Here is a 68093-nt window from a genome sequence, read left to right as displayed (position 1 = left end):
GCCGGCGGGCGGGCTGGCTGGCGGGCCGGCCGGGGACGCGGGCGATGGGCCCGGCTGGGCTCGGGAAGCGGGCGGGCGAGGCCGCCCTTGCCGCCGCCCCGCCTCGGCCGGCACCGCGCTGCGGAGCGGAGGGACACCAGCGGCTCCCCTCCGTGATTCCTCCCCGGCCCGGGCGGGCGGCGGGACAAAGGGAGGCGATGTGGGAGCGAGGGATGCAAGGCGGCTTTTCTCACATCCGGTCTTCTTCGTGGGAAGGTTCCGGCGCCGCTTCCCGACTCCCTCCCCCTCCTCGCCGGCTTCCCCTCCGGCGGGTCCGTCGCCCCACATCCCTTTCTTCGGGGGGCGCCAGTTACTTGGGAGGCTGCGCTGCGCCCGGGCGGCTGCGAGAGTGAGCCGCATGGACCGCGGTTGGGCGGGCTGCCCGGTGATTGTGCCCAGAGGCGGGCTGCCCATCCTTGTCCCCAGGAGTTGACCCCCCTGAGCCTGCTGGGGTTGCTTTACGGAAGCTGGCGGCAGGCAGGCAGGGGCCCAGTCGAAGAAACATGACGGGTTATCCTTAGATAGGAGGTGCCTCCAGGTATCGCCTTCTGGGATGGAGAGCTAAGAAAGCCATGCTGGATGAGGCCAAGGGCCCATCGGATCCAGCTTTCTATTCATACAGGTGTCAAGCAGTTACACGTGGGAAACAGAATGTAGGATAGGAGTGTGGTGGCATTTGCTTAGTTGTGTCTTTCAGCGAGTGGTGTGCATAGTTATACTGTTTCCAATACTATAGCCATCATGCCTAGTAGCTACAGATAGTCTTCTCCATCCATATATTCAAGTCTCTTTTAAAACCATCCAGATTTGTGTACATCGCTGTATCTCACAGTAGTGATTTCCATATTAACCATGCACAGTGTAAAGTGATTTTATCTGTCTTGACTCTCCCATCAGTCAACTTCACAGGATGATCACAGGTTCCAGGTTTATGATAGATTAGTATTGTAAGTATTTGCTTGTCCTCTGAGGGTAACATTTCATGCATCTGAAAGATGGCCAACCTGAAGGGTAGGTTACTTCCTCCATCCGCTGATCTAGGCATAAAGGCCTTCATTGGAGGCTTTCCTCTTGGAAAGGGCAAACTTTCTCTTCGACTCAAGTGCTTGTATAACTTCCAACTTGAAAGTAGTGGTTTTTCTATTACTGCCTTTTTTTAGAGCACACTCCATTGGTCATTTTGGCCAGGACAAATCAGTGATGGAACCTGGCATTTGTTGATTGGGAATTACTGCCCCGTGATGGAACTGGGGTGCCTTTTCTGGCAGGAAACTGTAGTAGGGATGTCATTTCGTTACCACACCGTAGGCAGCTTTTAAAGCGTAAAAGGATCTAGTGATGCTACACCAGGGCAATAGGGGAAGAAGTCCATGGCCCATGAATAAGGTGAAGAAGTCCCATCCCACCCAGAGAACAGTGGCATAGGTGGAACCCTGACCTGATAGAAGTAGCACTAATGCTCAGCATGACTTGGAGATGTTTTCTTAGCAAGTTTACTGCCATCCTTATGTCTAATACACCTGATTATTAGCCTTTTCTGTTTGAGTGCTTATATTCTGAATAGTCTTTTATAAATTTTCTTTGCTTCTGTACTGAAGAAGTCTGCTCATCTGGTTCCTTAAACAATCTGTGGGTTGGTTCACTTGTAGTTTGGCATCACTTGAACTTGAATCTTGTTCTTGTGTGTGCTTGCTACTTTTTCTTGTGCACTTTGTTTTGATGTGCTTAATAATGCTTCCCATTGTCATGGAAAGCACAATTTGCTGTTAGGTCTGACTCAAGAAAAGGATAGGATTGCAAATCACTATTTGAGCCATGCTTGCAGTCCTGGTTGAGAAGGATTGGATCCAGCTCAGAGACAATTAAATTGCAGTGTATGGTGTGGAGAATGGGAGCATGAACAGCACCCGTTTCCTTTGTGACACATCAGACCAGTTGCCCTTTGACAGATGAATGGGTACCAAGTGCAGTTGTAGGAATGGCAGGATGTGTCCCAGTTTTACACAGAAGCTGCCATTTTACATGACCAGGCATATGCTCTACCAATGTGCATGTTGGCTGCAATTCCACTAATCCAGGTGCAATCCAGGGAAAATGAAACACGCTTGCATTCCAGTTGGAATTCTAGTTCTCCATAACTTTACAGGGCTGTCAGCATTTTCTGTTGAAGGAGCTTTGGTAGCTTTGCTGTTGTATGTACAACTTATACTACTACCCTGTAGCACCTGGGTAGTGCCAATATATTGTCTGTCTTTTCAAACCTCATCTTCAGAGCATGCAAGCTCAAAATTATGAAGCAGAGCAAGGCAAGCTTCTCTTGAACTATCACTCCACTAGGCAGAACTGCTGAGATAAGCAGTTAGCGCTAGGTAACACCATCCTATACAGGTTTAGACAGAAGAAAGTCCTAGAGCTGCTGGCGCTCTCCAATTGGCATGGATTCCCCCCCCCCCCCAAGAATACATAATATTTTACTTATTTAGTTACATACTTCCTATGCCACTCCACAGGCAAAGCTCTCTGGGGGGGTTTACATAGTCCATTAAAAAAGATGGTACAATAAAAAATCAGTTTTAAAATTAAAAAGCTTTAAATAGCTAAAAACAAATAATAAAGGCCAACAATAACAAGGAATAATGAGAGAGAGAGACTCTGCAGAGCACTTGGTGTTCTCCTCAAGTCCCTGGGTGGTCAAAAAAGCCTCAGAAAAAAGGGCTCTCTTAACCTGGTGCTGAAAAGATGACAGATTCAGTGCTAGCCAGGCCACAGGGGGGAGGTTATTCCACAGATGGGAGCCATCACTGAGAAATCCCTCCCTCTTGTTTCTACCCTCCGTGCCTCCCTCAAAGGTTGAGCATAGTGTCCAGGTAGATGTTTTTCCAGTCCTAGTTTTTTCCATTGAACTTATTTTTTTCTTTGCAATTTGTTTGCAGTGAGATTATTTTTGAAGACAGCTCCTGGTAGTCTTTCCCCATCATGAAAAATACTACGTTGAATCAAATTATATGGATTCAGTAAACAAGAATGCTCAGGAATTTAATTTTAAGTTGCCAGTTAGCCCTGAGGAAGAAAATTTTGTTTCTGAAACATCCTGGGATTGAATAAGTCGTGACTCTTGTGGGAACAATAAATACTTGTACAGCCATAGCACATATGTATAGAATTTGTAGATTTTTATGCTTTACATTAAAGCAGTGAGAACTGTATTCAGAAAATGCAAGCTCATTGCTCAGAATAAATTATTCACCGCATCGTGAAACAGTCCAGACTCAGGTGGAAGCAGTCAGGTAGCACGCGCCGACCGGAATGCTTGCACCATGGATGGATCACTGGACTTGCTCTATGTGGTCAGTGATGTGCTATGTTTCCCCTGCCTCTGCTAGCAGGCAATGTGGTCTGGGTTTTACTCATCAGAAGGAAGGATTTAGTGTAGGTAGTAGCTTCCCTCCCCTTTATCTTTTTTTAAGAGGCTGGTTTTGGGCTGTAGTATGAAAAACACTTTCAGTTACAAGTACAGTAGCTTCTTGGACTATTGGAACACAAGTTTCTTTCTTTCACCCCACAACATTTCCAAGCAACACTTAAGCAGTTGCCAGTAGCTTGCTACCCTCCCCAGTGTGATTACAATTCACTTTTGGCTTGCTGCAGCATTTTTTCCTGAGATTGCAAAAGTGGGCTTGATGCTGACAGCTCCTTCAAAGCACCCAAGCACTATAAACAGTTAAAAAAATAAATTGCTTTGCAAATACAGTGTGCGCAAATAGAGTCTTCAAAAACTATAGTAATACTCCTGCAACTCTTGAGGTTTCTAGTTATACGAGTGCCAAGCTTCAGCAACTACCAAACTTGGAAAGCAAAGGTATGAAGGACTGTTGCTTGCAAAAAGTGTGGTGGTAAGCTTTATATCCCTTTTACAGTGGGATCCTCATCCTTTTTTCTCCCTGATAATGTTCAGGGTGATTTCAGTTTGCATTTCTAGCTGTAAGTGAAAGCATGCATCGCACCCTCTCTTTGACAAGGAGCTGTCAGAAGTCTTTGTGGTTCTGTGCCATCACGTCTTCTCCAGCTTGCAGCAGCCATATGAATGAATGCCCTCAAAAATGTTATTCCCTTGAAAGCTCTGCTTATCTCTTGAAAACTCAAGGCTGTGCTTCCTTTATGGAATTGAGCCATCTCATGGATGGCCTTCCCCTTTAGCTTCTGCATTTGACTTCTCCTAACATGATTGTCTTCTCCAGTGATTCTTGCCTTCTCATGGTATGTCTGAAGTATGACAGCCTCAGTTTCTTCATTTTTGCTTCAAGGGCAAGTTCGATCTTGATTTGATCTAGGATCCACTTGTCCTTATTTCTGTTTGCCCAGAGTATTTTCAAAACTCTGCTCTAGCACCCATGTTTTGAACTCAGTTTTGTTCCTGTCAGCGTTCCTCCCTGTCCAGCTTTCACCCCCGTACATAATGCTTGGGAATACAGTACTGTGAGTTATCTTGGTTGTGGTCTCTAGTGGGATGTTCTCACACTTGATGATCTTTTCTAATTCCCTATTGCCACTCTTCCAAGTCTCAGTTGTTTTTGGATTTCTTGACTGCAGTCTTCCTTTGAATGGATAACTGAGCCGAAGTAGGCAGAAACTTCCCACAATTTCAGTATCTTCATCGTTGCTGTTAAAGTTGTGTGATTCATCCTTAGTCAAGATTTTTGTTTTCTTAATGTTCAACTGCAGTCCTGCTTTGCACTTCCTTTCACGTTCACCAGGAGTCGTTTTGAGTCATTGCTCTTTCCTGCCAGTAATATGATACCATCTGCAGATCTTAAATCATTGATGTGTCTTCCATCAATTTTCACTCATGCTTCCTAATCCATATTTCCCTATGTTCTTTGTTCAGATTGAATAGGGAGATAAAATACAGCCTTGTCTGACATCTTTGCTTATAGGAAACCATTCTGTTTCTCCATATTCTTTCCAAATCCCAACAAGAAAATGCCAGCAAATATGAAAAACAAAACAATGGCCTACAGATTGGAAACATTCAATATATATTCCAGTCCCCAGGAAAAGAGATGGGGGAAAAGCAACTGCAATAGGACCATTGCATTAATTTCCCACGTAAGCCAAGTGATGCTCAGTGTGTTACAACAAATGCTTTACCCTGTGTGGAGCAAGAAATGCCTGATGTTCAGACAGAATTCCACAAAGGAAGAGGCAATTGAGAATATACCTTGGAATAGTTCTGTTGGTTTTCTTTTTTGAAGGAGTCTGCCGACTTTTTTCTCTTTTGTGTAGCTCTATATATTGTTTCTAGCTTCTCTTTATTTAATATTGGTCTGATAGTATTTTCCTTTTTTTGGATCCCTAATCTAGATTTGAATTTCCTTTTGATTTTTTGGTTCCTATGGAGGAAGTCTTGTGTTTTGCTTTTTTGGTTGCTCTCTTCTGTTTCTTTGCACTGATCATTGTAATAGTCCTTCTGTCTCTGTGATAAGTCTCTGAAAAGTTGCATTCATGGTTCTGCCCCTGTTTCACTCATCTTTTGCTCTTGCTTCTCAGCTGTCCTTAGCAATTGTGTTTCTTCTGACCTCCTTCTAGGCTTTTTCTTTCTTTTTGCCACAGGAATTGTTCTACTTTCTTTTCTAATCATCCCTCTGTTTTCAGTCCATGGTTGTTCTGGTTCACAGTCAAATTCAAGTAATGGAGATCTGTTCATCATGTGTTCTTTAAATTCCTCAGGAATGGTGTTTTAAGTTGTATTTAGGCACTACACTTGTTAGTGATCTTTTTTCAGTTTCACTCTGATTTCTGTTTTGGCCTTTTGGTGAAGCCTGTGCATAAAGTGGTCTGATTGACTGCCTGAAGTGTGCATTTGCAATCAGCACACTGTGGACTTCACAGTATACCAAGACTCCTTCATTCTCCTGCTTTATTTCTGGCCCCAGGTCAGCTCCTCCCGCAGCGTCGATTCTGCTTTGTCTCCTGCTTTTGCATTCAGTCCCCTAGGATGAGCAGCATGTTTTGTTTCGGGGTGTTTCCAATTCCCTCTTGCTTACTTGCATAAAAGCGTATTTCTCCTTCAGCATCTGCTGCTGGAGCATAGACTTGGTTATGTTGATAGGTTTTCCACTCATTCTGGTATGATTCAGTTGGATTTTGCATTAGACCCCCTTACTGCCAGTGCTGTGTCTTGCCTCAGTATTATAGCCACTCTACTTCTCTTGAATTGTCACTTCCAGAGTAAAGAACTTGATGCCAAGTACTGCAGTGTCTATCCATTTCATTGTTTGCTTTCAGATCTCCAATTTGCTCTGATTCATTCATCTCCTATTCCACATTCCGACTGTATGTGTTGTACAGCATCAAACTTGCCTTTCACCTCTGCACATATCAGTCACTAGACTTCCTTTCAGCTTTGATCTAGTAGTATCATTAGCAACAGTGCTGTTCCTGTTGTCCTTTGGTGTTCCCCAGTATGTGGTTGAGTGCTTTCTGACCTGGGAGTCTCCACTTCTGGCACTATCTCTTTTCCATTTTGGATTGCTTCATTATAGGTTTTTCAGTGTAAGGAATATTCAGAAACAGTTTACTATTATTTTCTACACAGTACTAACCAAAGTTAGCTTGAACATCACTGCCATTTTCTGTGAAAGATCCTTAGTGTCACCTTCAGCTACTGGCCAGCGGTGGCCTTTCCAGAGTGTCTCCACCCCCAGCCCCATTAGAGATACCTGTGCTCTTCTGCTGATGTGACCATTATTCCTGAAGTGGGTGGTGTTTCTGCTTTGGCCATTTTGCCTTGGGTGACCTTGCTAGGAGACTAGACCAGTGACAGCATCCAGTTTCCTGTTGGGATTGCTCCCAACTTCTCAGACACTTTCAGACCTGCTCACCACATTCAGCTGCGCATCCTGAAAGAGGTTAAAGTCGAAGTCTTATTTAAAGTGGGGTTTTGTTGGTACTGTGGGGATTCTTGCACTGGGACATATAAAGCCCTGTCAGAACTCAGCATAGGACTTTCAGTTTTGGACATAGTCCCTGCATGCCAGTTTGAACACATTGCAGATTTTTTGTTTAAATCAGTTACAGCTTTATAACTTGGTTGCTCTCAGTAAATGGTCAGGATCCTATCTGTTAAATTTGCTCAGAAGCATTCATTGAAACTAAACAAGGTGGCAGCTGAAGCCATCCCAACCACTGGGAAGAAACGTATTTAACTTTTTTGACATTTGAAAAAGTGGTTTGAGTGCTTTATCACAGGTTCTGTGTGCACTGGTACATTGGGTTCACACAGCACAATACACATTGGTGGTTTATAAGCCAGGGTAGCTTGTTGTGTTATCTGAACCCAGCAGCATGGCTAGTTAACCACTCTGGTTGGGCCTAGACAACACAGCAAGCCATCCCTGAGTTTTATGCTACCATGGCTTACCATGTTGTAGTGAACTCAGTTGTTGCATGGACAGAGCTACAGCAGAGCCTTTATGGAACAGTTGTCGTCTTCTGGGTTCTGCTTTCTCACAGAAGATGTGTCTCTTGATCTAGTTAGTATATCTGAAGGTTCTGTCAGAGGGGACACTTTTATTATACATTAATTTGTTTTCCTTTAAACAGGTTTCTTCCTTGTATTTGAGGGGGTGAACAAGAAGATTCTAGACTCGATGAACTGAAATGTCGGAAAAATCAGGTCAAAGCACAAAAGCAAAGGATGGAAAAACAAAATATGCAACACTTAGTTTGTTTAACACTTACAAAGGAAAAACTTTGGAAACACAGAAAACTACAGGTATGTAAATTAATCTGAGGTGTTTTAGAATGTCTGTACTTTTGAAATTAAGTATTTCATCTAAACCAGACATGTTACTTAAAGTTGCCTTTAAAGCTGTCTATTTAAAGTTTTGTCATATGCAGCAATTCTAGAGCAAAACACTCTTTAACTTGCGGGTTTAACTTTTATGTTGCTAACTCGTAATTTCCTGCTTTATGTGTATGACATCATACACATTCTCTGTATTTGGTTCAGGGTTCTATAAAGAGAATTGTCAGAGACCCTGGGAATCATCAGGTCCAGCCACCTATTCAGTTGAGGCTCTGCACTGGCGGTTGCAACCGCCCCATGGCCACTGAGCCTCCTCTCCTTTGGTGATGGAGAACCACCCACCTCCTAACACGCCTTGTTCCATTGCTAAGCATCCATGAATATTAGGACATTCCTCCTGATACTGAGCTAAAAGATGCATCCCTGCAACTTTTGATCGTTGGTTCTAGCCCTAACTTTGCTCTTTCCTCTGCATGACAGCCTTTCTGATGACCAACAGGGTTTTCCAAGTGCAGCTCGTCCAATGAAAAACCAGAGCTATTGCTTTCTGTGAGCTGGATGCTTGGCTTCTGTTAATGCAGCCTAAGACTGCACTGAAGTTTTTAGTACTTACATTAACACTGCTGCCTCAGATTCAGCTTGTGACAGGTCCAGTTCACGTGTATTACCAGGAAGTCAGTTTTCCTCCCTCCTGTAGTTGTGCTATTGGGGGTGGGGGGTTGACCCCAAATGCGAGACTGTATTTGTCTCTGTTGAATTTCATCTTGAACTGTGAACAGCACAGGGCCTAGGAACAAGCCCTGTCATATTTTATTTGCAGTGGCACTCCTCATTAAAGCACTTAATGAGTCATTAATGAGCATGTGTTGGATACAGTGGTTTAACTAACTGTGGTTCTACATAGCAGATGACTTGCCCTGCTCACATTCTGCCATCCTGTCAAAGAGCATATCATGTGAAAGCTTGTTAAATGGTTTGCTGAAATCAGCGTATGCTGTGTTCGTGGTATCTCCACAGCCCAATAAACTGGATGCTTCTTGCCTTCAGAATTCTATAGCAGGGCATTTTCTTCCATGGGAGCCTTGCCCATTTATTAAGATCTTCTGGATGGGTTTCCCTGCTGTGGAGAATAGGAAGAGATGCCTTCTGTGGTCGCACTCAGGCCACTGCCTACATGGGGAGAACTTTTTTGCCCTGCCAAGGAGTTAAGCTGTGGGTTTTTCTTTTTTTAGAAATACGGGATTTTGTCCATCAGTTGTTATCTGCTGCCTCTTACCTTTTTAGCTAACTTGTTTTCTGTGTTTTGAACTGTATTGCCGTTATGCAATAGCTGCCTTGGCTATTTTTAAATGGGAAGCCAGGGTACAAATGTGTGGCATCCTGATATGTTTGTGCATCCTCAAACCTTGATTGCACACCTTTGCACAATCAGCAAAGTAAAAGTGAACACAAGAACAAAAGGTGAGAGAAAGGAGAGAAGAGGGACTTCTTTTGAATTTAGAGATTTGAGAGCTGTACAACATTGCGTAAACATAAATAAGAAAGGACAAAACTGTTACTCAAAGAATGTTTGCTTAGAGAAAATTACACATGCTATTTTTAATAATGCATGACTGCATTTTAAGCTTTTCGTAGTTTGGGTTTGAAAAAAAAATCAAGGGTGTCTGTCTCCTGAAAAGGAATCTCATGACTCAGACCTTGATTTTAACTAGATGGCTTGCATTTTGGTTTTCCAAATGGAGCAGGTTATAGAGAAAGTAAATGAATGTATGGTTGTTCCATTCATCTTATCAAAGTAATTCAGTTAGGTTGGTTCTTGAATTACTGCAATTATTTGTTCTTACATTATCTTAGAAATGATGTTAATTTTTCACTTGTTGAGTAGGGAGGCTGACAGTATCCACCGCATTCCGATTTTTCAGCAGCAATGATACGTTTTTATCCCAAAGAGATTCCCTACTTGAATTCTTGCCAGTTTTGCCTGCCATCAATTTCATGTGCATATCAAGCTACCGGTGCATTTATTTCAGTGTGAATTAACCGTCATTTCTTGGTGTACAGTTGCAGCACGCCATGGATTGCAGAGTCTTGGGAAAGTTGCCATTTCAAGGAGGATGCCTCCTCCTGCTAACCTCCCCAGCCTGAAAGCAGAGAACAAAGGCAACGATCCCAACATAAACATTGTGCCTAAGGATGGCACTGGCTGGGCTTCTAAGCAAGAACAGCATGAGGAAGAAAAGTAAGTCAGTGGCTGTGTTTCTACATTCTCATTCAGCAATATGGCATCATCTTTTAGTGTATGCCACAGAAGAGCTTTTTTGGTTTAGAAATTCTTTCAGTCAGCTTCAGCCCATACACCATGGATGGAGGGAAGTAGTTTGGTCACAGGCACTCGTTCCTTGGCAACCTTCTGTTGAGACATAGAAACACAGAAGCAGAGCGAGTCAGAAGGGGTCTCCCGGACCATCTAGTCTGACCTCCGGCACCAGCCGGCTCCGCTCACGACATGCCCACCATGTGCACGTCCAGCCTATCCTTGAGCACCCGCACCGATGGGGCCTCAGCGACCTCCCGTGGAAGCCCATTCCACACCCTCGGGGTCCCGACTGTCAGGAAGCGCTTCCTGGCATCCAAATGGAACCTGGGTTCCCTGAGCTTTGCTCTGCTGGAGCGCGTCCTGCCTTCCTCTGCAGGGGAGAACAGGGCTCTCCCCATCTCCATGTGACATCCCTAAGACTATCGCTAAGCATTCTTTGTGGGGCTGCCTTTGGAGACAGTCCAGAAGCTCTGGTTGGTCCAAAATGGCTGCAGGATTTTTAACGAGGCCTGGGCTATTTGATCATATTTGCTTCACTAGCTCCCCATCCATCCCTGCACTTGATTCAAAATATCAGAGTACCTGGAAGGTTCCCTTCTCTCATGGATTCCTGGCTGAACCCTGAAATTTTGTCCAGAGGCTCTGCTCCAGGTGCCGCTGCCAAATTAAGCCAAGCGATCGACTAACCCGGAGAGCGCCTTTCAGTGGTGGCACACCGCTTGTGGACTGCCCTCCCTCCAGAGACTCCCCTGGTCTTTTGCGTGACGGGAAGACTTTGGGGAGGTGCACAGCGTAGCCTCATTGAATGAGGACAGGGACAGGGTGGGCGAATAGGTTTGTGCAACCACTTCTGCATTGGATCATTGCTGCTCCTGGCATATAAAAGCCAGGAGGGAACAACCAGCCAGGCCAGTGAAGTGATCCAGGCTACCCTGTGAGGGAGGGTGGTCCCATGCCACCAGCGGGAGGCAGAAGTAAGACCACTCCTGAAACAAACCTCTCTGGAACAGGAAGATCTTAATTTTCAGCTGGTAGTGGATGTTCTGATCTGGGCTAGGTGCTTGAGCAAGTAGCTCAGTCAGCCCCAGGCACTCGGGGGTGAGAGTGGTTGCCTGGATCCATTTTAGTTGGGCTTCAGGCCAGGTGTGGGCACAGAGACAGCTGTGGTTGCAGGTATGATGACCTGTGCCAGCAAAGAGATAGGCAGTGTGACCCTGTTAATGCTCCTGGATCTCTCAGCAGCTTTCAGTCCCATCAACCATGGTATCTGAGTTGGGAGGTGGAGGTGCTGCATTGCCGTGGTTCTGCTCCTTTTCAGAGGGCCAGCCCCAGACAGTGGTGCTTGGGAAATACTGTTCAGCCCTTTAGCTCCTCCAGCATAATACCTGATGGAGCATCTCTCTCTGCTGCATTTTACCTAAGCACTATGATCAACATTCAGGGCCTTCCTCTGAGGGAGGTTCGCTGGACAGCAACAAGCAGGAAGGAGTTCTTAGTGGTTGCCCCCAGTTATGGAAAGATCTCTGACAGGCCTGCACAGTGCAAACTGTGATATCCTTTTGGCACCAGCTTAAGACAGATCTGTAAGCTGAGGCATTTGAAGACTTGCAAGGCTATTTAAGAGCGTGAAGGGACTGCCCATCTCAGGTATTTTACAGGTGTACCCTCTGTCATACCTTGTTTTTTAATTTGTTTTAATATTTTTGTGTTTTAAACACTTTATGGTTTTCTTTTGTATTGTTTTATTAACTGTTGTAAACGGCCGAGAGAACTTTGGCTATTGGCACTATAGAAATGAAATAAATAGTAATGCTAATTATTTCCACAGGCTTTTTAAAATTTAATTTTAGTCAACTGCTTTCCTGATCTTTATTTTTAGTTACACCATGAAGCTGATTTGCTGATAGTTTTATCATGCAGCATGTTCTATGGCTGTTGCTTTTGTTTTTGCAAACTGCCTAATGAAGATACATGAATGCTATAGATAAAATAGACAATAGACCTACTTTGCTACACAGGAACTCCAATATGCAGTTAAGATTTCTCCAGTTCAGAGCTGCTTCTTCACTTCAATTGAGAAAACGGTTCCACTTGCATGTCTCTTTGTTGTTCTTATTGTACATACTGGACTGCTCCCTTCACTTCTTTAGTGCGTGCTGTTAAGATTTTTATTTTTCTCTTCATAGCTTTGAAAGACTATTTGTAAAGCAGAATGTAAACAAGTGGGAAATGCTTTTAGCAGCAGGGTTCTATCTGTGTTTTGGCAAACTCTCAAGGATGTGGATTGGGGTTAGGGTTTTATAGGTGTTCACAGAAGTTTTTTCATCAGTGTTCATAAAGGAAGACTGTTAAATTTATAGATTTGGGAGAAAGAGTTCCTCTTCTGAAGCATGCACATGGAGGGCCTTCGGGAGCAGTCCCCAGTTGGCTGGACTTTCCGAAGTCTTGACATGCTTACAAACAAACTAAAAATCCCAGTGGGCTCTGTTCAGCCGTTGATGTCAAGAAATACAGAATTGGTTTATTCATTACCACTGTGGAAAAAAAGGTAATTTTCCCTGTGTCTAGATGAAGCCATTCTCTCTGTGCCCTGAAATAGTTTTTTAACTGTTCAAAATAAGCATGCTTTCTGGCTTGATGCAGGCTGGGCTTATGTAAATTCTAACAACAGCTCCTCTGCAGTTCTTCCCCTCTTTTCTGTGATAAGCTTCAGAAAAAAAGATTCTGCCACTGTAAGTTGCCTTAGTTTACATAGTGCTACACTCATACAGAAATACTTTGCCCGTGCATGCCCCAGACGCATCCTTTAGCGTCTGGAGTGTTTGGATTCTTTCTGCAATAAGCCGCATGCTTTTTCAGCCCCTGCTTAAACATTTTCCTAGTGTTTGCTTCTTTCAATTTCTCTCACTTTTAGACAGCCAGAAGTGCCACAGACTCCGCCAAAGCCTGCTACTCCTGCTCCTCCAGAAGCACCTCCCATTGCCAAATCCTGGGCCAATACCAAGCAAGGTGGGCAGGGTGACGGTAAGTGGAGGATAGATGGGCCAGGCTAGTTGAATTAGGGTGCAGAGAGTCAACTTTGTATGCTTTGGGGCAGCTAAAACTTACGATACTGTGGAAAGAGTGTTCTGAGAAAGACCATTTGGCATTCATTTAGGAAGACTCTCAAGTCTGTAACACTTGCATTCTGATAGAAAATTTAGCTTAGACTGCTGTGTTTAACAGTTTACTGTAGCCTTCTCCAACTGGATGCTCCCCAGATGTTTTGAACTTCAAAATCACTAGGTAAGGTCAGCCTTACCTACCTTAGTTGTTGTTATCCTGTTATCTTATCCGATTCCCGTTTGTTCCCATTTAAAAAAAATACGTTGCCATCATCATCAGCATTGATTGTACTCTGTGAGCAGCTAACTTGTGCTATTGCACATGACTTCGAAATGCACCGTACATGGTGCAGCCATGGGGTGTGATCAAGCAGCAGATAGTCCACAGCACCAAGGCCCACCTGAAAGGAGTCTGAAACCCGCTCCTCGTGAGGGAGGAGGTGGTCAGTGGCTACTAAGCCTGCTGGCTGTGTGCCTCTTCCTTTAGCAGGGGCTTGCCAGCATACAGCAGTTACAGAGGAGCTTGGGCAGGGAGATGTCTTGCCTCGTCCTGCTGGAGGGCTCCTGTGGGCAGCTGGTTCGCCACCATGCGTACCGAGGGCTGGACTAGAGGAGCCGTTGGTCTAAAGCAGCATGGCCTTTCTTATGTCCTTACGTTGCTGCTTTGGTGCAAGCTATGCTCTTCATTCCAGCATAGCTTAGTTTATACCTTTGTATAAATAAGGGAACCTTAGTATAAATAAGGGAGCCAACTTCGCATTCTGACCTAAAGCAGCAGAATCTGTTATAGTGGGCTTAAATCTTATTTGAAGATGGAGGGGGAAGTAACTCTTTAAAGTTTATGGATGTTGCCCCGTTATAGATTTCTGAACTACTAACTTCCTTTTTTGCAATTCTCCCAGGTCCTGGAGTTCAGGTAAATAGTTATTTCCAGCAAGAATTTCCTAGTCTTCAGGCAGCTGGAGATCAAGAAAAGACAAGCAAAGAGAAGGATGCAGCTGAAGAGCCTTATGGTCCTGGGCCTAGTTTACGACCACAAAGTAGGTATATATAAAATTCAGGATTGCCTTCATGAAATTCTGTGGTCCTCTTGGAATTCAGTCTTCATTCGCTTTTGGCCCATGTTAAAATAATGCAACAGGCAGATAAAGTACTGGCTTGTGCTGCAAAAGACTGAATACACTTGGCATATCTGGGATTGCAAGTTTTATCCGATCACACCTGAACTGGTGACCTCCAAGTGTTTTGGACTTCAGCTCTCCTTGGACCCAGCCAGCATGGGTAAGGCATGCAGGGGGTTGTCGTCCAAGGTATCTGGACAGCTACGAGTAATTTCTTGCTCAAAGCAAGGGTGGACAATTCGCTGTCCTCCAGATATTTTGGTCTGTAACTCACCCTCACCATTGTGGCTAGGACTGATGGGAGATGTGAGCAAAAACATCTGAGAGCCACAAGTGTTTCACCTCTGGACTAAAGCTTTAATTGCAAATTGGAATTTATGCTCCTCACTTCCACACTAAGGCTAGTAACAAGCAGAGGCTCAAGTGACTGTTCAGCTCTGTCCCCTGTATCAGATTTGATGGAATAGGGTGAATATCATTTCTTTCCAGTTTAACATCCAATCCTAGCCAATGGCTTGCCTTTCTTTTAAAGGCAACTAAAACAGAAGGTACTTAAACTTTGCCAATACAAATGGTTTTTGAACTTATTCAAGAACCAAGGGAAGAGTGTTGCCTATTGGGAGGTATAGAAATACACTGATTAATAAATTAATTAAAATGTTAAGCTATTAGAGATCTTTAATCACTTGATTGAAGCATAACTTGCCAGCTCATCCAGAGATGACACTGAACTATGTTTTGCACACAACATCATTTAATTTTAGATACAGTGCAAACCATGGAGCACTAAATATAATTAATCCACAGGAGACATTCTAGTCTGTTCTTTAAGTGTTGTCCAGGTTGTATGACAGTAAGTGTGCATCACTTCAGCTACTGCTCTTTTGTTGTTCAGAGTTCGATATTTGGGAGAGAGGGAATCATGGGATCATGCTAGCAAGAGCTGCACCAAGAAAGCCCTTTTCATCACCACAGCATAAAATAAATAACGTTAAGAAGCCTGTTTAGAGTTTTGCCTTCCCTTTTCCGATGCAGATGTTGCTAGCTGGAGAGAAGGTGGAGGCAGGAATCTGAATTCTCCAAACTCACCAGCTGATCAGGAAGCAAAACCTCTTGCTCAAGAAGATGGCGATGGCCCTGGGCCAACGGAGCAGCAGGATGGCCCGAAGGTCCCAGAGAAGAGGGATGTGAGAGTAGCGCAGCCCCCTGCACCCAAGCTGAATGGTCAGCAGCAGCCTGGCATCTTGCCTCAGTACCGAGCAATGATGCCACCCTACGTAAGTCATGTGCGTCGGGAGCTCCTGGGGCTTCCATTGTCCCTGAACTAAAAGGAAGGTGGGAGGGAGAGGAGGAGTTCGTGGGAAGAGCGCGTGGGAGTGTGGGCTTTTTTCCAGTTGATCTGCAGAATGCTTTTGTCCTATAAGATATTCCCCTGTTCTTGAGACTATCCAAAGGGGTGTTTTGCTGGAGAAAATAGACATGAAATTCTATTTCTATAGTTATTTACCATCCAAATGCCACCAGACGGTGTCTTTAAAGTGTGCTCTTGTCCGTCCAATGTGAATTTTTGCCTTCTGATAGTCTGGAATCAGAGTGTCAAGTTTCTAGGCAACAGCTTTGCTTTTGTTTTATTAGTTGGCTTGCAGTTATTTTCAACTCTTGTAGTTCTTTTCATTCTGCTCAAGTAGGAGTTTGGGGATTGTTCCAAAATGGATTACTTATATTTATCCATATGTTCGAAAACAAAACATTTCTGTTTGGTTCTGCTTCCAGACTGGGTCCTCTTTTATGGATAGAGCAGATCAGTGGAAAAAGTAGGTGTGTGATTAAACCTAGATATAATCTGATATCGGAATCCGGAATCCGGAAACTAAAAATAGTTTCTGGAGAATAGCATGGAGATAGAGAAAAAACAAAAGCTATGCTGTAAGAAAGATACTGGGAGAGGAATGCGATAACATAAGAAAAACAAAAATCCAAAATGCTTTTTTAACCTTTTTTGTGACCAGTGTTCCCTGCCCAAGCTGTAGGCATAATATAATGAAGTTCTTAAGGTACATGAGGTAACAGCATGTTTTATGATGAACCTTACCAAAGCAAAGATTTGACAAACCCCACCATTCAGTTCAACTTTGGATGGTGTTGAGGTTCAAAGCCTTCCTCTTTATTTTGTCATACTAGTTACTCTGTGGTCAGATGAACTGAAACTGAGATGCCATTTTATTTCACAAGAAGAAAAGGTTTCAGCAAAGCTTAGATTGCTTTTGCTTTTCAAGGTGCATATTCTCTGAGGTACCCGAATCAATTGGTACCCATTTTCAAACAGCGGAAATTGATGGCATAAACTCAACAGATTTTCAGACAAATATTTTAACCAGAGCAGGTCTAATTACTGTCAGGGAGCTAAATCGAGATGGGCTTCAGATGCTTGCCTCAGTATGCCCAAATATTTATCAAGAAAGGAGGGCAGTCAATGTTGGGTCCTTGTACGCTTAGGATTTGTTGCTTTGTCTTCCTGAGATATTGGGGTTTTTTTTTTTAAGAAGAAAGTTTCCCTAAGACCATTTTTAGTCCAGTTTGTATTGTAATTTATCTTGAAAAGCCAAACTGTGAACAGTACTTTCTAATCCATGCAGCCCATTTACTCCTCCCTTTCTGGTTAAAGAACGAGCAATTGACCATAGTTTCCTAATTTGGGCAAAGAAGTCAGGATATTAAACCTACTTCAAACGTTAATGTAACATCTAGACTTTTTTCTGAAGCTGGAAACCATCCAGGCCAAACTGAGAAGCTGTGGTTCTCAGTTTTAATTGGTCCTGTTTTGATTGGTCACAGTGCAAAAGGAATGTGCACAGGGGCTTTTTGAAGGGATTAAGTGTTTTCATTTCTTTGTTTATTAATCTCTGCAATACAGTGGTGAGGAAATAGTCCTCATCATGTCCATGAAAAACATACATTATGAATCTGCCTTAAGACATGAAAGGAATTACTAGTACATAACACACACTTTCTTAGAGTAATTATTTTAATTACTCTAATTTAATTAAGTGGGGTGTTGAATCTCAGGCTTGCAGACCAAATCCAGCCCTCCACTAGCTAGCAATACCTGCTTTCCATGAGCCCTCTCCATTTCCTCCAACATGTCAATTTTGATGGTTTTCTGGATTTTTCTTTCATTCTAAAAGGCTGGAATACTTCTCCTAAGTCTTAGTTACTGTCAGTAAGAGCTTGAATTTAAATTATGGTGGTATTTTTGGCCCCACCACTTTTACCATAGGCTGAGAAGAGAAGGCCGCAGAACTTTGCTTAGATTGAATTGGACCCAGCATCAAGCCTGTAAATAAGACCATTTGTTGAACCTAAGCAGGTGCCAATGTTCCCTTTTTAAAGATTATACACACATTTCTACTTTTATAAGCTAAAGCTTTGGTGTTCCGTAATGTTTGTCTCTTCTGTCTGCCTGTAATTTTAGTACTGTTTAACCTGTCCGGCTGCTTTCCTTTAGATGTTCAATCAGTACCCTAAACTGGCATACCCTGCAATGCCAGGTCCCAGCAGGTTTCCTGCTCCTCCTGAAGCCAGCAGGTAAGAAAGGCAGCAGCTCACTTTGCACTGTTTGATCATTACTATTCTGTATTGTAATGTTTTGACAGCTATCCTTTAATTAATTAATTGCTATACTGTCTGTTAGTCAAAATGACTCTCTGGGCAATTTACATAATGACCCATTAATAATTGTGGCTGAAGCGGTCTCTGTGTGCTTCTTCAGCAAGCATGGGAGAATTTTGGACACCTAGAAGGAATATGTACCAGTGCCAAAGACTTTAACTTTGGCTCCATTTGGTTTCTTGACATTTGGTTCTGACCAATAATTGCTCCCTTTAGTAATGAAATGTACTGCTCTTACTTCATCATATTTCTTTTAATCCTGATTTAAATCTATCTTAAGTACCTTCTCTTGGTAACTTGGTTAGTAATAATAACAATGGTGAACTCTGCTCCTTTTTCTAGAGGGCCGAGAGGAAGAGGACCTTCTTCCTGGGGATCAGAAACTATTGAACGTCCATCCATCTTGAGTGCTAATGAACTCAAAGAACTTGATAAGTTTGATAATTTGGATGCTGAGGCTGATGAAGGCTGGGCTGGTAAGGCTCTTTCTGTTACTAAACTTTATGGGTTGGATGTGGAAAACCTGTTTGCAACACTAACCTCCCATTCTTTGTTACTCCAGGAGCCCAAAGTGAGGTAGATTATACTGAACAGTTGAACTTCAGTGATGACGACGATACGGGAAGTAACCAGAAAGAACAGGAAAGCAGGTGATTTATTGAATATAATAAGATCAGCTCCTCTTTTATCCCATGTACACTGTGGGTGTTGAAATGCCAGAGTGATGTAGTTGCATGACCTGGAGGTAGTAATTCAGGAATAAATATCTGCTGAGCTGTCACACTGAGTAGGTGGTCATGAGCCTGTCGTTCCTTCTCTGCTTTCATATGTGACCATCATTCAAGACAGTTGAGAGCTGTAGCTGCTTAGTTGCGTTTGGTTCTCTATGTATTTTGGTTATTTATAGCCCCAGTTTTAATTTAAGCTTACAGAGACAGGAAGTATATCTAGCTAAGCACAATTAAGTGATTCATATCACTGTTCAAAAAGTTTTCTTGCTATTAAGTGAGAATATCGAGAAGATGTTTTATTCTCATGTACGTTGTGTATGTTCTACGTTGTAAGCCGTCCTGAGATGCCGAGGCATGTGGTGATGGCATACAAAAGTTTTAAATAAATAAATGAAATATGTCATTTATGCAGTAATGAACCTACAAAAGATGTGGAGAAGAAAGATACAGAAGACGTTAAATCAACTCCTTTGCAGTCAGTTGCATCCAAAGGGCCCTTCAACAAAAGCAATCAGTTTGACCAGGTATGCCTGTTAAAGCCACTCACCTTAGACCTCCTGAGGTGCACATTGTCCCCAGTTCTGTGTAGACAACTGGTAAAGAAGCTTGTTAGTGACCTGGTATTTTGCACCACAGACTCACTATGGGCTGTGTGAGCAGCTCAGCTCATCATAACGGAGAACACACCACTCTGAAGGCCTGGTCAGTGTTTCAAGCCACAATCCCAGAGGACTGGTTCTCTCTAGGACAGATGTATACTTTGTCTTCAGTATATCTGTTTGCAAGATGATTTATCCTAATTAATTTAGATATTTAATTCACAAATTTTATTCACTGAGGTGCCCTTCTAGACATCTAGTTCTCCTTTGTTGACCCTGTATTCTATTCACATTGTTTAAAATTGTTAAATCAACTGCATTCTGTTTTTCTGGTTTGGCACAAATACTTACATTTGATTTTCAATTGAACAGGGGCGGGGTCTTCCACCAGCACAACCTTCAGCTCTTGAGAGGGGCAGTGCTGCCCTCCATCCAAAATCTGTTCTTCAGGTACGACCAAATGTTTGATCAGTAGAAATCACCATTAGGCCCAGTAATGAATGTTTAAATTCTTTGCTTTGTCTTCTGCTAGGTTGCACTCAGTAGGAATAACATGATAGGAATGCAGTGTATTTTTTAATATATAGAACGGCAGCTGAATTTATGTTGTTTTTCTTTAAAATTCTTGGCTGAATCCATGGACTGGGATCTAAAGAGCCTCCAAACATGTATGCTTGTGCATGTGTACTAAGATCCCATTGTCCCCAGCTGCAGTCTTTCACACCATAAACCTCAGGAATACTGGGGGATATGCATGCATTGTGGGGCCGGGGGGCTGAAAATCTCCAGCACACATGGAAAATACTTTTTACACTCCTCTGGATCTTTGCAGTAAATTATTCTCGACCTCTAAAAGGAGAGATTGCAAAATGAAAATTTCATTATTTTATCTAATAATATTTATACAATACCCTACTTGCTAAAAATCCATGCAGGCAGTGCCAAGCTTTCCACTCCTGAAAACCCACATTTTATCATCTCCTTTAAAATCTATTAATTGTCTAAAATTAGGCAATGAGTACAATAAGAACCAGTGTGCTATAGTGGTTAAGAGTGCAGGACTTAGGAGATCTGGGTTCTAGTTCTCACTCAGCCATGGAGCTCACTGTGGGTCAATCACAGATTCTCAGCCCAACCTAAATCACAGAGTTGTTGTGAGGATATGTGCTGAGAGAACAGGGAGAATTATGTAAGCCAATTTGAGTTCCTTGGAAGGAAAAAAGGTGGGCTATAAATAAATTAATTCTTGCACATGGCTGGACACACTAATAGAACTCTTGCTGACAAACACTTCTTAGCGCTTTCTGTTTTCCTTCTGCACTATTTGCTTCTGCTCAATTATAAAATAATGCCATTTATTTTAGGGCAGAAATGACTCGCAGCATGACGGAACACAAAAAGCATTACTGATTAAAGTAAAATGATCTTTCTGTAATTGGAATTGATGCCCAATCTGTAATTCCTTGGTGAAAATGGATGGAATTCAAAGTTTGCCCATTCTAATTTGCATCACGTGTGATAACAATTCCACTTGTTAGGCCTGATATAAGAGTATGTGTGAACTTGGCAGATCATAGATTGGAAGCCCCTCTTTCATGGTTGCTAAGCAAAAAGCCCATTTGACTTACATATTTAGGCAATGGATCTAAAACTTCCTCTGTACTTTCTTATTTTCAAAAACGTTATAGCATCCACTTCCAGATCGCTTGACAGGGCCAGGACGGCAAGGTCCCTTTCCTCCTAGGCCAGTACCAGATGAAGATGAGATTTGGAAGCAGAGGAGAAGACAGCAAGCAGAAATATCTGCAGCTGTAGAACGGGCCCGAAAAAGACGAGAGGAGGAGGAGCGAAGAATGGAAGAGCAAAGAAAAGCTGCCTGTGCTGAGAAGCTAAAACGGTTGAATGAGAAATTTGGCTGTGTAACAAAGCCATCCCGGGAAGACCCACTGAAAGAAAAAGAAAAGGTCAAGGAGAAGGAAATTGAAAAGGAGAGGGAAAAAGCAAGTGAAAAGGAAAGAGAAAAGGTGATAGAAAAGGAGAAAGAAGAAATAAAGACCCAAGAGAGGGAAAAGGAACCAGAGAAAGAGGAGGAGCAGGAGGAGAAAGAAAAAGTGGAAGATAAACCTAAAAATGAAGTATCTGAACCACAAGAGCCAGTCACTCCACCTGTGATTGCAGAGAAACCGCAAGAAGGTGAAACCAGCAACGAGGAAGAGAGAGGTCTGTATCAGTCACTGTTTAACAGCAGCAGTAGAGTAGAGAAAGCACTGGGCATTTCAGAAGCTGAGGCAAAGCTGTTGGTTGCCATCACATATCATGGATTATAAGGAATACTTAAGTCAGCTGACTTGCTCATTTAAGATGAGTCTGAAACAAAACTCCTCTGAAGTTATGCTCAGATGTTCAGAAGTAGTATAAGTTTGCAGGTGTTATCGCTTGTTTTGAAAAAAGTGGGCCAGAATATATTGGACCCAAAACCCATGGCTGCAGTCCTCCGTGTTTTGAACCTAGGAGGCTAATGGTCAGCAAAATTGCAGCTGCAGGAGGAGTTTTCATTTGTGCTTTTGTTGCAGTTGCCTCATTTGCAATGGGAGCTGGTTTAGTGACAACTTCCCCCAAAAAGTCTTTAAACACAAAAGTGTGAAGCTCTACCTGTATGCTGCTGCTTTGGATCTTTTCCATCGCTTACTGACTTACGTGTGATGCTCTTGTTGAAAGTGGGATTCCTCACCCAGTTGCAGTTCCATAGCTTGTTAGTGAATGGCCTATGTGTCTTACAAGACCCACTGAATCTTGCTCTGGATTTATGTCTTAGCTTGCATTCTTGTTTCCTTAGAGTGTGACTTAACAGTTCCCCTTTGGTGCTACATTTATTCTGTTCTGTGTTTCACCATAACCTCGTTATGATGTCTGAAACTAAAACTAGCTGCCTGCGTTGATGTTCAGGATTATTGGTGTGGTGTTTCAGCTGTTTTCTTTGGCATACAGTGCATAATACGTGGTGTCTGCCTTACCTTCACCTTTTCTCCCTTGGGCAGAGAGTCAGGCTGTTTCCGCCACACAAGAAAGCAGTCCTCATGAAAGAGAGAGCCCTCATGAAAGTGAGCCTGACTCTGGTGCTCAGCCTCGTCCGGCGATTTCATCTGGCTATTCAAAGCAGTTCCAGAAGTCATTACCACCGAGGTTTCAGAGGCAGCAGGTAACATGCAGCTGTTTCACATTGTATCCTTGGTTACTCTTTTGCTTCTCTGTTTCCTGCTTGTGGGTTTCCTGTGGCAGGTGGCTTGATCCTGTGTGAACAGAATGCTGGATTAGATGTACCCTTGGTCTGATTCAATAGAGCAATTTTTAGGATGTCCAGAATGCCAACTGTTTCTGTAAATATCATTGGGGCAGTTTATAAATTAAAAATGCAAAACAAAATAGCAAAACCAAATAAATAATTCAGCAATTTCTGTAACTGTAGTCTTTGATGCCAGAGAGAAGAGAGGTTATTATACTTCATAGTGTGGTCAACATGCAAAGATCGGGTGTAAGAGCTTCTCTGATCCTTAAGTCCGCATCACAGTTCTTCGCAGCTTCTGTTCTTTCTGCACTCTAGTTCGCCATCTGTCATGTTTATGAAGTTTCATTGTGATTAATGCTGTAAATTGCTGTAAGCAAGGCACACTGTTTTCCCAGGGTGCCTGTCTGTCGGTACTGCCCTGTGCAAGATCTGCCTGCCCTGCCCCCCCCCCCCCCCCCCCCGTTTACTCATGCCCCCTGCCCTTGTCACAGGATGTCCTTTTAGCCATGGCCAAGGTTCACGGCCATGGCCATAGCTAAGCCTAACCAGGGTTCCGTTAGAGCTGGAAACCCGGAAATTAAGGGCATCATGCACGCACTGTGCCAGTTGCCTGTAGCTTATTAATCCACTCCTCCCTTTGCTTTATAGGAGCAGATGAAGCAGCAGCAGTGGCAGCAGCAGCAGCAGCAAGGGGTCCTGCCGCCGTCTGCGCCGTCACAGCCCTCCAGTGGCCCCGTGCCTCCCCCTCCGCACAGGCCCCTGTACCAACCCCTGCAGCCACACCCCCCGCACTTGGCCTCCATGGGCTTCGATCCGCGGTGGCTCATGATGCAGTCGTACGTGGATCCACGAATCATGTCGGGAAGGCCTGCGATGGACATGCCACCCATGCACCCAGGTACAGCACATGCCTGTAGGGCGCGCGTGCACAGCAGGGCCACCCGCTTTGCAAATGAGCGGTGCGGGGTGGGGCCTTCATGGAACTCGCGCTGTGCCCAGCGGCCGGAGGGGTTCACCGGGGGTGCGCTCCCTCCCTCTCCATCCTCCTGGGCTCTCCAGCCGTTGTCACGGGGTCCTGAACCTGCTTATCCTCTCCGCCCTAATTATGATCCTGTTTGCATTTGCCTCCCCATGCCCCCCTCCCCCGGAGGCCCTGTGCGCTGCTGCTTGTGGCAGCTGCTCCACTGATACCCAGAACTGGCTCTCTGCAGAGACAGACGGTTGTTGCTGAGCGCTCTGCCGCCTAGCTTCGGTCACTCTCATGCTTTCCAGGGCAAGGAGTGTCCAGTTCAGAATTACTGGTGGTCTTGGGCTTGTCCACATTAGAAGCGTTCAGGATTCATCTGGACTACCATCCATTAGGGGTGCTTTAGCTTGAAGTCCTGCACTGAGCAGGCCAGCTGGCCCTTTACGATGTGAAACCTGCAGAAACACTCACAGCAGCATTTTTGATAGGTGTCCCTGCTCACACTGAAAATGCATGTGTGGCGTCATCCTGTGTTTTTATGTGGTAAGGGAAACAGTGTAAATGGAGTTTTTTAAATGGCCCAAGTGAGCAGCATTTAAACACAGGACTGTGCCAAAGAACAGTAGCCAGCCATTGAAAGAACATTAAAACAACTGGGCTTCCCATATTTATAAGACCTGTGGGGATATTTTTTTACCTAATAGAATTGTACCTTCTCTGACAGCCTGCTCCAAGGAGACTATTTCAGGATTGCAGTATTAATACAGAGACAGCAGATCCCTCTCTGCTGGGTGGCTCTTGTAGTCACTGGTAGATGCCCCTAGAAGTCCTGCAGCCAGACATGGGAGGCCTGCCCTTGCACCGATGTTTCTTACGGACGAGTTCAGGCAGGCAAATCTGCGTTGAAGACCAGTTGTGGCTTGCCTGTGTACATTTTAGTCACTGTGTGTTTCTGAAGTAGCCCCTTCAATGGGCTGTTCATCTGACTGTCTCTTCACAGGAATTATACCTCCCAAGCCACTTCTGAGGAGGGAACAGATGGAAAGTGCAGGGACGGGTTCAGAATCCTTTGATCATGTTACTCGGCCGGCAAGAGAGCACACTATCCCGCTGTCAGAGCCATGTGTGATGTGGGGGTCAGAGCCCTATCCTCTCGCAGAGCCTCAACAGAATGGCACTCCTCCAAAAGTTGTAGAAGAACATGAAGCTCTAAGGTATGTTTTGGGATTATCTTGATGTCTGCTGTTTTTACTTAACAACCTTACTGTGTCTTGTCTTGCCATAGCCATGCGTCCCCACTGTATAAAATGCCATTTGTTCCTCTTTGTAGCAGTCAGTTTCTTAAATAATCCTGTGGATATTTGTTTGTGTTGAGCAGCTGGTTCAGAAAAGAGCAGTTTCTGCTCCAGTCAAGTGTAGCTGAACTAATAGACGGTCAACTGAACTCACATGATTAGCAGCATGCGCTCCAATCATCTCTCAGCCACACCAGTGGCTATTTCCCAAAGAAACAACCCATGGTTGGTTACTTGTGATGCGCAAATGCTTCTGTCTCCTTTGTAATGACTTGTTTGGCTTTTGACGTCGGCTAAGTTATGTACTCATTGTGGAAACTTAGCTGGTGAGTACATAGTAGGTTGGTTGTTTTACAGAGTACCTGCAATGAAGACTGAGATCACTGGGGTTACTTCACTCCTTCTCTCCCCACTTTCTCTTCATTCCTCCAGGCAGTATCCCAAGCGACACATGAAGAACACGTTTCCTCTCTCTCGACAGTTGTGATAGCAGACTGATTTTGCCTGGCCTTTCCTGTCCCTTAATGTGCTTTTTTCCGCCCCTTTAAACGAGGGAGCCAGCTGCGGAGGGCTTTCCTTGTCCTCTTAAGGGCAGGCATCATGTGCCACTTAAAGTGTCCTGGAGCGCCTCGGTGGGCTCGCCATCCCTCCACCCTTTCTGCACCTTCAAATGTGAGCCAAAAAGGGACCCTGCTGTTCACCCATTAGAGTGTGCGAGGGCTTGTAAGTCCTGGCCTGCCAATTTCATTGGTGCTAACAAATCTCTCCAGAAGTGGTCTTCTGGCTGTGGTGCGCTACGTGCAATTAAAACATACCACAGGTGATGACAATTCTTTCTAGCATGTTGCGGTGTATAGAGAGAACCATAAAGCTTTAGCTGAAAATGCCGTTTGCTTGCTTCTAGGCCAGAGGCACTTCCAGATCAAGAAGAAATTACTGTGCGGGCAGTTTACCCAGGAGAGCCAGCTCCGTTGGACTCGCATGCGAAGCCTGACTTCTTCAAGGAGCCCAGTGAAGTGAGTGCCCATAAATCTTCAAGCAGGTCTTCAGAAGATGCACAGCCGCGGGAAGCTGACCCAGTGGCTCCTACAGCAAATTTTGAAGTGACTGCAGAAAATGTCTCTCAGAGTTCCAAGGACGAGCAGGTGCCTGCAGAAGAGAGTAACTCTTCCCTGAAGAGAAGTCTTTCTCATGGCTCAAGCCATTCTCTGAAATCAGAAGAGCAAGGGAACGAAACGCCAGGAATTATTTCCAAAGCAAACAGTAGACACACTGAACTAAAAGAAACAGTGCTTGACCGAGCAGACAGCAAACTAAAAAAGGAAGGGTTCACCTCTAATAGATTGTTGGAAGGACCCAAGCCCGATAAGCCCTTCAAGCCTAAATCTGAAACCAGGTGGGGTCCAAGACCGGGCTATGGCAGAAGAGAAGAAGGGAGTGACCGACCAGTGAGAAGGTCTGGCCCTATTAAGAAGCCTATCCTTCGAGATATGAAAGAAGAGCGTGAGCAAAGAGAGGAGCGTGAGCAGAAGAAAGAGCGAGAGGGAGAAAAACTGGCAAATGAGAAAGCTGGCAGGATTGAGAAACGGGAGCAGCCTCCGGCGCCACCATCCAAGCCAGAACCAGAGAAGCCTGTCACCGAGAGTGAAGGGGCGCCACTGAGCACACCGCAAGCTCCAGAACCTGCAGAAAGTCCCGTGCAGTCTGCAGTTACACCTGCGGTTCAGCCGGCCCATGTCGTCCAGCCTGCGGCGGCAGCAACCCCTGTGCCCCCACCTCCAGCTGTGGTCCCGTCGCCCTCGCCGGCACTCCCACTGCTGCCTAATCCACAAACAGCAGCCGAGCTTCCACCCCTTCCTGCCCAGCAGCCACCAGTTCAACAGCCTGTCAGTGCAGTCAAGGAGGAAAAGCAGCCGGAGAAAGCAACGAACAAAGAACGAGCTGCGGAGAGACCTCGTATGGAAACCAGGCCTGTGAAGAGAGAGCCTGGTTTACCTCCTCGAACGTACTGGAAAGAAGCTAGGGACAGGGACTGGTTCCCGGACCAAGGGTACAGAGGCAGAGGGCGTGGGGAGTATTATTCCAGGGGGCGCAGCTATAGAGGCTCTTACGGAGGCAGGGGGCGAGGTGGGAGAGGCCACAATCGAGACTATCCGCACTACAGAGACACTAAGCCTCGAGTGGAGCATCTGCCTCCTGGTCCACTCAGGCAGAGGGAAGAGAGTGAGACCCGTAGTGAGAGCTCGGATTTTGAAGTCGTTCCAAAACGGCGAAGGCAGAGAGGCTCCGAAACTGACTCTGACAGCGAAGTGCACGAAAGCGCGAGTGACACCCTTCTTTCGGACAAGGACAGTCTAGGCAAAGGCAAGCATCCCCGGAGAGAAGAAAAGGCCGATGTCAAAAAGTCTGCAAAAGTCCTTTTGTCTTTCAAGCCTGAAAATAACATGCGAGGAGACAATAAAGTTTCAGACAAAACTTACGGGAGGGAAGATGAAAATAAGCCCAAACCAGGTTTTCTTCCCAAAGGAGAACCTTCTCGACGTGGCAGAGGAGGAGTGTTTAGACGTGGGGGTAGAGATCCAGTTGGCCGCCCGCCTCGGCCGTCCACTCTTAGGAGGCCAGGCTACCGGGAAAATCAGTGGAACCCACGGCAGGCCGAAACCTCCAAAGTCGAAGATGGGGAGCCCCCACGACGGCATGAGCATTATGGCTCCATGCCGGTGGATAAAAGACTACCCGCAAAGTTTGAGAGGAAATTTGATCCCACGAGGGAAAGGCCTCGGAGGCAACGGCCTGCACGACCTCCCAGGCAAGATAAGCCGCCACGCTTCCGACGCCTAAAAGAGAGGGAGGCCGCATCAAAAATAAGTGAAGCCACAACTAGTTCATCATCAAGTGCTGCAGTGAACAATGCTGTGAATGAGCAGCCAGGCACGACTTTGGATGTTTCAGGAAATAAGACTCCAGACTTGTCCAATCAGAATTCTTCAGACCAGGCTAATGAAGAATGGGAAACTGCCTCAGAAAGCAGTGATTTCAATGAGAGGCGTGAGAGAGATGAGAAGAAGCTAACAGATGTCACAACGCAGGTGGTTGTTAAAGCAGGGGAAAGCACACTAACGCCCAAACGGGAAATAGCCAAGAGAAGCTTCTCCAGCCAGAGACCTGGGATTGATCGGCAGAATCGTCGTGGCAATAGTGGCCCACCCAAATCTGGACGAAACTTCTCAGGACCAAGGAATGAGAGGAGAAGTGGTCCTCCAACAAGAAGCGGGAAACGAGGGTGAGTTTAATTAGTGTTAATGCCAAGAAAAGCTTAAAAACTCAGGGTTCTGCCTTCATAGGTTTCTGGCGGTTTAATGAAAAGACTTAAATTCATTTGAAGGCATTTGAACTCTACTCAGTAAGTTGGGATGAGAAGCCATTTTTCAGTTGAGGGCTACGTTCGCTCGCGGGTTATACCTGGAGGGTGGGAGCATGCGGGCACTGCCAGGCCCAGAAATGGTTGGTGCCACCTCTTCTCTTCTCTTCTCTTCTCTTCTCTTCTCTTCTCTTCTCTTCTCTTCTCTTCTCTTCTCTTCTCTTCTCTTCTCTTTTCCATCCTACAGCACACTGCCAGGGAGGAAAAGTATCTCTCTCGCCAGATTCTGTACTGATTGTTTCCAGGGCGCTTTCAAAATTAGGCCATGGGCCACTGGCCATCCAGTTGTGCAAATAGATGATGGTTTGAGGAAAGAAAGGAAGTGGTAACAGGGGCACTCTCTAAATTTTTGAGTCGGGAACAGCAGCATAAGCAACTTGCTTACAGCTTAAGACATCTAGGAAAGAGCTGGATAGAATTGCGGAGCACTTGGAAATTCTTTACTTTCTTTACATTTTCTTTAAATGTAACTTTGAAAAGAGAAATAAACCTGGTAAAAATTTTCACTGCACAGCTGAAAACAGCAAAATAATATAGTTGAAAGTATAGTTTCAGCATTCTGAAAGTTAGGAGGAAATCTGACGACAATCCCAAAAACTGATGCTATATCTTTTGCCAGTTCTACAATAAACATCATTCCTTTAATAACACAATTGAAAATAAGAACAAAAAATCTTTATAGAAGATTAAGTGTCTTTATTTAATTCTTGTGGCAATTGTCAGTCTTCCGAGACAGATAATTACAGAAAAGCTCAGTAGCAAAGGTTATAGTTACCAGAATAACATTTTTGAAGTAAGGGAGTGAAGTGAACTTTCACAGATGGACCCAGAAGGCACCTTGGTGAGAACTCGTGGCATAAGTTGAAGATCCCAGGAAAGAAGTTTAGACTTTAGGATCCTTTAGAAGGCATAGCTCATGTATCTGAGCAAAAATAATCCAGACCATTAGCTTTCCATTATGCTAGGATAACAGCTAGGGGGAAGGGGTAGGCTAGCGGTCTTAAACACCTAAGTATTTAAGTCAAGACTTCAGGAACATAGATGGTTGATCTTTACTGAATCAGAACTTTGGTTTATGTGGCTCAGCACTGTTTACACCCGGCTATCAGCATCTTTCCAGAGATTCAGGCAGGAGTCTTTCCAATCCTCCCTGGAAATGCTAGGGATTGCGCCCAAGGTGTGCTGTGCATATGCTGTACCACCAGAATACAGTGTCTTCACTGTAAAATCTCAAACTGCCTCACATTCTCTTGGAACTTAAGTAATTAATTTCATAGCATTCCTGTAAATCTCACTTCAGTAGTTGTGATAATTTTATTTTCAAAATGTAAATATATTCCCTACCTCTGAATCTGTATTCCAAGTCCAATATACCCAGCCCCGTCAGTGTTTCTTCCTATGATTTGCTTCTGTGTATCTTCCTCCCTATTCTGAGCCCTTTATTATGTGACATTATTCTCTCTAAACCCATTGTAATATCCAGGAGAGGGTGTGGTCACGTCAGTTAAAGTCATGGGAAAATCCTCCACAGCACCATGTTTTTTCCAGATCTTTGCTTTAATGCTGGATGGCTTATTCTCTGGGTCTGTTTTTCCGGTGCAGACCGTTTGAAGAACAAATGCCAGTTGTCGTTAGTGCTGATCCGGTCAGCAATAATGTGCATCAGGATGAAAGTGGGAGCAGTGCTGCTCTGAAGGCTTCCAAGGATGCCACCAACAAGAAGCGAGAAGAGTCCAAAGCTGGCCCCAAAAAGCCAAAAGAAAAAGTGGACGCCATCTCTCAGTTTGACCTCAACAACTACGCAAGTACGTACAGTGGGTCTGTTTGGAAATCTTAAATGAACTTCCACGGCTGTCTGAAGCAACATAATAGCATTTTTTCCTTCCAACTGCACCACCCCCATCAGTAACTAGACTTAAAATTTGGGTATTCCTTTCAGGTGTTGTCATTATTGATGACCACCCGGAAGTGACTGTAGTCGAAGATTCCCAGTCAAATCTGAACAATGATGGTTTTACTGAAGTGGTATCCAAAAAGCAGCAAAAACGCTTACAAGATGAAGAACGCCGGAAAAAGGAAGAGCAAACAGTGCAGGTGAAAATCCATGCATTTTGTCACTTTTTTCTAGCATGCATCTTATGGCACAGATTGAGTGACCTGATTCACACGCAGCGGTACCCCATGTTTTATTGCCCTTCCCAGGGTTGCCTGGCAGACAATTAAATAAACTGTTGTTTAAAGTTATTTACCTGCTCCTTCGCTCCGTGCCATATGCCTTTTGTGGCACTGTAGTACTGGCTTCTAGAGTGGCCGGGGGTGGGACTTACCGCTCTTGCCTGCCACCTTTGAAGCCTTGCAAAACCACCCGTCAACAAACTGTGGCTTCTCTTCCTGCTAACATAACTAACAGACCACAGGTGGTTCGTGTTCCTGGGTTTGCACATCGTGACAATCCAGAATTCAAATGAATGAGTTATAACTGTGTGTGGGCCAGGTCATCAACTAGTTAGTGGTGCTTCTAAATTCCCAAGCAGTCTTTCCCTACAAATCCACTTACCACATATCTTCCAATTCTTACAGAAGAATTTGGAATTGCTCTGTTTTGTATTTCCTTGTACATGAAATTTGCAGATTACACAAACTTGATGGTGTCATGGTGTTTCGTATGTTATATTTTATAGTGATTACGGGACAGACAGTCCTGATTTTTATTTTATTTTATTATTTTATTATGTTTACTGTTGGAAGCTACCTTAGGGAATCCTTTGAATGAAAAAGGTGGGGTGGGGGAGACAAAGAAATTATAGAAGGGCATGTGTGTATCTGCAGTTTCTAAAAGTTGGTTAGTGCAGATCTGCCATCCCAGCTCTAAGCAGTATGTGCTACTTGCCATTTACAGCTGATTTTCTAGTATGTCTCTACCTCGATTTCAGAAGGACCATTGTGCTGGCCTCCACTGTCATGCATTGACGGACCACCTTACCTTCTTCAGAATTCAAACCCAGGATTTTTAAAAAAGTGTACCAGCAATATTTATACACTGGTTCTCAATTGCATTGGCTCTCAATAGATCTGGAATTGGTTTACCAACAAACCCCTCTCTGTGTTATAGGTTTAGTGGAAGCAAGCTTGCGGCTGGGAGAAAGCCAAAGTAAACTGGTAGATCTTTATTAACTGCCTGGCACATCACACATTAGCCCCAAGTATCTGGTGTCGGTTTTAGATACATTGGCTCTGAACACAGGACTGCTTTTGTGACTAGTAGTACTAATTGATATGTTTGTCTCCCACATGTTTGTCTAATGGTTAAAAGAGACTTATGGTAGTGACATGCCTTCAGTGGCATGTCACCTAATTAGATGTTATTCAGGCAAAATCTTCAAGCTTTATCTTGAAGCTGCTGTCCATAAATTATAATAAACGATCCTTTTGTACTGAGCATAAATCAGTCTTTCCTGTTGCTTTATATCTTTTGTGATTTTGTAAGCCCACATGCCCCTTCATTTTTGAGCAATTGCAAAATCAGGGCACTATTTCTATTTTGCTTGGCAGAAAACTACAAACTTCGTTAATCTTTATTACTCTTAGGTCTGGACCAAAAAGAGTTCAAATGAAAAAGGAAGATGCCCAAATTCTAAACTGCCACCCAGGTTTGCCAAGAAGCAGCAGCAGCAGCAGCAGGCAACAGCCGCCGCAGCCGCCGCCGCTGCCGCCGCCGCAGCTCAACAGGCTCAGACGCCACTGCCACTGCCGTGCACACCTCAGATTCCCAGTCCACAGAGCTCAGTCCAACCACAAGCACAGGCTGCCTGCGCAGGAAACAGCAACACAGAATATGCAGCCACAAGCAAAAATCTGCAGAACGCTCCTTCGCACAATACTGTCGGGCCTGAATTATGGGAGAATAAAGTGCCACCCACTGCAGTCCTCAATGACATCTCTAAAAAATGTAAGCAAAGGCCTTCCTCCTTCCGGTCTGGGTGCACAAGAAAACATAAAAGGTGTGAACGAGGGCTTGAGGGCCTGAATAGCCGGCATCCTCCTCTGACTTGTTCACCTCGGCTTGTAATTCTGGGTCCCTTAAAAAATCGAAGCATTATCCTGTGGCAGTTTGTCAGGCTGGCTGTGCACATGTTCCCACAGTGCATATTTGTGTCCAGTCCTCCTCCTGCCACTGACTGTCGTGAGCATCTGTAGTGGGTCAGACCTAAGCTATAGCCGATGGGTAGCTTTTCCTGTCTGCTGTTGTGTCTGGGGTGGGGACATGTGTGTTTCTTACCCCACCCCCTTGCCTTTGTATTTTCTTTTTAGAAAATGGAGAAAAAGTGCAGTTTGTTGCCAAAATTCAACAGCAAACTGCTACAGAGACTTAGAAAGGACAAATGTGGTTTGTTTTTCCCATCCCTCCCCCTTTTTCTGTGCACGGGAGCAGCAATTGGGGGAACACCCGTGGGGTGGTCTTTGGTCCCTAGGCTGCACAAAGGTGTTGCATTTTGCCATAAATGGACCTGGCAAAATAATGGGAGTCATTGTACTCTTCCATTCCTTTGCTGGCTATTCCCAGGAAGCTTTTCCAGACTGGGGGTTTGGCTCCGAACCACACTGAGAAGTGTACTTGCTCTTTCTGTGAATGTCAAGCTCCTGTGGCTTTGACCTACTCGTATTGGAATCAGCTGTACGGGAGGGGGCTGTGGATAATCTGGGAGCAGTAATTTCACTGAGTTCCTGGTGCGTATTCCATTCATGTGCTCTGTTTGGACAGATTACTAGTATGGTTTCCCTTCCATCTTCTCTGGACCTTTCGTGCAAAAAGGCTAAAATATTAGAGATTCTTCGCAAGCAGCATGCTACCCTTTATGTCTATATAGGCGAGCTCTAGTTGTTTTGCATTTAGCTTTTTTCCTGTCCAATATTCTGATTCCATTTTGTACTCTGGACTTGCAGTGGGACCCATTAGTCCTCCACAACCTCCTTCAGTCAGTGCATGGAATAAGCCATTGACATCATTTGGCTCATCTACATCTCCAGAGGTAAGCCACAGATAGAATATATTCCGATTTGTAATTTGCTAGTGACTGGAAGTGAAGAGGTAAATTTTTTATCCATTAGCTAATAAAGAAATGAATAACCAGTTTTTCAGAAGTAAAACCACCATCTTTTAACCTGTCATTACCCATGAACTAGTTTACAGCTTTTAATCTATCACCAAGGTTTGATGTCTTAAATAAAACATGATTGATGGGAAATGTCACTGTTCATGGTCATAATTTAATTTCCTGGTATCATTAGAGCTACTTCAGTGCAGCAGAGCAGGACAAATCTGTCCAGGTGATAGATGACAAAAGTAAGACATAATTTCTGGGATCCTTATTAGGGAACAACGCCTGGCCAGGATAATGGAATTGATTTGGGAATAGAAACCATCCAGTTTGGAGCTCCAGCATCTAGTGGGAGCGACAATGAAGTTGGCCCAGTTTCAGACAAGTCCTCTGAGAAGCTTCTTGAACCCAAAGAGCAAAGGCAAAAGCAACCCCGAGCCGGACCTATAAAAGCACAGAAGGTAAGTGAAATGTTCCCGTTCTCATGAATTGCAAGAGTATGTTGAAAATAATGTTTGGTTCCCATGCATACCAGTAGGAGATAAAATGGAACCGCTTGGTCTGTCATGTAATTTTGCCCCTCCAAAGGTTAACAACATGCTGAAGTGAGGGCAGGAGTGCGGAATCAGGGAGAAGTTGAGTGCCTCTGTAAGAAGCCCAAAAACCAAGGACATACCTGCTGTTGCTACATGTGAAAAATCTGTAATTGCTCTCGGAACTACCTGGGAAACACGCAGTAGATTTGCATTCAAAACTCGTTGTGAAGATAGAAGATATATTATGAGTGACTGCTGGCTAATGAAATTGAATGAAATGTGGGGACAACTAGAAATTCAATTTTTTTCCCTTATTCTCCAAATGAGATGCATTCATTTAAGGTTAAAAATTTCTGTGTTCCAATTGCTCATTGATCTACCATATTGGTTAATACCACTTTGATTAATCCTGCTGTGGACACTTTACTATTAAAACTAAGGATGATTTTGCACCACAAAGCAACCCACAATGCAAATAAGTTACATAATGTGAGTCGCTTGCAGAACAACCCACAATGTGCCCAACAAATGAGTTATCCCCCTGTTGCTGTTTCACTTTGCCTTTCACTTGACAACAGTCAAAAGATGAACTGTCAGAAGAAAAGTAAAGGGAGGCAAGGTGATCTTTGTTTGCAGAAAGGAGTGGCAAGTATACTTCTGAATTCACTGTGTATGTTTGACAAATTTCATGTGAAGCCATGAAATGAATTCCCCCCATCCTGTTTTAGCTGTTAAAAAAAACATTAAATAACAACCACTTTTTGACAGTTGTCATAGTCTGTGATCAAGAAAAATGATTATAGATTGTAACTTTCTGGAGAACCTAGATATTTAGAAAAGCATGGAAAAGGTTGAGGACCCTGAGAACTGTTGGGACAATACTTAAAAACAGGATCACACAGCTAAGGGGAGAGATGTACTCCTCTGCATGCATTCCATCTTGGCTTTTACATATTTCTGTATCCTAAAAATAGGGAAAAAATGTGGCAAACAGTAAACAGCCACTCCAGCATGCTGCTTGAGCACACTGAAAGGGCTTTCGGGAGTCTGAGAGGTCATGAAAGGCTTTGAAAGCAGAAAAACAGGCGGGCAAAAGCTGTGGCAGTGACCCAGAGGGGGCTGCAGTCAGAGCAGGGAGAGTAAACCAGGGACCGTCACTCCAAAGTGCCACTTCAGCATCGGTGGAGTAGCTGTCATGGGCAATCTGGGCCAGAGGAACGAGAGTTTTTGCTGTTCTTGCCAAGATGGTCACTTGCTACTTCGCTGGCTCCCCAGTGGGCTTGGTCCTCTGGGTTCAGAGGGCATGAGAAGACACCGTGGGTCCGGCAGCCCCTAGAACTAGCCATGGGCTCGTCAAGATGGCTTGCTGCTCAGGAACAGGCCACCCTCTGGAAGGTGGTCCTGGTTTGTATGGCGTGGTGCCCCACTGTGCCTGGTTTCCTGCAGTGGGTTGCCACGCTGCATGAACCCAAGCGACTGCGGAGTGCGTGTGAATGGTGTGCCTTGGGGAGGTGTGATGTGCACCTCATCCTGGGACTTGGATCTCAGTTGCGTTTGAGCGCATGCCTCATTTTCCTCAGAAGCCATCCTTCAAAAGCCAGGCTTTTACCAGCTGAAAGGACAACAGCATCACTGATATGTCAGTTTGTAACATGCGAAACCGTTTCACACGGAAATTTTTTGATATGTTGTTTAGCTTCCAGATTTGAGTCCTATAGAAAACAAAGAGTACAAGCCGGGGCCCATTGGGAAAGAGCGGTCCCTGAAGAACAAAAAAGTAAAAGAGGCTCAGCAGGGTGACTCTGAGGGGCAAGAGAAGTCCAGTCCCACCACGGTCAGAAGCCCAGACCCCGTTACCTCTAAAGAAACGAAGGCAGCTGCTGAACTTGGAACTGAAATAGGAACAATGATTTCAGTGTCTGCTCCAGAGTTTGGCACAACCCAGAAGGTAAGAAGCAAATGGAGTGATTGCTTAAGCACAATCACCAGTGCAGAATAACTGGAATTCAGTTACAGCTGACTTTGCGTGAAGGATATGGCAGAAAGTGATTGATTTAGGGTACAATCCCATGCGTGTATCAATAGAAAAAGGTCCTACATAGATAGGTTGAATTTTTTTTTTTTAGGTTGAAATTTTTTATTTAAATAAAAGTTGTACCCTTAGTAAATGTTCATAAAATTTCTGGAGAAGCGGAATTCTGTCGAGTGTTTCATGGAAAGCTGAAATCACTGGTGTGCTGTCTGAGCACCCCAGAAGCTTTCTTAATACTCGAAACAGCCTGTGCTTGCCAAACTTTGCCTGTGTGAATCTTTAATGCAAAGCTGCTTTGGTAAGAAATTGTGGCGTTAACTGCAGTAGCAAGGATGGCATCATCTCAAGAGACTCTGATCCAAAATTTGTGCTTCAGTGCAGACCTGACTGTGTGGGACCCACCTGTGATTTCAGTTGATGTCACATCTTTCACTGGATTTGTGGCATTTTTGTTTTATGAGGCGTTCTGACTTTACTATTTTGTAGTTATCAACAGTTAACAGAATGGATCAACAAAAGTTAGTGAGTACTTAACGGCAACAGCATATGCTGGCTGCAGGATGCAAGGATGAGTCGCACTTGGCACAGTGTTAGGCATATTGAAGGTCCCTGTGCAACACTGTATGGGGAAAGTCTTCTCCCTTCTTGAAAGGCACATCTGGAAAGATTGCTTCAAGCCAAAGGGTGGCATTTCAGGCCAAGGGCTCCAGTCTGGCCCTCCTCGGATTTTGATCCAGCATTCCCCAGATGGCCATGCACCCCCAGGCCCTAGTCCCTTTCCCCCAGCCACTACTTGCGTGGTGCTTTTCTGGGTTCTGTGCAGGTTTTTTCTGTTTCAGAATATTAAAATGTCTCCCCTAAGGCTTAGTGATGGCTAGGAGGAATTTTAAGTTGAAGTGTGCTGAAGCAGGGGAGATTGCCTCTTTCTTTTGCCTTCAGCCGTGCAAGTATCTCCAAAATGGAATTCCAAATTCACTTCTCCAGTGTAAAGAGGTTCAGCCCCCACCTCCTCTTTCAGGCCATGTTTTGCCTCACTTTCTAACAAAACACTATTTGAATGCGAGTTAGTCATATAACCTAATTTTTTGCAGTGGCTTGAATTGATGGAAATGCTTTGCTTTCTATATCAAGGAAACAATATGGGATTGAAAAGCTTCTTTCACATCATGTTTAAAACATGTCATATCTCTTACCTAAATCCATCAGGTATTAATAACTCAATATGCATATGAAAATTTAAGTTCGTGTATTATACATGAGTGTTACAGTTTTATTTTTTAAAAGGACTGAATATGTAAGCTTGCTTTTGGAATGGTAAGATGGCTTGACTCCTAATTTAGGAATCCATATTATGGAGAAGTAAAACAACCCTTTTTTAATCTGTTCATGCATTTGAGTGCTCTGTTTCTGGGAAGGTTTTTTTTTTAAATAATACAAGTCAGCTTCTTCAAATTCCTTTTTTTTTTCAGGAGTCTGTAACAGACTATACAACACCCTCATCTCATTCCAGTACAGTGGCAACAAGCAGCGCAAAGATGGAGGAAGCTTTAGTGACTAATGTAAGCATATTAGTGACTTCAGGCCATAACCAGTGCGCTTCACTGTATTTTAAAATTATTGGCAATTATTTTAGTTTTTTATTATTGACAGTCCAATACAATACTTTCTACAGACCTGCTGGGAAAGCCTTCTGCAAATTTTTGTTTTATGAAGCATTGCGCCTAAACAATGCTAAACACTCTTTTTAAAGACCTAATAGATGGAGGCTGGTGGTATGTACATGGCTATTAATTTAATTAATTAAAACATTTTTTTTCAAATTAATGCAATCCGGCAATGCCAAATGTGGAAAAGCTGTGGGAGAAAGTGCCTTAGAGTAAGGGGTTATTTACAGACTATAGTAATGTGTGCTATACCATGTGGCGAGGAATTGCGTGTTGTTACGTTCATTGAGTTGTTCCCACACCATTTCAAGATCCGTTAATGCTTTGGCCTGGGGTGTGGTGGGAGAGCAAACGGATGGTGGTTGAATGAACTGGAAAGAGAGAAAAAGGGCAAGAAAAGAAATATTTGGATGCTTTTCACTTTGCCCACATCTGTCACCAAGATGTGGCCCCTTCATCACCGTTTTCACTGAAGGAATGTGGCCACTGGCCCTAAAAAGGTGGGTAACCCTTCCATTATTTGATATATTCCTCTTGGGTCTTCATAATTTCAGAGTGCAGGTGGAGTATCGCTTAAAATCATTCCCCACATTAAAAGATATGCACACGTCCACTCATTCATGCAAATACAGGCCTTCTCTGTACTACTTTTCCTGATCTAGGGAACTTTTAGATGGGGAGGTAGTCGATCAAGGGTATTCTTTGTTGTTCTTTTTAGTATTCAGTTCAGTATTGCCCTTTCACTGGAGTTTAGATGTGTATCAAAATTGTTGTTCTGTTATACAGTGAACAGATTGGGGGGAAATCCTCTCATCTCAAATACAGAAAGGGAAGTGTTTTAACAACAAAAGTACTTGGGTATTGAGGAACCTGGAAGCTCGCTCTCCATATGTATATTCCTATCACTTTAATAGGATATATTTAACTAATTTGCTCTTCATGCCCCATTCCCACCAAATCTTTGACATTGGCATCTTGCCCTGTGATCATAAAGTTTGCCCTGAGTAAGTGTACATGTAACAGAACACACAAGAGCGGCTAAACTCAGATGACACGGAGTCAGTTGAGAGTTCTCCTGTAGATTGATGGACTCCTCCCTCTCCTTCCACTCTGAACTCATGTGTTACTCCCTCCTCTCTTCTGTGGTTTGCAATAACTAAACTTTGGTTAGCAGCAGCCATTAATTGTCTCCATTTGAGAGGCTGAAATCGTGGTTTGAACCCTTGCTTTGGATTCGCAGGTCACCAGAATAAAACATCAGCCGCAATTAGCTCATGCTTGGCAAAGGAGGCAGAAGGAGTGTGCGGGCCTTAGGGCCTGGCGTGCCAGAGGCTGTGGGGCACTTCCGATTCCTGAGCCGTGGCGCCACGACAGTCGCATTCTCTCTTTTCCTCAGCTTTCTTTCACATAGCTTTGAATCCATGCACTTGCCACTTCAGGGCTTAAAAAAAGCAGGAGCTGCACACAAAAAGTAGTGTGTAGGTGATGGCCCCTCATCAATCAGTTCCAAGACTGGCATAAAATGTGAATTATCAGACCTTCTGGAAGCAAGCGTGTGTGTTAGTTGGCTGCATGTACTTGACAGAGTGGCACAGGTTCATTGCCACTTGATGTCTGATTGTAAAATGCGGATGGCTAAGTACTTTCGAAACTCATTGTGGGGGCTGGGTAACACTGAAGCAACGTGGTGCTTCGGAGAGCAAAATCAAACGTGCTTTTCTATGAGGTGCCCCTTTCCACAAGCCGGCAGAGGCTTGGGGGGTTTGCTTGCTGCAACTGATGGCGCAAGCTGGCAAGTGCTGCCTGGCAACTGGAGGTGCCCTGTGAACAGGGAATCCTGTCTTTCTGCTTTGTGGCTTATTTCCGGCGTGACGTGCGTGTACGTTTGGAAGGGGACAGGAGTGGAGCAACTCTCCGAGAGTTTCCAGTTGATAGTTTCCTTTCAAACTGACGTGGTGACATTAATTACACCTTGTTCAGATTGATCACAGTATGAGTAGTTTTTTGTCATCCCTTCTATTCGTAATGGTTTGAAGGGTTTGAGGTGGATTACATTCGTGTTGGAGCACCTTGTAATTCTTGGGCGACTTTGTACTGCATTATTGAAGTGAGATTTACCCACAGGCGCGTGGTTTGAAAATGTCCTGTGTCTTCCTTCTTTGAACGAGCTTCATCTCATTCTGTGGCAACATCATGTAAGGGTGATTGTAAGAGCATTGGTCATGCGCAGGAGAACAAGAGCATCCATCTGTTCTTTCGCCTTACGATTAGGTCTTCAGCGATATCTATTGAGGGCCTCTAGGTCAAGTTCAAATTCTTCCTTCCGCTTTGGGAGCCCAGCTGAAGAAACGTCTAGTGAAAGTATTATTCCCACAACAATCTGTTTTTGTGGTCTTGTGGCACTCCGAGGTGGACAATCCTCCATTGCTGCACACAGGATAGACTCCCCCCGCCCCCAAAAGATACCGGACTTTTTCCCCTTCCTCTTTCAGAGCATCCCTCCCAAATGCTTAAGCCTGGAAGATGACCTTAGTGGAGCAGACTGCTTGAGCTCTTGCTTTGAATGGGGCTTTGTGACAGACCTAGCTAGAATGTGATGTGTGTTGCCTGCCTTTCAGGTGCCCCTGCCCCACACCCTCCCCCTCCCTAGGAGGGAGACTCTCCAACAGAGCTCCAGCCTAACGCCAGTTTCTCCCGCTACCGTCGACCTCACCCGCAAGGTATGTACCACATCCCTCTAAGGGTCGTTTGTTTGCATGCAGGGGAAAGACAGAAGGATATCTTGCTGCGGACAAGATACCAAAGAGTTTTGAAAGCAACTGTTTGCTTTTTAGACCACTAGAATGAGGGTATTTAAGGGGGGGTTCATAAATTACCTTAACCCCACTTTTTAACTAACACCAAGCCACTGACTCTTGCCCGCTCCTCAGAGACATGTCAGAGTATTTATTGGATGGACTTTACCATGATGTGAGTGATTTTGTTTCCCATAGAGAACATCTGGAAGAGAGGCTGTGGTAGACAGGTAGCTCCCGAGACTTTTCTCCGAAGTTGGTTGTGTTGTTTGGAATTGCAGTGCTTAGCATAGCTGTGTGCAGTAAACAGATGCTGGCTGGCTAATGTGGAACACATTGAATAGGAGACTGGCAAGGTTGGATAGTATTCCCCGGGGCTTTAGCTGTTTTTCTGTATTCCAAGCTGATAAAAACCCTTCCAGTGGTATTGTGTGAGCTGTGTAAGACAGGTATTCTTGGCGTTGTGTGAGCTCTGTAAGACAAGCGCTATTCCTGCTGTTCATTTAGATTGCATTATGCATCTCATGTTTTAGAGTGGATCTCTCGGCAGCATTGCTTGAAGGTTGATACTGATTCTCAGTGCTGTAAATGAGCTAAGAAGTAGAAGGTCAGGTCTCTGTCTCAGCTTTTCAGTAAGGATGCGAATCAGCATGGCTTGCAGTTTCCTTTTCAAAGGGGCAGGCATGATGCGTTAGCAGCAGCAAATGCCAACCTCCAGATGCGTGAGAGAGGGAGCAAAACCACGCAGTCCTTGGCAGATGACTTGCTCCCTAAAATGGCTGTGTGGCCGGTCCGCCTCTGTGCTTGTCCTCTTAGTCTCTGGTCCACGTGGCGGGGGTGGTATAAAGGAGACTTGGGGCAGTAGAAATTCAGCCTGGCCGATCAGCTAGTGCGCAGAGCAGACGCTTCGTACTTGCTCAGTGCTCAAATGTGAGGTGATAACGTAGCGCTTTGGCTCTTTTAAATGGCTACAGTCACGTCTGTGGGTGCATGCGCACGCTCAGTCATGCAGGCCCCTGTGCATTTTATCACACTTTCGTGTAACTCATTTCAGTGGGGCTTCTGTGTGAGAGCTCCTGACAGGAACATGCCCCTAAAGCTTTTTAAACTGTGCACAAACTAGTGTGCTTCTTGCCTTTTTTGGCATAGATCGAGAACATGTTTTCTGCGTACGCAATAGAGAAGTAAGCTTCTTGATAAACTAAGATTAAAGGTTGGAATATTAAAGTCCCACATTTCAAAATACCTCTGAGAAGTGTTGTGGAAGGCATTACACTGGACTGAAAAGCTGCTTTTGGCAACTTCATACTCAGCAAAACTTCCACATAACATTTTTTGCAGCTGTTGCTCAGATTGACATGGCTGTGGTGACTTTTTCTCCCGAACTCTTTCAAACCTCCAGTTCACGTTAAAGAATCATTACATGCCCCTCTTGCGCTTCTGCAGATGCATTCAAAGCACGTCTGGCTCTGATCAAGTAATACACCATAGTATTTTCAGGATGATGGGTGATCTGAGAAACTGTTCAAATGTTTGGTATATGATATTTGGTATGTGTTAATTGACTATTGTGAGTGTAATCGCAAGCATTGTAGAAAGTCAAAGACCATAGGAAGACAGTGGGTAGATAAAGCTGTTTTGTCATTCTTTGGTAGTTTTATGATCCGTATTTGATGTCTTGGTATTGATCCTTATTCCTGCCAGCTATGTCAGTGAGCCAGTTTTACATTTTAATCTTTCTGTTTTGCTTTGTAGATGTTGTTCCTTCAGTGAGTGTTTCAGATGTTTTACATCTTGAGTCATAATTTTATATTAGGCTTATAGAGTAGGAAGGACTTGAAAAAAAATTGTTCCATCTTCCAAATAAAAAATATGCCACACAGGCATAATATAATATTGTTGGACTGCAAACCAAATCGGATGCTAGCTTGCACCAGGCATGGTAGTTGCAAATAATTTCACTAGAAAGCTAAAGGTTCATTTTAAACTAAAGTAACAAATGCATAGTTTTATTGATGACAAGTGGGTATCCTTTAAAAAAATCTGTTGACATCAAATAGTACTGTGTCATAAAGACCAACAAATCTGTTATTACTTCTGTGAAAACAATAGCATAGAATCTCAGAGCTGTCAGAAGCAATGAGGATCTGAGCCAGCCTTTTCCAGCGTGGGGCCTCCAGGTGGCTTAACCTTTAGCCCCAGCTAGTGTGAGTCAGGAGTGCTAGTGGTTGTAATCTGAAGCGCCTGGAAGGCATCACTGAAACATCTGGATGGTTGGCCAGACTGATCTCAGTCCTGATTCTTACATTATGAAAATACTAGGCTTTTTCAAAAAGTTTCTGCACTTTTTAAAACTCTATTAAGAATTTCAAAAACAAATTACATCACTTTTCTACATAGTCACCTTCCTTTGCGACGCATTTTTCCAGTTGCGTACTAACTTTTTAATGTCATCAGCAAAAAATATATAAAATATATTTATCAAATATAAAATATAAAAGTGCAATAACTTTTTGAAGACCCCCTCATATAATTTAAATGTATATTTTAAGAAATGCAGTTAGTTCCTCATCAGTTTTGATTGCTTTAGATGACTACAGAAACTACTCTGAAAAGATTTATTAAATCTATTAGATTTTATGGCACTGCATAAGGCTTGAGTGATGTTAAAATAGTGGTTTATGCAAACCATGTGTTACTCTGTACTGATCAGAGGGGCTGAGATAGTTGATTCAGAATAGGATCTTCAAAGCTACACCTTGATACTAACAAGTGCAACCATTCACTGTTTATGGAAATTATATGTAGGTACAAATCTGCCCTTACTGCCTTTTTTTTTTTTTTTGGTTATAACTCAGCATGCCTAAAAACTCAAACTTATTTCATCTTGATTTTGTTTCCTGCTGTGCAAATTAAAAGCAGCAAATGTGGTATAAAAAGCAAAAGTTTGGCCATTTTTCTTCCCTTGTTATTCTAATGGACATGCAGGGTTACACTGTACTACATTTGGCTCAGTTTGAACTGTATTAATATAAGTCCCTACGGCTCATATCTGGAGTTGAAAACTTGTGCTTGATTAGTTGTTCCGTTAACATAATTATAATTTGTGCATTATATAGCTGAAGTATACTTCTAACATGTAAGAGACTGAAGAATCACACTTGTTTCTAATCTTTGCTGTATTGTTTCCTTAATTCTAATTTGAAAACACTAAACAGTTCCCATATTGAACCTTGTAAAGCAGTGCACTTTTCCAGGCAGCTCACTGGATGCTATCTAGTATGACGATCTGAGAACATGACTGAAAAGCAAATCTACTGGGTATCTGTGTTTAAAGCAAAACAATTCCCTTCTCTGAATAGATGGAATCTGCCCGCAAGGCATGGGAGAATTCCCCCAACGTGGGAGACAGGAATTCACCAGTGACATCTTCGGCGTGTCCTGTGACGAGTGGCAGCAGTGGAGGCGGGGGCAGCAGCAGTGGCGGTGGACCAGCCAGTGGTACATACAGCTCTTTCTCAAGCGCATCAGTGCCTCCCATTCCTGTGGCTTCAGTGACACCTACCACTTCGTTGTCAGGTATCGGCCTTTAGACTGCACCATCAACTTTTGTGCTCCTTAGCATCTTCTTGAGAAGTTTCTTCCGTTCCTCTGTGCATCACTTCACTTAACACTATTCTAAACAGACTATATGTAGCTGGTCTGGTTTGGTTTGATTTATACTGAGTATAAACAGTGCCTTAACTGAACTGATAACTTCTCCTTACTGCTCATCCATCCAAGACACTTGAATAGGATCTTATTACTTGAATAACACTGACAAAGTCCATGAATAGTACAGGGCTCTAAAAAGGACTTCATAAGCTTGCAAGTTCCAGGTGGTACAGAAAGCAGCCACCGAAGTACTTGTTGGAGCTAGGCAATCAATAGATTCTGTAGCAGTAGCACCTGTTACCAACGTGACTTGGAGACAAACTTGGAGTGTTGGCAGTGTTCAAGTTTATCAAGATCACCCTGGGATCTTCATTCTGTCTTCTAGGATGTTTGCTATTCCACCCAGTTTTGTATCATCTGCAAATCTGATTATCTTTCCTTGTACTCCCTCATCTAAATCATTAATAACGATGTTGAAGAGTACTGGGCCTTGACTGAACCCTAGAGGACTATGTCTGGAAATTTGGCCTAAAATGCAGGTAGTCCCCTGGTTACAAACATCTGGCTAACGAACAACCCATACTTAACTAACATACAGACTGCCATTGGCCATATATGAATATCTCTAGTGAAAGGCTGTGAATATCTCTAAGGAACTATGTGATGTGTTTGACAACATGTCACCAGCGGCTGCATAGATACCATATTCATGACTTTTTGTTCTGCAGCATCGGCTGAAGCATATCCATGTGTTTGGGTCACTTGTAGGGCTCATAGTTTCCCTTTAGTTTTTTTGTAACATTTGCCCTGGCAGCCAGGTTCTCAGCTGCTACAAGGCCATTTATGGTGAGAAAAAGAAAATGGCTATACGAACAACCTTGCCTACTTCAAGAAAGCAACAAGAGTGGTAACACACACGCCCATCAGCACAGTCAAAACCCAACTCTCCAGCACCATGGCATCTGCATTATCATCAGTTACTGTTAGGCTTAATGTTGGCTCGAGAACATTCTAACCTGCTTTAAGAACTCTGCGTTTCTTTTTTACAATACTGTATACCTATACACCTATATACAGACATGATTCTCTCTCTTCAGTACCTGTAGTCACTTTATTGTTACTGTATTATCATTATTTTAATGCTGTATTGTGTTTATGTTGTTTTAGCAGTATGAAAGTGTTTAAGTGTTTTCTGTGCATAAAAAGGTAAAATATATACAATTACTAAGACAAAGATAGAGCTTACTCATGTGATCTGACTTATCTACAAATTCAACTTAAGGATGTTACCAGGAATGAAACATGTCTTTTATCTGGGGACTACCTTGTACATCAAATAAGAGGCAGGACACTGTTATTTGCAGAAAACCTTTTGCCGTCTCAGCTGGGGAGACACTCAGCCTTGGGTCTGTGTACTGTTCTCTTATGCATGTCCTAAACTGCTCCATAGTTTTGTGTCCATGATTATCATTCTCTTCGATTTAAGTCATTACTAGATAGAGCTGGCACAGGATCCACGCCCAGGTAAAAGAGACCTCACAAGACCAGGTGTCCCCACTATGTGTAATTTATAAGATTGGAGCAGCTCTGGGAAGACACGGTGTGTCTTCGGTGTGTGCCTCTTTCATTCAGAAGTTAGGTTCATGTAGCAAGCTTTTCATCTTCATGCTACCACATATAGGAAGAGGCCATCTCAAGCAGTATTGATCAAATGCTCTAGTATACTAAAGTGAGACAAAAATCTGTTAGTAAAGCACTGCTCTAAAAACAGCTGGTACTTTTTAATTAAAGTGCATCAGACATTTTACTGATTTTTGGTAGCTGTTGAATCATTGCTTTGCTGGTTGTAACCTTAGGCGCTGGAACATACACTACCTCTTCACTGAGTACGAAGACCACCACCACCTCTGACCCACCCAACATCTGTAAAGTGAAGCCACAGCAGTTACAGACAAGTAACTTGGCATCTGCTGGTCACTTTTCCCAGCTAAGCTGTATGCCGTCGCTAATTGCCCAGCAGCAGCAGAGTCCACAGGTCTATGTGTCTCAGTCGGCAGCAGGTAATGGGGTGGGGAACGAGACATTGCTCTATTATTTCCTCTATTATTTATTTATATTGTATCCCACATTCTTCTTGCAAGGACCCCAAGAGTCCTCCTCACCATTTTCTTCTCACAACAACCCTGTGAGGTAGGCTACGCTTGAGGGCCAAGTGGTGACAAGACCTCCTCACCTCCCGAGTTCCAGTCCACCATGCTAACCACCGTGCCACAACAGCTCCCAATTTAAGCGCAGTGTTTCTTATTTTATCTGGCACATCCTTGCAGTCTGTTCTTTGCTTCCAGCAGAACTGATTTAAATGTTTTATATTCAGAGTAAATGCATATGGTTCTTAAACTGAACATAGAAATTCCTCTGGAAGTTGGCAAGGCCTGTCCTTTTTTTCCCTTTGAAAGCCATACATCACACACAGTTAAATGTCTGATGGATCGGCAGATAGTATGACTTAGCTTTATCATTATTCTAGGCACAGTTTCACTGGCTTTTCTCTCTCCTTCTGGTTCCATAGCTCAGATTCCCACTTTCTATATGGATACAAGCCATCTGTTCAACACCCAACATGCACGCCTGGCTCCTCCTTCCCTGGCCCAGCAGCAAGGATTTCAGCCAGGACTCTCACAGGTACTTGGGGCAGGCATAACAAACTGCGGATCTGTGAGCCAGCTGCAGCCATGCTGTGGCCTTGGAGTGGAGTCGTTCTGCAGAAGCGTTTCACCAAGGCATTCCCCTCTTCTGGAGTGTTAGAGATGTAACACCAAGGGCTGGCTGGCTGCCCGCCCGCCTGCCCGCCTGCCTTGGAAGCCCTCCCCAGCCTCACTCTCTTTCCTCGTCATTCACTCACAGACTCAGAAGAAAGCTCAGAGTGAGCCCGTGCTGGGGTGGAGTGGGTGAAATGTAGGTAGAGGTGTGGAAAGGTGTGTCATCTCTTGAGAGGAAGATGGAGGGTATGTGGTGTGCTTAGGATGGGGCAAGGGAGTGCGGGTGGTGACCACCACATCGATGTGGCTCCCAGCAGATTTCTTTGGGGCAATCCCAACAGGCTTCTCCCCCAGGTTCTTGATTGATTGATAGCATTTGTATGCTGCAAAACTTGGCTTGCATTCTGAATCAGGACTCAGTTGTTCTCCATTTAAAATGCTTCTATCCAGCCTAACCAGTGAGCTGTGGCCACAGCTGGTGGCTCATATATTTGGTATTTGATCGCCTCTCTGTCAGATGCAAGACCTGGGGCGCCTGCTCCAGTCCATTGTTCTTATAAGCCCAAAGTCCAGCACAAACATTGCTGATAATTCCCATTACTTTTAACTTTCTAGCAACTGGAGGATCGCGTACAGTTTTTGTGAAGCCCAAAGGCTATGCTTCTACTTGCTCAGAGGCAAAGTTTCAGTTGTGTTCCCTGGCAGTCCCTTCACTTTACAGCATTTCCAGTTAAGTGAATCTCAAGTAGCAGTGCTGTAAAAGGACCTCTCTTTGCCAGTGGCCTTGAGGAGCCACCTTGACAGAGTAGACTGGCTGGATGGGCTTGACTTGCAGCCTTTTTCAGTGTCCAGGTGTTTGTGGTCTGTGGCCATTAAATCACTTCTCTTCCTTGCAGCCTACTTCGGTTCAGCAGATACCAATCCCCATATATGCCCCATTGCAAGGTCAGCATCAACCCCAGCTAGGATTAGGAGCAGCACCTGCTGTCTCCCAGGCTCAGGAATTGTTCAACTCTTCATTACAGCCCTATAGGTAAGTGTTCTGAAGGGATAACGCAAAATCTGGAAACAGAAATCCTTTGTTTTTAGCCCTTTCCTCCAGTATTCCGTTCGTCTTCATTAGTGCAGTAGTGAAAAACCACTATTTTATGCCCAGAAAAGATTAAGTTCTGAAGTTGCATTGTATGAGCCAAGTTAGCCAAAACAGAAAAATGACACAAACCGTTTAGTTTAGAATGGTGTGAGTTTGTTAGGAATCAGTGTTCCAGGTTTACAAAATTGAAATACTTGGGCATGGTGAGGGCACGATTAGTGCATGGCCTGCCCACCTTCTGTCTGTCCAGAATTTCAGTGGTCTCTCTTAATTGCCCTCTGTGTGATTTCCCTCTGCTGCTCTGAGAGGAAGCATTTGAAGCGTCATGAATGTCTGGGGCGGCATTCCTACACATTCCTGTGTTGCACCTTTTCAGTTGACCTGGCTTAAAAATTATTTTAACAAGTTGAGCCAGTACAAGACAGTTGCTAGCTAAGTGGCTTTAGATTACACGTACAAGATTTTTTCTTACTCAGAAATCTGAAATCAGTGCATTTGCATGGATTTCCCCCCTATTTTCTTTCCTGGAACAAGTGATTTTCATCTGTTGTACCTTGCTGCACCTTGGAACTTTTCTTTGCAAAGGCAGCTTTTACAGCTTAGTAACATTTTGGCGGACTGACTCAGGCGAGGTTTGTTTTATAGATCCCAGCAGGCTTTTATGCAGAGCGGCCTGTCTCAGCCGTCCCCAGTGGTTCTCTCTGGCACGGCTTTGCACAACTTCCCAGCAGTGCAGCATCAGGAGCTCGCCAAGGCACAGTCCAGCCTCGCCTTTCAGCAGACTTCGAACACTCAGCCCATCCCCATCCTGTACGAACATCAGCTGGGCCAAGCGTCAGGACTGGGAGGTTCCCAGCTCATTGATACGCATCTGCTTCAGGTAAGAGAGCCAGGTTGCTTCTGGGTACATACAACACGGAAAGACACCTGCCTTGGGAAGCACTGGGTCCCCAGCCTGCGCACAGAGCAATGTGCTTTAATTATTCCAGCTCAGCAACTGGAGGAAGGTTTCCCATTACCGGGCTGGTCTTCATGTTGCATCAAAGGCACCCGCTGCCTTACACAGACAGCATCCCTGGTTGATGCGGCATGCCCTTTGACCATTTGAACGCCAAACGCTTTCTCCCACTAGTGTTTCACATATTTGAGCACTCTGTTGTGGAATTCCTCACGAATGAGACAGGTGCAGGGCAGGTGCCACCACCTCTGGCAACGGCCTGGGCCCCCCATGCCGGGCACAGTCTCCCCGACATAGCCCCGCACTGGGGTCACCCAGTTCTCCAAACAACCGCGTGTGGGGGCGTTGGGGAGGCCTAGAGGGCAGGCGGCTGCGTTGTGCAGGTCATGGTGCTGCTACGAGCGGGTCGCAAACCCAGGGCCATCTCTGGTTGAGGTTCACATGCAGGCCCCTCTCCCACGTCTTATAGTGCCCGTCCTTTGTAGGAACCCTAACCCTCATTTGGCCAGGAGGTGTTTGTGCTGCTTTTTATGTACCCTTTCAGGTATGTCTTGCAATCAATAGCCACGTGGGAAGTTTACGTAAATAAGGGGAACCTTGTAATCACATTTGCCCCTCCTGTAAGTGTAAAAAGTATGTTGAGGAGAATTGCGATGGCCCAAACGAGCGGCGCGTGTTTGTCCTGTTCTTCGCAGTAAAATGGCATTGCCTCATCACCTAGAAAATGTCGACCTCTCTCTTCTCAGGCCAGAGCTACTCTTACCCAGGCCTCCAATTTGTATTCTGGACAGGTTCAGCCGCCAGGCCAGACCAGCTTCTATAACACTGCTCAGTCTCCCAGTGCGCTCCAGCAGGTAAACTATAACACGGTAAATTGCTTTCAGTTTTACTCAGTGTCTGTGTGTGTGTGTGTGATACCGCAGTCTCATGGCAAGAGAATAGCCTGTTGAAAGCAAGGTGTCGTGTTCCTTCACACAGGCCATGTTGCTGTGCTGGATGGGAGCAACTTCAAACTAAAAATTAAATTAAAAATAAAAATGTTTTAATAAATAAATAAATAAAAATAAAACAATTCTTTAACACAGAAGAATACCTTTTGATAATAACTACCGTTTCTTTGAACTGGATACCTCAGCACAGGACTTCTGTTATCAGATGTCTTCCTTTATTACTTACACATTCTCTTGGCAAGAGATCACTGTTAAGTTTGATGTGATGCTGTTTATTCCAGTTACTGTTAGTGATGACCCTGGAACCAACAGCTAGCAAGTGCGGCTTCCATTATGCCAATGTGCGTTGCGCATTGTGTCTTGCAAGAGCACAGTGCAAAATAGATGTGATTTTAACTCTTCTTTTTCCATTATGGGAAGGAATGCTCAAGAACTGTAACTTTTAACCAGCAACCCAAATAACCATCGAGTTTGAAAGGAGAAGGCCAAGCTTGCTGTTGGTGGCGCACTGCAAACATTGGTTGAAGTGGTGCCAGCCTATAAACAACATTAGGACATAGGCCACCTGGGATTTCTGTTCTCTAGAATCCCCTGAGCTGAACTGAGGGCTCCATTCTTTTCTTTGGTTGCAAAGGATATTGGGCATCATCTGTTGACAGAATAGCCTTGCAATGGCTAGTGATGTGGCACTTGGCTTTGTTGTCCGGTAGTTTCTGAGCAGAGGCATTTGTGCAGTGCGCGTATTTTCACCCTTCCCCTGGCACTTCACGCACTTGGCTTCGCCTGGCGGTCCGTCACCTCTCCCTTGGGTTTGTGCCTGGACAATGAGGATGCTAATCCCCAAGGAGGAGGGCCCCTGGCTGACGTCCTGCTAAGAAGGCAGGCTGGTGGTAGTTCAACAGGCCCTCCAGTAGATGAGGAGACCCGGGTTGCCTCCCCAGTTTACTGTCAGAATGGTGAGCGAATGCCAAGTCAGGTGCTGCATAAATAGATGCCTGTGATGGAGCCATGCACGAGCAGGGCAAATTGGCATTTATTGCAGCGACCTGGGAAGATTAGTTCCAGGCAGGTGGACTTCTCAGCTGTGTTGGCATGAGTACGCCATTCAGCAGCAAAATCAGTATTTCCAGCATGCTTACTCTATCCTCCATCCAGAGAAAGATTGCTGGGGCAGCTCACAAAGACCATTGATATTAAAACAGGCTAATTCATTAGAGAGTAAGGTTTGCGGTAACCTTTTTTACACTACCTTTTTGCTAGGCTAGGCTGTCCGTCATCTTGAGTATGAGCTCCAGTCTTGTGCATCCTCTTGTCCTACCTGTCAGGGATGGCTTCACTGGGAGTCCTGCACTGAGCAGGGGGTAGGCTTGATGGCCCTCTGGCGCCTTCCAACTTCCAGCTGCACTATTCTATAAATGTCCCCCATTTTTGGTCCCTGAGATGGGCAGTGATCAGGGAGAGTTGTTTCTGTAAAGGAAGCTCATCCCGGGACGTCTTGCCACATAGGCTTGCCTTGCTCCAACATTTGTTTTTTCAGTACCAGGTAAAGCACTTCTATTTGCTCAGAGAAATTTAGTTCTGTGTTTTTATCTTTGTGATTCTGTATATGGCTTGTGTTAACTGCCTGTGTTTTAAGGTTCTGTTTTATGTTTTAATATTTAATGACCATTGATTCTTAATTATTAGCTGTTTTGAGACTGGGATTGAAGAGGATTTAATATTTAAATTTATTTCAAATAAATTTAAGACCATGCCGATATTGCCAAGGCATTTCAAGTTTTTCTAAAGCACAAGTTGACTCTAAGGAAGCCCAAATCCTACTTCAGAAACTTGCATGTTCAAGGGAATTATGGCAGCAGTAAGAAAAGGTTACAGGGAGAGGAGCAGAGGGAGAATTCCTTCTACGAAGAACCCTGTGCAGCTCTAATGTGTTTTCTGAATAATAAACTCTGCCCACATTAAGTTTTGTTCTTCAGCCCCAAAGGACAGGAATGTGGATGTTGCTTCTTTTCCAAGGCAGTGGAGAACAGCCGCATGTAGAGCGCAGAATGCACGCGGCAGAAACAGCTTTGTTTTGATGAACCTGCATTACCAAGGTGCACCTTTCAGGCTCACTCTTCCTCCTGTTTTTCCCCAGGTGACAGTACCTATACCAGGATCACAACTTTCTTTGCCCAACTTCGGATCCGCTGGTCAGCCTTTAATCGCTCTTCCACAGACCCTGCAGCCGCCACTGCAGCACACCCCCCCACAGCCTCCCGCTCCGAGCCTGAGTCGGCCGGCGCAAGTGGGCCAGCCCTTCCGAGGGCTCATTCCAGCTGGAACCCAGCATGGCATCATAGCAGGCAAGGTAAATGCATTGCCGTACATGCTGATGGACTTCCTCTGCCAGGCACCTGCAGGTATAGCAGTAGCTCGGGAGGCTGATGCCTTGATCCTTACAGTCCGCAACCAAATTAAGTGAAAGGGGCAAGGTTGGAACTATTCTGGGATTCAGAGCCATGTGCCGGTAAAATGTATCTGGTGGTGGGCATTGTCATTCTGCCTAGCCTGGCCTTCTTAGCGCCCCACCTCTCCACCCTAAACCATCCTGCTGTGCCCAGGCGGACTGACTGGTGGGTGCATATAGCCCGGGAAAAGAGGGGCTGTGCTGGGCGCTAGCCCTCTGGAGGGCCTGGCGAAGCCCTGGAACAGCATGGTGATGGAGCTGCTCTTTGACCATAGCAAAGTTTTACCTGTCTGCCTGCCTAACAACATGGAGACACGTGTAGAGACTCTTTGCTGCTATCTGCCCAAAGCTCATCAGGTCTAACTCTTGCAAGTCTCAGTAGGGGAACAATAGGGATGTCCTTAATTCACTCATGTATAGGGATTAAAGCTAACTCTGTCTGGGTTTGTTGGGTCTGTGCTAGGCCTGTGACAGTCTCTGTTCCGTTGGGAAAGGCCGGACACAAGGGCATCCCTGGAGAAAATGCTCCGTGGTAGAATCTGCCCAGGGAAATGGGTGGGAGCCCAGGAAAAGCGGCCTCCCTCCTGTGCATGTCCAGCGGGATTTCCTTGGGCTCCGAGTTCTTTTAGGGGGTGCGTGCTTCGCTTTTACTTCTGTCTATGCAGGGTCAGTGGTGCTTCCAGGTCTGTGCTGGCTCGCTTTGTGCATACATAAAAATGCATGTCTGAATACACATTAGTGCATTAGTGTTGCACAACTTTATTCTTTTCCTTTTGACTCTCTCAAGATGGGTAATAACCGTGGAAGATGATTTAATTTTCTTTGTGAATATGGAGAGGCAGGTATGCAGATTGTGAGCATAGTAGCTTTAATATGCCAACTCGGACCACACGCAGCAGCCAAACTCTTTCCCCTGGAGGGCAAAAGGAACGCTTCCTTGCTCTCTTCTGGGTTGCAGCTTCTTTGCTCTCGTCTCCTTTATGCTTTACTCGGGAGACATGCAGTGGACTTTACTCATGCAAGAGCTGCATGCTGATCTGTCTTCACTGCTGAGCATTTATTATTAGCTGGCACAGAAGTTCCATCCCTGGGAGTGTAAATCCTAATACATCCAAGTAAGAAAATGATCAACTGCTTTAATTCCAATCTGTTTGGAATCCGATCTGGAAATTCTAGGTTAGTTTAAGCACTCTAGTAAAGGCCTTGTGAAGATTATAGCTCTCATAAAATGATGAACTTGGTGTTTTCTTCAGATGGCAGAAATGGACCTGAAAGCCTTCGGAAGTGGCATTGATGTTAAGCCTGGCACACCTCCAGTTTCTGGGCGAAGCACCACTCCAACTTCTAGTCCCTTCCGGTAAACAAGTCTTTTCAAACAAGGCAGCTTGGAAAGGGATCCAATGGTGGGGGGGAATACCAGTACTGAGCTAAATGCTTGCATAATGGTGCCGCTTTGGCAACAGATAACAGTATAAAAGTGCTTAATAACTAAGCATAAATAAAGTCTGTGGTTTGGAGAAACATTTGTGATTCTAGACTAGTTTGTGCAGAATATGGTCTGGGCAAGAATGTTTAAGTGGACAAAGCATTTTAACAATGTGGAATAAAAAACCATGCTACGTATCTTTGACTTCTAAAATGTCCTGGCTTTTGTTTTGTTTTGATTTTTTTTTTAATGACGCGTTCCTGGGGATAGGAGGAAGTGGGTGGCTTGGCTTTGAATACATGTTTTAACATTGCCGGTTGTAGATAAGCGTTTTGGCCTCTGTTGCCATCCATCGCTTCAGGATTTTGCTGTTCGGCTTCCTTTCTTGTAAAGAGATTATATCAATGATTGTTGAGCTTCTCTGGACTTGGATGGAAAGGGGAACACATTTGGAAACAGGGCAATTTATTTTGCAGGAACTGTGAAGACAGAATGGCTGCACACTTGCCAAATTTCCATTTATTTCAGCAGAACTTACACAGGTGTGTTTCTGCAGGATTGTCCCTCAAATATGCATGAATGCCAACAAGCTCTTAACTATGATACGGACATTGTATGCTGCTCGTGAAAGCCTTACACTCTTTGGTGAAGTGTCCTAAATCTAATGAAGAGGCTGTTGCTTCGAACCACTTGTTATCCCACTATGCATTTTTCTACATAGCCACTACATTGAAACCTGAGTAAGCCCCTACCCATGCTGGATTAAGCCATCATAGAGCACATGTCCCTTGGTATTTCTCACCAAGCCTTTGGTCACAGATTGAAGTAGCAATGACTGGTTAGGGCCGGTGTTGTACTAGGGTTTCAGATCACCCCAAATCTCCTGAGGTGAGTGAAATGGAACTTATCTGTTGAAAGACATTTCAGAATGTCTTAAGTCCTACCTGTCTTTCTAGCATTGCTTGGAATTCACAACTTCTGAGGAAGGCAAGAAAAGGGAGGAGGGCAGAAAGTAGTTGGATGGTATCCAGAGAGCTGCCTGAAAGTATCTGCATTCATCCAGGAGAATCACTGTTGTTCTGGCTGGAGCCATATTCCAGACTGCCCTTTAGAATCGCCCTCTCTTTCGGAGGCAGTCTGCCAGGCAGCCTTGGGCCACAGGTACTGCCTGAGGAAGAAGAGTCCCCCTTCAGCTCCTGTAACTAGGTTCATGCTTCATTAGAACCTGCCAGTTGCTAGCAGAGTCAGGGGTAGAATTGTAAAGCACACTGGAGTACAAAGTCAGTGGAAGTCAAAACAGACGGTGGTACCTGGTGTTCAAAGGGCTTGGACTGGTGCTTCCTTGCGGATGAAGTCCTGTGACGAAGTCGCAGAAAGTGGAGAGCACAGGTGTCCAGAGCGCTGGGGGCAATGCTTAAAGTGTGGCGGCCACTCGGGAGGGGGAACTACCAGTATTGTATCAGAAGTGTTTGCTGGGTGATAGCACGCTTCTCTTTGGCCCTGTGCAGAGCAACAGTATGATATCAATCTCTTGCTGGACTAGGGAAATTCTATGGAAATTGTACCCTGCCTATTCATGTCAAGATAGCTTATTAGAAAAATTAGCACAAAAGACAATTTCCCTAATCCAAGATTCCTGTTGGGTGACAGCAACCGGCGTTACTCATCCCAGCACCAGTTCCTGGGCTGCCTGACACAGATTTTTTTGTGGGGGCAGGTGGCACACGCAAGAGCATCCAGCAGAGCGCGCTCCTCAGTCCTGCTTTTAATCAGCAGCCTGGGAACTGGTTGCGCCTGGGTGGTTTTGTGGCACGCAAGCCCAGAAATTGAGTTCTTTATGGATTAGATATCCAGGGGTAACCTAGCAGCAGGCATGGGCCTGCTGGCTCTGTGGATGGAGGAAGCACAAAGAATGTGCAGAAAAGACTCTGACACAGGACTTTCCAACGGGAAGAGGAGCACAAGGGTCCAAGAAGGCAAAACGGTGTCTTTTGTCTTCAGCCACCCAGGAGTTAGGATGACTGTCAAATCCATTTGTACTTCAGTTGCTGCAACAATTCTTGGTGTGATTGTGGAGTTACTGGAACTGGCATGCCTGTTCCCTCGTGGAAATTCAAATGGATATGGTATAGATACAAGCAGTATTTGACCAGTAGGTTTTTGGGTATTCTTTAGTTAATTAAATACACAAGTGGCTATTTGTTCAGAAATAAGATGGTTCAGGATATACCTTCTGCATGCCTGTAATGTGACAACTGTATGCCTTTTTCTTAAGATAACACTTGGATTTGTGTGAAGAACTGCCAGTATGCAGGCGATCTTCCTGCAGAGTGATCTGAATCCAGAAGAAATTGCCAGAGTATTACTGAATAAATGCAGTTAATCTAATTGCTCTCATTATGTGAATGGTGGTAGGGAATTCAGCAGTTTCCCTGTGTTGGCTGCAAACAGCATTTACTAAGTAATACTCAGTGTTTCTTCTTGCTTCAGGTAGCATATGAAGCTTGCAAGCAAAAGGTATCCCTGGCATGATACTCTGTGTGTTTTCTCTCTAAGGGCCGCTTCTACAAGTCCGAACAGTCAGTCGAATAAAATGAATACCATTGTCTACCAGAAGCAGTTTCAGTCGGCAGCCGTGAGGATGGCCCAGCCGTTTCCTCCTCAATTCACACCCCAGGTGGGCAGCAACTGGCTTTGTGGCAGTGGGTTCAGCTCAAGAACTGTTAACTGCTCGCATCTCAGATTCTTGGTTAAGTGTGATTTCCATGATTGTGCATCTAGTTCATTTATAGAGTCTGGTTGCTGGACAAAAACACTTTCCTTCCGTTTTCCAACGCCTGTGCTCCTGAAACTGAGAGACTGGACAGCTCTGAGCAAGGCATTCAGCACAGGCGCTTCCAGGCAGCACTCACTGCAACTGAGCGTGAAACGGGCGCAAGGAAAGGAGCAAGCAGGGTCCGAAGGAAGGGTCCCCGTGTGCGCCTCAGGGCTCCGACAGACACGTAGGGTGCAGCACTCCAGAAAGGTCTCCTGTGCGGAAGGCTGGGCTGTGTGCAAGGGGGCAGAGGACCTCTTGTGCAGCCCCCACGCTCGTCATTCCAGCGTGTGCAGAAATCCCCGGTGAATTGCGTGCCGTCAGCCACTTGCCTGAAATGCAGCTGCGAAGCGGTATTCCAAAAGGGTGACGTTTTCTAAAGAAGTGTCCTTTAAAAGGGGCGCTCTTTCGGTAAAGCGCCGCATAGGGAGGAGCGAGATCTCGGGGGCGTTGCACATCCCGTGGAGGAGTGCTAGCTTTCCCTCGTCATCCAGAGCCTAGCTTTTTGCGTGTCCCTGTTTCTTGGCCTCTCCTAGAGGCCGCCTCTCTCTTTTCCCCTCCTGCCCACTCCCCACATGGTCCCCGTGCCGAGGCCGTTTTTATTCACCGCACGCAGCTCGGAGCTTGCCGCCCAGCGCTCCCCAGGCATGCTGGTGACAGGGCCTGCAGCCGCAGCGTGTCACTGGCCGGTGGCAGAGGCCTGCTCCCTGCAGGGCAGCCCCGCGTGATCAGGCTGGCGGCTTCCTAACGGCTAAATGTCTCTCTCTTTGTTGTTTTCTTCCCCCACGTAGATTCTCTCTCAGCCTAACCTGGTCCCTCCATTGGTAAGAGCCCCACATACTAACACCTTCCCAGCACCTGTTCAGAGGCCGCCGGTGGCACTGGCTAGTCAGGTGCCGCCTCAGATGACCACAGGCCTTTTGAGCCACCCTCGTTTGCCACACGTGGCCAGGGGTCCCTGTGGATCACTCTCTGGAGTCAGAGCCAGTCAGGCCCAGGCTGCGATGAAGGCTGAACAAGACATGAAGGTTAGTATTTTTGGGCGGCCATGCTGTGTTAACCACAGTCAGTCTCAACCGTTGGCAAGGCAAGGTGCTGCTCTTTGCTTGAGATGCCGATGCCCCGTTTAGCAGTGGCCACGCAGGGATGGAGAGCCAGAGCTGCGCCTCGGGGATCGCCCCAGTTGCAGTTAAACCCTGGAAGGAGGCAGGGACCCATTGCGCTGCCAGCGTCCCGGAGGATGTGCCTTTCTTTGCTGTATGTGTCCACCCTCTGTCCGCAATCCGGGGATTGCGCTTATTCTCGATGGCCTCCTCCCTTTAATCGAAGGGCATTCAGAAATACTTGGAATCGCTCGCGTGTGGCTGCATTTCACCTCATGACTTTACCGAAAAGCACGTGGAGACGCTTCTGGATGAAGCGAGGCACTCTTTCCCTCAGACGTGATGCACTCTGTGCAGGAATGCATGAGGCAAAGGAAATCGGAGATCTGTCAGGCCAGGTGGTTGCTAGTCAGGGTGGAACTTCCTCAGTTTCCTGTGGCGCTCCCCCCTGTCCCCCCCCCCATGAAGGAAGGGTCTCCCTGAGACCTGCACTTCTTGGCTGTGGCCTTGTTTTTGTTGTTTGTCTTCAGTCAACGCAGTAGCCGGTGCTTCTATTAAACGGATTCTGCTAGTTGTTGAAGTCCCCACTGGAGGTCTTTATGGAGCGGATGTAAGGGGATTGCATTGATTTATATATTTATTTGGTGCTGAAGAGGAACTGAGGGTTGGGCAGGAGCCCCTCCCAAAGCAAGTTCCATGCATGTGATGCACAGTGACCACGAAGAAGAACTAACCGTGGAAATAAAAAGCTGCTTCCAGTCGAGAGCTGAATTCCCAAAGATTGCATTCCATAAGCAAAACCCACAGGTTTTGCAACAAAGGTTAGTGCTCCCCAACCAAGCGGTAATAAGCAGAGATCTCATTTCTGGAACAGGGCCGAACAGCAGGGCTGGTCCCAGTCCAGAAATACACATTTCCATTTCTCTTTGGACTCCATATAAGACGTATTACGTGCATTAAACGGAACTACAGCTGACTAACAAAAGCAGACTCTGAAAGCAACCCTAATTCAGTCACATGCTGGGTGGCCTGGGCAATTAAAGCGATCTTAACACAGTGCTGGAAAGAAAACAGATTTGGGACCAGACCAGCCTTGCTGGGGCACCAGGTGGGGAAATTAGACTTGCCAGAAAAATCTTTCCTTTAGCTGCTGCTTCCTGCAACAGTAGGACCCGTGGAGAGCGTTTGAGGAACTAGGTGCAGAGGTCATGGCCTTTTAGTTAATACAGCTTCCGGTCACATCACAGAAAGTTAACAAATGTGTATCTCTGTAATCTTGCTCCCTGTTCCGTAGTTTGCTTGTCTCAGTGGCAAAAAGCAGCAGCCTCAGCCCAGCTTAGCGTGCTCATGTTCGGAGAGCATCGGGCAACATTCGGGTTTTCTCTCTGGCTCAGGGAAGATTCTCAATAACCAAGTGTTCATGACATCTTGAAGAAGGGGATCCTGGCCTTTTCTATGGCAAATAGCAAATTTCATTCTGTCCAATAAAATTGTATCTAGAATTTTGAATACCGTATGGAAGGAGGTGTATAGTGTTTAAAAATGCTTCAAACTGCATGTCTGGAAATTCTGGTTGCAGTTTCTGATGAAAATGTTTGTTTATAATATTTTTACCCGTCCTTAACAAACGCCTCAGGTCGGCTTACAACGTAAATAAAACATACCAATAAATAAACCCAACACATATAACAAGCATAATAAAATGTGACTGAGCATGACCATTAAAAACTTAGCTAAAATATTTAAGTACTGAAAATTATGATTGATCCAAAAGTTGCTGATATTAACAGGTATTTCTTTGGAGGCTGGTAGCTGCCTTTCATTTTTTTAAAAAAAATATGGTTCAGTGCTGGAAGTGTACAGCTGAATTGCAAAGAAGAAATGCTTAATTAAGAGTGAGAGCTGCCCCGCCTTTTCCCCCCTTTCCCTTAAGTTCCCGGTCTATAAAATACACATTTGATGAGCGGCCTGTTTCACATGAGTAGATGCCTTTGGACCAGTTTGCACAGTCAGAACCGCCCAGTACAGCTTATTCAGGCCACAGTGGGTTGCCACTTATCCTGGCGGGCATTTTGAAGGGTTGGGTTGTAAGTAGTTGAACTGAAAAACTTGGTTAAGGGGGAAATCCATAACATGGATATTGTGTTTTAAGTGTTTTTCTCAGCTGTATGTGGAAATTACTTTTACTGGACTACTTGGAAATATCTAAAGGCACAGCAGCTCAGTAGCATGTGCTTCCCTGATGCGGTAGAGACTTTAAGGGTGTAAAATGAAAGCTCTGAAGGACTTGCCCTCTTGTGATTGCCTGCTCACCACTCAGGCCCCCCAGATGTTCCCAGGTTTCTCATATCCTGCTCGTGAAGCCCGTAGGGCGGGAGAAGTGGCAGACGTGAGCATTGCCTCAGGGCCCCCAAGCCCCTGTGTTGTCACTCCTTCGGCTCACACACAGTGGGCTGCAGTGATCCTGCAGTGCAGGGCGGTGTCTTCATGCAGTAAAAGGTCGGGCTCTTTCCCTCGTCTTTTTGCGTGCAGGGTCTGACGGTGGAAAATGTACGACGCTTGGAACATTCTAAGCTGCCCTCAACATAAGCAGTAGTGGTGCTCGTTGAGGGAAATATGGCTGACATTACCTTGTTGATACAGTTGAGGGAAATAAGAGAGGTGTGTTGAGGAGCACAGAATTTCTTGTGTATTGGTTGCTGGTTCTGGTGGTGTTCAGCAGTGTGACCAGCCTCGCCTATTTTCTTGTACTTCGGCATCTGTGCTGGGAAGAGAATGTGGCAGAATCCATTGTGAGACCAGTTCAGTCAGGGAAGTTGGCCCCTGAGCTCGTGCTTATTCTCCAGCACCCTGCCCAGCAGAATTTCTCTTGGCAGGCCCTGATAGTACCATAGCAGTGAGCACAGGTCTCCTTGGTCGTGCCTCCTGCAGCAAGTGGTTACCTGCATCGAGCGAGAGCTGGTGTTCAGAGTGGAGGGCATTTTGCCCCTTCTAACTTCTGCACTGCCTCTAGTGGGATCTAGATCCATGGGAATTCCACATACCAGAATACAGTGCGTTGCCATGAGCATTTTTTTCTGGCATTGAGGTAACTACGCATATTGGGGGAGAAATTCCAATATGTATGAGGTACTATAGCACATGGGTACAATTTTGCAATTTGGAGATGCTTGACTGGGACTCTCTTAAATTATGAGCACAGAATAGATGGATGTTGTTTTGGTTTCTCCTCTGTTTAAAACAGCTTTCTTTTTTCTTAAGGCAAAGCAGAGAGCAGAAGTCCTTCAGTCCACCCAAAGATTCTTCTCTGAACAACAGCAGAGCAAGCCACCTGGAAGCAAAATACCGAAAGTGGGCGACAGCGGGAATAAAGCCCCCGAGACGATAGCAGACTCCTCCTCAGGGGCCTGTCCAGACAAAGTGGAGGAGAAGCAGAGTGCCACCCCTGCAGCAGCCCCAAAGCCTGTTAGGACTGGACCAATTAAGCCTCAGGCCATCAAGACTGAAGAAACGAAGTCATAAATGCTGTGCCCGTTCGTGTCCATATGGGGAGTGAACTGACAGCGGCACAAATGTGTGGCCCAGAGGGCAAGGCATGCGTGACCCTCCAAGCCACGAGTGGCATACAGACTCTGATGGGGATGGCTGCAGGCCCAAAGGGCCCGGGGATCTTGGGGCTTGTAGCTTCCATGCAGCCGCATGAACGAGCATGGCCTCTCTGCTTTCCAAGGACGCAAAATGAAAAATAATGCTCTTGAGTCGTCTTATTTTTCCGAAGGTATATGCTCTTCAGTTTGTTTGCTGCTGTTTCATTTTGGAAAGGGAGACAGATGGACAAGGCCATGCTGGAGAGAAATAAATTTGCTTTCATGTTGCTCAGCATCCCAAGAAAATGTTGGACCTTAATAATGCAGCGAGAAACTTTAAGGCAGTTGATAGTCACACAGAGCCATTGAATCACCCACCCCACAAAATGTCACTCTGTGTCAGACCCCTAAAAGGCAGTGTTGCTGCAGTTGGATGCGGTCCTGACCTCAGCTGGAAGGATGCTGTTCACCCTGTGACACTCTAGCAGCAGAGGGATGGAGCTGGGCGGACTCCCTCGAAGGGTTGCGTTGCCAGTCACCTTGCGCTCTCGCTCCGTCGCCCCGATCCTCCAGTGGTTTTCAGCTTATGTCTGTGTAGAGCAACAAGCACTTGACCTGGTGCCTCACGAGAGCATCCTCTGGAATGGCGCGTCCTCCTGCCAGAGCTGCATCGCACCTCTTCCTCGCTCACTGTGTGCTAAGAAATAGAATCAAGTCAAATAATGCCTTCTTAATTGTATCTTTCTAGTAGTATAGCTGTAGGGAAAGTACTGTACGATAACTTCTGTGAATGTAAAATATCCCATACCTGCTTATGATATGTAATTGTGATTGTGCTATAGCAGAGCTGTTTTAATGACGTTACTCTAGACTTTTCAGGCCATGGTTGGAAGTTAATAACAGCATCATGCGCCACCTTGGCTTCCTTTGCGTCCCCTTTGCCCTTTCCCCAGTACTTCTCTGGAACAAAGAGCAAACTAAAAGTCTAATGTGTATAATTTTGTTCAAATGATGGCAGAAGCTGGAAAGGTCTGTTGCTGCTATTGATGCCTAGTGAGATGCTATTGGTTCTTTTTATATAAATATTATAATTTGAATTTTTGGAAACTTAGCTGTGATGTCAGCTTTGAGAAAAGATATCCACTTGTACTGTGAGTTGGCATTGTACAGAAATTAACAGCCATATTGGTCTAGAAATGTTTAAACTTTTTTTTCATTTGTACAGGGGTAAGGCACTGTATTAAATATGTAAGGTCTTATTTACATGGGTTTGATTACAGAAACTAATAAAATATTCTCTACATAAACTACCTGGGAATGTCATGGTTTGTTACCCCAGTCCAAATCCCCTGAACAGGCACTGCCCGGGGAAGTTTTGGGGAAGTCTCTCTCTAGGAAGGGGTGGACCAGGGCTGATCCCCTCCCCATTCCTGCCTCACCTCCGAGCGGGCCAGTTCTTTGGATCCTGGAGGTGGGAAGAGGCTGCACTCGGCCCTCTCCGTGTCCCAGCCTGACCACCCGCGTTCCCTGCTCGCTCGGCCAGTCCCACTCCGGGGAATAGGGGCCCCGTGAAGGCCGGTCCGCTCCTGCAAGAGGGGCAGTTAAGCCACGCGCCGTCCTCCCTCGGCCAAGCTCAGGCCAGAGGGCCCGGGCCCGGTTTGGGGGGCCTCCCTCCCACGTGGGGAGAGGAAAACGCGTCCTCTGCCCGGCCTCCTGGAAAGTTATTTCGGAACGGATCGGAACGGGCCGGTGGCCTGCCTCACCGCGAGGCACCTCCTAAGGGTAGGCGTGGGGAGATCAAGAGGGCAGCCGACCGGCCCCGAGCCTCCCGTTTGCTCCGGTGGAAGGGAAACGGCCTGATCCAGGTCAAGAAGCCGAAGTCCGCTCTTCTTCCACCCTTAGGGAAAGCGGGCCAGGGCTGCGCCTTGTCGGCGAGTCCCCACCGCGCGCGCCAGCTGTGCGCCTGCCCGCCCGCGTGGGGCCGGTTGCCGGGCGGATTCCGCGGCCGGCAGCCCTTCGGCGCAGCCCCTCCCCCGCCCGGCTCCCCGCAAAAGGGGGGCCCCGCCATCTCCCGCAGCTCTCGGGCCGCCTTCAGTGCCTTGGGAAGGTCCTTTGCTGCCCCCTTGTTCCTCAGAGCGTCTCCCCACTTCTCAAGCACCGTCTCTCTCCTTGCTGCGTGCCTTTTCGCCTTTTCAGGCGCCTCCTGCTCGCCTCGCCACTTTTACCTTCCCTCAGAAATGCTGATAGTACTTTTTAAACGTGTACCCTCTCCGTTTTTGCACTCTCGACTTGCCTCTCCAGCGCCAGTGCCTTTTTTCTCCGCTCCGCCTGCTCTCGCTCGTCCTGAAGGCTTGCGTGCGTCGCGAGGCAAGATGGCTGCCGACGGACAGGCACCGGCTCCTGCGCTTGGGTGGGAAGCCTGTGGGGGGCCATTGGCAGGCCTCCACGAAGCAGGCACGCAGCCGGCGGGCTCGCTGCCCTTGCGCTGACTCTGGGGCAAGGGCCTGCATGCGGCCGAAGGCCCCGGCTTGCCCGGCTGCCCTCCCTGCCGCGCGGCATTCGCACCCCCCGCCCTTTTCTCCATCCCTGCGCAGTGCGGTGGAGTCTCCGCTTCCCACCCCGGAGGCGCGCTGGGGGCTGGTGTCCCACTTTTCCGGGACGGAGTCCTCCTGGCAGCCCCCTGCTCGCGACGGGGGAAGCCAAGGCCCCTCATGCAGCAGCGACCTTCAGGTGGGCTCCAGGAACGGCCCGGGGCACAACGGGCGCTCGCCTGGGGCGCTGCCGGCTTCAGCCCCACCACTGCCAGATCCTTGGACGCGGCCCCTTGACGGACTCGCCCTCCTCCGCCGAGCTCCGCACCCGTGCCAGGCAGGGCACCCTCCGGGAGGACACCGACCCGCCGCCTGCAAAGAAGGTAGGCCGGCGCTTGCCTGTCACCGTGCCTCTGCGTGGCCACCCGTGCAGTCACACCATGGGTGCAGTGAGTGCCTAGCTTTTTGTGTTGTGCGTGTTTGTCCTTTGTTGTGACGCTATCATGGGGACGGTCCCGCTTTGCTCAACGCAAGGTCAATACCTTGGGCTCCCGTGGGTCCCCCGTTGCACTGGGCAGCCTCACTGGAGCGAAGGGAAATGGTGGGAAGAGCCCCTCCCTTTCACGTGGATGCTGGGACGGGAGAGGTTCCCCGCCAAAACGCCACTAGCCGTCGCATCTTCCGGCAACAGGCTCCACGCGTGATGCACAGGGGACCCCTCGGAAGGAGGGTGCAGGGAAGCGAACGGCCCTTGTGCATGTAATCGATTGCTTATGTGCGGCATCTAGAATGCATTGTGCTTGTCAAGGACTGATGGTCTGGGAAGGGCAATGGACCCTCCGCACCATCGGTCGCCATGTTGAAGTCTGGGCGCTGCATCTTGCCCTGATGTTGTGAGTTGGTTGGTGCTGGTGGAAGGCATGAACATCCGTCCTTATCCATGCTAGCACTTTTGTTATGAGCGAGGAGAGGAGAGGAGGAAGGAGAGGGAGGGGAAGGGGAAGGGGAAAGAGGGGAGGGGAGGAGGGCTTCTGCCCACCGGAATGCAAAGGTGCTTCCATCTCACCTACAGAAAGGCATGCAAAGGTGCCTCCAGGGTCCCACCCAGTTCCCACTCATGAGAAGTGAAGTAGGGCCACTCAGTTGGCCAGGTGTCCATGTTCCTGCCCCACGCACTGCCGTGACCACATTCACGAAGCGCCAGCTACTCCTTGTGTAGGAAGACCGGTCTTAGGAGAAAAGCAGCATGAGTTTGCTTGTGCCAGCTGGGAGATGTGACTATCTCTGAGAAGCCAGACTTCCAGTGGAACAGGAGGGGCATGCTGAGAGCAGGTGACTGGGCCAAGAGGTGGAGGCAGAGCAACCCCAGGAAGGCCTGAATCCCGAGGAGCGGCCCTCCACACCTCCAGGGCCTGGGGAGCTTGAAGAAAGCCACTGCTTGGCCTGGCTGACCCGGGGCCGCTGAGGGGATGAAAGCACGCCAGCCGGGCTCTCTGGACAAAGGACGGGACCAGATCAAGCTGCGGGAGAGTGGGGTAAAAGGACATGGAGGGGTAGGATATAGGAATGAATAACATAAAACAAAAGGCCATCTGCAAAAGTCTGGCTGCCCCTGCTGTCTCACTGAAGACATGGATTAGTGCCGAGTTGTGCCTTCTGGAACGGCCACTCACTTTCCTGCCACGAAGCTGAGGGAGCAGCAGCAGTGTTAGAAAATGGCCGGCACATTTGACTGCAGCTCTGAGGTTCCACGGAAACCCGCAGCTGGCCTTGCCTGGCAGTCAAGTGCAATTCTCCATGCCAGAACTTGGCTGCTGGGACTGCCCCTTCCGCTCAGCGGAGGGCTGCCAGTGCTGGAGCTGGTACACGGTCGGTGACCTAGAACAGGGCATCGGCTGGAGGGGCTTCTGACAGCCCTCCGAGCAGCAGGAGCCTCAAAGGCCTCGGCTCCATGGCCTGAGCTGCTCAGTGCAACTATAATAATTAACCTGGAACATGGTCCTTCTGAGACTAGGAGGTGAACAGGAGAGGAAATTGCTCTCTCTCTCTCTCCCCCCCCCCCAAATGTACTTAGCAACCAGGTTAACTGCAAACTTGTCACGCCGCAGTGGTGATGCACTGCGGTTTTTTAAAATTGGAAAAGCCCCCGCCTGTGGTCTGCAGGGTTGGGAGTCCAGGAAAGTTGCTCACCCCAGTTTTGGACTACAGCTCCCTGCTCTCCTGGCCCTGACCTTGCTGGCTGAGGCTAATGGGAGTTGAACTCCTAAACATCAGAAGGGCACCAGGCTGAGGAAATTGGTGGTTGACAAAGAACAAACCAAAATGTTTTTCCTTGGTTCACTGAAAATTAAAGACCCACTGATCAGGAAAAGCTGAACTGAATTGATCCCCAGGTATCAAAAGACCAGACAGGTTCAGGGAAAGGGCTCCTGATGCAAGCATGCCCGGCCGCTGGAGTGCTGTGCGAGGCGTGGTCCAAGGAAATTCCCCAAGCAACACCTCGAGGGCCCACCTTGCTCGGGCACAAGCAACACCTGGTCCAAAGCAGCAGGGTAAAGAAAGCCAAGCTCACATAGCAAGACGAGGAGGGGATTCGAACGGATGCAAGCGAGCCAGTGATCTATTGATTCGCGATGCTCAAGAGATGGTGTCTGTGTTCTTAGCTTGCGTCCGAATTCCTGGAGAAAGCGAAATAGCTGTCTGGAATGGAGGGTGTGGGGGTTCGGTCAATTTGGGCCAGCTGTTCCACACGGGGAGCGGAGCCTTGTTCCCGAGGATACACAGCAACCAGAACTGGTGGCACATTATTACAAAACCTGTGACCACCTCGGTGTGGCAGACAGCTCGAGGGAACAGGTGCCGAATAAATCGCATAATGCATTGGCACAGAAGGAGCACACGATCCTCGTTGGCCTGTGAGGTCCGGGCCCCTTGCACTGAGTGCGTGCACAGTGCAGCTCCCGGCGGTGGGCTGCTGCCGAGCACAATGGATGGCCTCTTGCGCAGAGTCTCTGCAGAGCGCAGTCCAGCCGCCTGAAGCGTCTCTCTGGGCCGAGGGCCAGCACGGGTGCGAGCGGGCGCATCTTTCCAGGCAGGCGGTGTCTTGGCTTCTTCCGGAATGGGCTGGGCAGCTTTGGTCGAGGAGGCACGGCTGGAGGCTCTGCTCCCCAGTGCAGAAAACCTCGTTCCCCCTGAAGCACTGCAGGCAGCGCTGACCGAGGCGGCCCGAGTGCCCGTGGGGGCACCGTGCAGCATGACACACGCAGCTGCAGGGCTGTCCCCATAGAGCGGGAGGGGACACGTTCCGGACACCGCTCGGGGACGTGGGAGGAGGGGGGGGATTTAACGGGGGCGTGCAACAGCATCTCACGTCCATCCCTCTGTGCTCCGAGGCGGCGGGTTGCAGTCCATTGGCGGCTGACCTGTGGGGGTGAAAAGAGGGGGGTCATTCACGCCAAGGGCATGCCCGCCTCTCCGCTTGCCAAAGCACGAGTCCTGCGGGGGTTCAGCCCACGCCGGGGCTCCTGCCCTCTCTGACAAACTAGCAAGGCAATGCTTGCTTTTCTGGGTAGGCTCTGCGGACCATGATGGGTCACTGTGCTCTGTCATCATTTTCACCTCGCCCGGTTCTGTGTTTTTTCCATCTTACAGACTGAATTGCAGTTAAAACTGGCTGTGCTGACCTGAGAGGTGAAGCTGAGCTTCTTCAGCCCAGTTCCAAGGGCCTGCCTCTCTTCTGCCATGGCAGTCGTCTCGCGTTACCGGGCCGAGCCCTGATTCCGTATGCAGGACCCTGATGAGTGCGATGGGGTTTTCAAGAGCACGCTTCCGGCAGGCTTGACCTGTGATGCTGATGCCCCCCACCTGCCACACGGCCTTCTCACAGCTTGCAGGAGGGCTGCCTTAGGTGCACACGTGAGAAGGTCAAGTGTGGCTGTAAAGGGCACCTGTGCAAATCCAAGCGCTCTGGTCAGACAGCCCCTTCTGAACAGAGCTGCTTGGCAAGCGTGGCAAACCAGACGGGGTGCCAGGTCGTGTGCGAATTTGCCTTCAGGCACACTGGGAAGGGCACTACTTCCTCCCCCCTCCCCCCTCTCTCTCTCGTGCGCGCGCGCGTGTGTGTGTTATGATCTAAAACTTCTTCCAGAGATAACCAAAGGACCACACTAACAAATCCTTTGAAAGAAACTCACACCACAAGGTCAAAACTCTGCCCCAGAAAGGCTGTTGAAGGTGCTGGGTGGGACTTCGCATTCCCAGCCGCTGTGCAAAGGGCACTCGCCCGC

At 46.2% G+C, this 68093-nt stretch overlaps 1 protein-coding gene across 12 annotated transcripts; it reads left to right on the top strand.

Moving 5' to 3' along the window:
• The first annotated feature begins 7621 nt into the window (after window positions 1-7621).
• On the top strand, window positions 7622-62583 carry PRRC2C (proline rich coiled-coil 2C). Of its 12 annotated transcripts, none has more exons than XM_044439344.1 (35): window positions 7622-7813; window positions 9908-10085; window positions 13078-13172; window positions 14170-14307; window positions 15424-15665; window positions 17894-17973; window positions 18400-18533; window positions 18620-18707; window positions 19201-19312; window positions 19760-19837; window positions 21076-21607; window positions 22426-22586; window positions 23322-23571; window positions 24641-24854; window positions 25840-28218; window positions 29959-30161; window positions 30296-30450; window positions 31945-32305; window positions 33301-33386; window positions 33731-33916; window positions 35688-35939; window positions 37493-37582; window positions 40306-40407; window positions 43845-44061; window positions 45993-46196; window positions 46706-46818; window positions 47792-47928; window positions 48634-48868; window positions 49693-49815; window positions 52034-52246; window positions 53599-53702; window positions 54248-54313; window positions 56328-56448; window positions 57378-57614; window positions 60951-62583. In XM_044439344.1, the coding sequence occupies exons 1-35, from the start codon at window positions 7699-7701 to the stop codon at window positions 61209-61211; spliced, it is 8262 nt and encodes a 2753-aa protein (XP_044295279.1). In that variant the 5' UTR covers window positions 7622-7698; the 3' UTR covers window positions 61212-62583. The 12 variants fall into 12 exon arrangements, with proteins under 12 accessions (XP_044295279.1, XP_044295281.1, XP_044295280.1 ...); XM_044439346.1 differs by having other exon boundaries at window positions 13078-13187; window positions 49738-49800; XM_044439345.1 differs by having other exon boundaries at window positions 13078-13187; window positions 49738-49815.
• Window positions 62584-68093: the final 5510 nt, after the last annotated feature.

Source organism: Varanus komodoensis, unplaced genomic scaffold (assembly GCF_004798865.1).
Source record: "Varanus komodoensis strain SLA01 unplaced genomic scaffold, ASM479886v1 scaffold34_3, whole genome shotgun sequence".
Classification (NCBI taxonomy): domain Eukaryota; kingdom Metazoa; phylum Chordata; class Lepidosauria; order Squamata; family Varanidae; genus Varanus; species Varanus komodoensis.
The sequence above is the reverse complement of the archived record's forward strand: the minus strand, read 5'-3'. Positions and strand labels throughout refer to the sequence as shown.

Excerpts from the sequence above, each read along its gene's own strand:
- PRRC2C (XM_044439341.1), top strand. The coding sequence starts at position 7,699 with ATGTCGGAAAAATCAGGTCAAAGCACAAAAGCAAAGGATGGAAAAACA. Across the intron at positions 23,572-24,640 it reads CATGCCACCCATGCACCCAG|GAATTATACCTCCCAAGCCA; the intron begins GTACAGCACATG and ends GTCTCTTCACAG. Across the intron at positions 49,816-52,033 it reads AGCAGGTAAACTATAACACG|GTGACAGTACCTATACCAGG; the intron begins GTAAATTGCTTT and ends GTTTTTCCCCAG.